Source organism: Pinus tabuliformis, chromosome 2_1 (genome assembly GCF_031772625.1).
Source record: "Pinus tabuliformis cultivar Carrire ecotype Pingquan chromosome 2_1, CPIR1, whole genome shotgun sequence".
Taxonomy (NCBI): domain Eukaryota; kingdom Viridiplantae; phylum Streptophyta; class Pinopsida; order Pinales; family Pinaceae; genus Pinus; species Pinus tabuliformis.
Window position 1 is genome coordinate 801,190,268 of NC_142299.1, and position 72,089 is coordinate 801,262,356.

At 39.9% G+C, this 72,089-nt stretch overlaps 1 protein-coding gene across 1 annotated transcript; it reads right to left on the minus strand.

The window, feature by feature from the left end:
* Window positions 1–2,528: 2,528 nt before the first annotated feature.
* GILP (GSH-induced LITAF domain protein) lies at window positions 2,529–53,189 on the minus strand. The gene is made up of 3 exons (XM_089403297.1): window positions 52,652–53,189; window positions 3,007–3,133; window positions 2,529–2,902 (listed from the first exon to the last, which is right to left on the minus strand). The coding sequence occupies exons 1-3, from the start codon at window positions 52,924–52,926 to the stop codon at window positions 2,819–2,821; spliced, it is 486 nt and encodes a 161-aa protein (XP_089259423.1). The 5' UTR covers window positions 52,927–53,189; the 3' UTR covers window positions 2,529–2,818.
* Window positions 53,190–72,089: the final 18,900 nt, after the last annotated feature.

The window sequence follows — 72,089 nt, forward strand, 5'->3', positions numbered from 1 at the left end:
GCTGTCTCTAGGAAGCTTTCTATGTCACCTGAAGCACTTGTGCTGCAGGTGCCAGAAAAAGCGACAACAATATCGATGCCAACTAAACCCCACTCCTCCCCGCCGCCCTACCCGCCACATCATAACAACGATAAAAGGCATCACCACCATATAAGAGAGATAATAAACATTCTACATTGGGACTTTACTCCATAAATCTATAATGTGAATGAATACATCATACATTAACAAATTAGAGCCACAACCATACAAAATGCATTCCTAGAGACAGAACCAGCGAAACCCCATAAACCCCTTACAATATTGCAACTCCACATTGATAGTAATATTTGATAAAGAACAACAAAGACATGATACCAACCCCAACAAAACCACCTACCACCACCCCCCCTCTCTCCCCAACCAAGCCTTTATATTATACAATATTGTGTTTGAAGGTGAGAAGGTGCATTCAAAATATGCAAGGCCATTAGCATTCTTCCAATCCCTACTTGATAAACTTGTTATTGTCTTCTTCTACTCCAACCAAGCATTTTCATCCTCTCACCTCTCCATTCTTCAATCCCCTAAAATCCCACTTCTTGTTTTAGCTCTAATATCCCTTTAGCACCAACCCCTTAATACTACTAACAATCTATGCTCCAAGTGGTTTAACTCCCATCTATTCAGTTTTTTCTATGTTGCCCTATCTCTTTTTGTTGCCGCAACATGTTTGTCTCCAAAATTCAAAATGAGGAGCCCAATAGAGAACCTAAGTAAGAAATTTGAGTAATAAAAAAATTTATTTGTTCTAAAAAGAATATGAACTATATACATTCTAACAATTATCATAAAACATACATATACCCATAATAAATAGCTATTTTGAGCACCTCTCCTTCACATTGGGTTGTACAAAGCACCTTCTCATGTGTAATCTTAGAACATAATTTTAAATGAAATTTTATGCAAGTAGACATATTTTAATATTTTTTATAAAGCCTTGAACGTAATTCAAAGTTATTTGATTATAATCAAAGATTTTGATTATGCTCAAAAGTTATGATCCTTGAACAGGTTCATGTTTGATCAATATTTGATTTTTCGGTGAATTCAAAGTTATTTGATTATAACCGAAGGTTTTAATTATGCTCAAAAATTATGATCAGTTCGTAGGCCTATTTGTTATAACCAACTCTTAGCCTTGCACATACTCCTATGTCTAGTGGGATATGTAAGCAGGTGGTAGGTCGTGATATCCTCTCAACTGGCAATAACCATCTCGGAATCCATCACATCAATATGGAGGGTTGGACCTCCTCGTCAAGTGCCTCGATTTTGAGGTTAGTGGAGGAAGAAAGAAATCGATGGTTATGAACCTCCATCCTTCCTAGCGATCTAATCACTGGTCAATGATAATGCCCTGCCCTTCAAACTGTAAGGTTCTATCATCTGAATTTCATGTTCAACCGTGTCAAATACAAACATCATGCAATAAAAACCCCTTCATGCTATACGCTATGGCTTGCTAAACAACATATCAAAATATCACAATAATTTATATACATGATAATGCATAGTTATATGGGATAACTTTCTCACTATTACCACCTCAAGCAGACCCAACCAAATCTATAACCTACAATTAGTGAATTACTAGGCACAACCCAAATACAACCCCACACTCCCAATAGAGCGACATGCATCATAGAAAAATAAAACATAATAGATTTATTAACATGAGCAACAACATAATAAAACAATGTCCCCCACATAAATCATATTGCAATATTAATCACATTAAATTCTATAATTATCTAGCAACCTAAGAAACATATCTATACATAGCTATAAAGTTGTTCACATAACAATGTATCATGAATAGTCATAAATGTCAAATGAATACAATCCGGTTCAGCGAACTCCAGCACAGCGGTTGTTGACCAAAACCATATAAAACATTATATAATTTGAAGTATGTAAGTCCAAAATGGCGAGGCACTACACATACAATCAATGAATATATTGAAAGATGGGTTTCAGTCCAGTAATGCATGCCATGTTAGAAGGAAACTCAATAAGGAAGGCCATAGATTATCCAGGCAGGCATGTAGCAGACACGCTGGATCTTTTAAGGGTTGTCAGAAGGAGAGATGGTGAAGAAACATCCGAGATCAGACAGATATATGTACAGTGATTCATTGAGGCTTTGCTGTCTACATTTTCCAGCTCATAACATGTGCTGTTACAGAAGATCCCTAGTATTTTTTAACATGCTATGTTTAAAGAGAATCATCGGATTGTAGAAGAGACCTTGAAGACAGTAGGTTTTAACTTTTCCTGTGTTATCTTGATGCTTTTTGGGACTGAACCTTTTCAACTGTATTTTTGCTATTTTTATTACTGAATTTTGAGATACAAATTGTTTTTCCTGTAGTCCTGTAGGAAAAAAATCAGTCTTATGTCCACAATTGTTTGCTCGTAATAAATATGTGCTTCACAGAGAAAATTCAACCTAAAGAAGAGTAATCAAGTTTTGCAACAAACCCTACTATATAAAGTATATCTTATAATCATGGTAATAGAATCCAGTTGCATCTTTCATCTTGCAAACATGTAGGTACGCATTCATAACTCCAATTGGCATCACAGCATACCAAATGCCTAAATGGACATTCGACATGCAATACTTATTTAATTATTGTCGATAAGAAAATTACTTAAAATTACATAAGTTGCAGAATTCAAATGAGTATGAAAGGGACATTTACAAGATCTCCTGAAAGAAAAACAAATACAAACATATCTAACAAGTGACACATGAGACTATATAGCACAATCAGGCCGGTAGAGCAAAACTTTCTTGCATCCAATGCGGGACATCTACCACTGCACAAGGATCTGATTTCATAAAATCTGCAACCTGCAATCACAAACACGAGGGTAAAAATTCAGGACATCTTTGCCACTGGGAAATGCCCGCAAATGGCACCAGTAATAAGACTCGAGGTTGAAAATGTAAATTACCTTTTGCTCACAATTAGGACAATAATGTTCCTTGTGCCAAAGGCAGTCCATTGCTGGGCAAAGAAAACATATCCCAAGCATGAAAGGCATCATGCATGCTACACAAGCTGCCAAACTAGGCTTTGACCTGTCAAGAGATCCAACAATTTTTTGAGTTTTCCAATTTAGCAGCCTCTCTCTCATTCTTTTAGTATAGAAAAACCAATTTTGTAAAGTCTGAACAGTTTGATGTGACTGAGGACACATTAAATGTCAAATTCAACGGAATTTTGTATCGAAGAAGGCATTATATGCAAAAGCAAATTTTGCCTGCGTATGTATATCCATGCACGTATACAGATGTCTGATTGTGCCCTATTGTGGACTTGGGTGGAGATCCTATATTCTGTTTTCGAAATGGAATATAACTGCTAAAAATGAAAGAGATATAATCAAGCCATTACCGTGCCAAGCAAAAATACTTTTAAATAAAGAAACCTGCTTCTTTGAGCTCATCATGGAACTCTCCTATATAATCACAAGTACAATAATGTATATGATAAAAATCAAACACATAATACAGTCCTAGATCTGTCGTTACTTCTTAAATCATCACAATACTCCTGGAGACTACATAGGCTTTGCTTTGTGCTCTTTGGGTTGCTGTTCTTGCATAAGAAAAATCTTATGTCTATAGCAGGATGTTTTGATAATCCCCACATGATTCTTTTGAAATGCCATTCAACTGTTTAACAGAAGAAATGCAAGGAGCAACGTGGCCAAGGAACAGCCCTTCCCAAAAGAATCCCGGAAGTGAACCAGCCCTGGGAGCATTATGTGTGTGTGTGTGTTCGCAGTCGTGGGAGCATTATGTACATGTGTTTGTGCGTGTGTTTGCAGTCCTGGGAGCACTTGGGAGTGATTCCAGAGCAAGATCAGGAGAACTTGGAGTGCTCCAATGCAACACTGAAAAGAAGGTTTAATCCCATACACGATAATTCCATCACTTGCCAAATTGATTATTAAACCTTCATCATTTTTACTAGTAACAAAATACTTCAGAGAGGCAATCCCAGACGAAATCCTCTCTCATCCTTGCCCATTAGAAGCAGGTGCGGCTCTTATGAAATGACTTGTAAAGGCAGCGCCAATGGTTGCTCCTATTTTCATTGTCAAACAAGGAGAGGAAGAAAGCGGAATAAACTCCTGGACAGTCAAACGGAAAGAACCTAACCTCTCCCCTCTAGAAAGGGTGGAGGGCATAGATCAATTTAAAGAGGCACACGAGGAGAGGAAGCAAGGGGAATAAACCCCGGGGCAGTCAGCTGGAAGGGACCTAACCTCCCCACTCTAGAAAGAGTGGAGGACATAGATCACATTAAAGAGGCACTAGAGGGTGAAGGGCTAGCAGAAATTATGGATTTATTATCATGTAGTTAGCCACATGTTGGGTTTATGGACATTCATGCTGATTTAAAAGCCGTAAACAGTGATTTCAACAAAGAAACTCACCTAGTGTCGACCATTGAGAGTACTCACAGCTAGGTCCCTCAAACTCCTGATGATTGTGGGTACTACATTCATTTACTTCGCATCACTCTGAAGTGTGAGGACAAACGACTAGAAAATCTATAACCCACAACCAATCTAAACTGAGCAGAAAAGCCTTAATCAACATGGGTGATGATAGTTAACCCAACAGATGGGAGAAGTTGAATCCCTATAGGGAATTCAATGGAAAAGAGGACTTCCACTACAAAGGATAAAACAATTAAGCATTTTTAATGATAACAAAAATATTATAGTACACAGAATTTTCAATAAAGTTACATATCCTTGTTACAAAATTAAAGAAACAAGTGCTTTGGCAATTAATTGTCAAATATCCAAAACCTTGCTAAATAATTGTGACCCCAACATTCAACGTCCAGTGCTAAATCAAGTTACCGAAGAAAAAAAAATGGAACTCACACAAAGAAATCCAAAAAAAGGCTTAACCATGTGTAAGAAAAATCACAAGACTTTCTAAAAAGCTACCATCTCCAAAACAGAAAAGGAATCATGTTCCATCCTAACACAAAAATGCAGCTCCTCGCTGAAAAATAAATTTTCCAATTACAGGTTATAATAAAAGGTTCTTACTTCTTAGTGCGTCATACATTATGTATGGAACAAATAAGCTTGCAAAGATAAATTTTAAGGGGAGAGAAAGGTTTCCAGTTAAAATCATAATTTTGAAGAAGGAAAAAGTCAAGGATAACATAAAAGCTATGTTACAACTTACAAGAAATACAGGAGTGGGTATAGCCTATGGGTATTAGAAACAATACTTGGCTGACTTTTTATAGCCAAAATGTCCAAAATTCCTTTTACTTTTCACGTTGTTCTTTGAATATTTTTTATTGTCTATTTTCATTGCGGGGACAAATTTTATAATTTGATTATTTAAGGTGAGAAACGCCTCTTTCATACAATAAATGCTTTACACTTATTTTATAACAATTTCACTAAATATTTTCTTCACAAGAGAACAGGCTGGACTCTTGTTTCAGGGAGCTATAGTAGTTGAAAATTCAGTATATTCTCCCATTTCTATCAGGATTTTTGGGTTATAAACATGCGGACCATTTTTGAGGGCCTAAACAACATTTTTTGACACTGAAATCCAGGTAGCCTATGTGTTTGCAGCACATACGGCCCCAGCTAGCTCAAATGAGAGAGCCCAGAAGGAACTTCCCAATTAGATACTGCAAATGCAAAACATATCAATATGAGAAAGTCACACCTGAAACATTGAAGGGGATAAATCAAGCATCCATTTACTTTCAAGAGGCATAACTTGCATCTTGTAGCTTAGAATAGGGCATGGAAGTAGTCAACGGAAAGCTCTTGGATGGTGGACCACAACCATTGGCGCAGATTTAAAATCTGGGCATATAAATTCTAGGAAATTGGAAGAAAAGATGTTGTAGTATACAGGAGAAAATTGGACAAAATAGGCCAAATTTAGCAAGTCATAATTTTCATCCTAGAGCTCGGATTTGGACAAGTGAGTAATCAATGAAAGCTATGGAATAGGAGAAGCCATTTATAAACACAAATTTTTGAATTAAGCCATACATTTTTTGAGGAAATCAAAAGAAGGCCTCTGGTGGCCTACAAGAGCAGGAAAGTCCATGGTAACATAAAAGGCAGAGTTTTGTATAAACTTGATTTTGTATTTCTATCTAACAGGTTTGTCCATACACACTGCTAAATATAAGTATTGACGTAGCAAATCAAAGGTAGGATGAGGACCAGGAGAATGGAGGATCCTCAGGGGCCCTATAGTTATGATAAGGAAGTCACGGGAACCAATGTCAGCATGGGCAATGCTAAAACAAAATCAGATAGACATGGAAAAGGCAAAGCAGAAAACAGAGAGTTGGTGGAGACGATGAGGAGTCTCAAAATGGAGACAGTCAGGGCCCAAGAGGAGAAAACCCATATTAATACCCACATAATGCGAAGCCTAAACCATTTTGCAGAAGCAGATAGATCAGGGATCAAATTCAAGGAATGCAGAGTAATATAAATCTCAACTTAAGAGGGAGGATGCTAAAAGTTTAAGGCATTCTAGGAGTGCTAGTAGGCATCAACACCACTCACCAAGGCAATCAGCTAAGGAGGGATTACGTACTTTCAAAATCTGAAAGTAGCCCAAGCATTTCAGCAGTCAAACACCAAAGAAGGAGGTCTGAATTGGATAACTTACAAGGAGAACTTACGAAAATTAAGCCTCTCACATTTGATGATGACCATAAGAAGGGTGAGCAAGCTGAACACGGCTTGTTGGGGATAAAGCAATATCTCTAATCACATAATTACTCATCCAATTTGGAAGCCAGAATTGCAATTTATCATTTGCAAGGCAAAGCATTAATATGGTGGGACCAGATCAAAAAAGTCAAACAATTGGATGACAAGAGAATCTCATGGAAGTAGTTCAAAGAGGTACTTCCAAAAGAAATATTTGTCTGAACACTACTATGACAAGGAAATGCAAGAGTTCTTTGAACTCAAGCTTGGGCGCATGACAATGGAGAAGTATGAAAGGAAATTGCTTGAACTATTGAGGTAGTTGGATTTATTAAAGATGAAGAGGTCAAAAATACAAACATTTCTAAGTGGTTTACCATCATTTTACAACGATAGAATCAAATTTGGTGAACCCGAAACCCTGGAGGAAGTCATAAGGAAGGCAAAGTAACCCTATGAGCAAAATAAAAATAATGTCAACCTTCTAGAAAGCTTGGGATAACAAGAAGAGGGCCGAGATGGAGCAAAGGAAGAAGACAAACCTTCATTTTTCAAGAGTAGCTCTCAAGCAAATCAACAAACTCAACCAGCCAACTAGCCCAAAGTCACCCAAGGAAATCGAAATCATTGGGAAAAAGGACAAGATATCAACCCATCACATGTTGGGGCTGTGAAGGGGATCATATGTACGGCAACTGCCCTCACAAAGGAGACAAAGTGAGGACTATTTTCAACATTCAATGAGCTAATACAGTGGGGAACATGGGTAGAAGCATTTCCAGAATTTATGCAGCGTTGGACAACAAGAAGGATGATCATCAAGCTCATATGACTGAAGTTGAACGTAAGATAAATAATCATCTCATTGCCATTTTAATTTATTTTGGAGCTAGTCATAGTCATACTGACCTTAATCTTGTTGAAAGATGGCCTTTGAAGAGAACCAAGCATAGCAAGACTTGGTTGGTTCATCTAACTACAGGGGCTAAAAGAAGGATAAATGAAATAATGACAAAATGTCAGATTGACATGAATGCCTTGTGCACAAAAGCAAAATCTAAACATTATACCTTTAGGCTCCATTGACTGTCTAATTGATATGGATTGGTTGGACAAGCAATATGTTGTCCTAGACTGCTAAAACAAGGCAGTCACTTTCCTTAATGAAGAGGGGCAACAAAAAACAAGTGTGGGTAATTCCAAAGCCAATTTCTATCAATGATATAGCAGCTATGAAGCTTAAGAAGGGTGTTAGAAAAGGGTGCCAAATTTATGCAGCTCACATGGAGGAGGTAGCTAATGACAAGGTGCCAAGCATTGAAGTTCATCCAATGGTTAAAGAATTTGAGGATGTGTTTGTTGAAATCCTCAGATTACCACCTAAAAAGGATATTGATTTTTCCATAGATTTGGTACCTAGATCTGTCCCAGTGTCCAAGACACCATACACGATGAGCACACCAGAGCTTAAAGAATTGCAATTGTAGCTTGAGGAGCTTTTGAAGAAGGGGTACATACACCCAAGTGTGTCACCTTGGGGTACCCCAGTGCTCTTTGTCAAAAAGAAGGATGGTATACTAAGGTTGTGCATAGGCTTCAAGCAATTAAATAAGGTGACAATGAAGAACAAATATCCTTTCCAAAGATAAATGACTTATTTAATTCGCTGAGAAGAGCTAAAGTCTTCTCCAAGATTGATTTGAGGTATGGATATCATGAAGTAAGAATTAAGGATGAGGACATCAACGAGACAACTCTTGAAATTAGATATGGCCATTATAAGTTTGTGATGGTGCCATTTGGGCTATCCAATGCACCAGTGGTCTTTATGTGTCTTATGAGTGGCATTTTCCGAAATTAATTGGATAAGTTCGTCATAGTATTTTTGGATGACATACTTATATATTCAAAGCCTGAAAAAAAACATGAGCATTACTTGAGAATGGCATTACAAGTGTTGAGGGAACTTCAGCTTTGTGCCAAGCTGAACAAGTGCTCATTTTATCATAAGCAGATTCATTATCTAGGTCATATTATGCCAAAGAAATGCATAGCTATGGACCTACAGAAAATTAAAGTAATCGGTGAGTGGCTAGCACAAAAAGAATATTACAGAGGCCAGATCCTTTATGGGACTAGGCAGGTTACTATAGAAGATTTATTGAGGGGTTCTCAAGAATAGCGCATCAAGTCACTTCTTTGCAAAAGAAGGGTGTGAAATTTGAGTGTTCTCATGAATATGAAGAGGCTTTTCAACATTTCAAAATGTTGTTAACAAATGCATCAATGTTAGATCTAAGACTTTTGTGATCCATAATGTAGATATATGTCTTTCAAATTAATCACATTATTAGGATTTGGTCATCAATAAGAATAGATGATCCAAACAAAAATTTTAATAAGTGCACTGATGCATATAAGTAAGGACCTGGGGGAGTCCTCATAAAGAATGGGCATGTGATATGTTATGAGTAAAGAAAGCTGAAAAACTATGAGAGGAATTATGCCAATCATGACTTGGAATTGGCAATCACCATAGTGGTTTGAAGCATTTGTTTAGAGTTTGGATAAACAACTTTAAATGCTTGACAAATTAGATGGTTGGAATTTCTAGCTGAATATGACTTCAAAATCAAGTGCATAAAAGCCAACGAGAACAGTGTGGCTGATGCACTTAATAGAAGAGTGCATGAGGTGCATGCTATAGCCATAAGTGTATGTAAATCTAATTTAAAAATCAGAATTTTAGAAATTGCAATTTCATATCAACGTTATATGCAAATTAAAAAAGCTACAGCAAGGTAATTTACAGCCACAAAAATAAAGATTATGAGTTGAAAGATAATGGAATCCTCATGTACAAAGGCAGAATTTATGTGTCAAATTCTCAATGGCTAAAAAATATAGTTCTAAATGAGACGCACAATTTATCTTATGCTGGACATCCAGGGTACCATATGACAGGTTTTGGTGTCAAGAATCAATACTTTTGGCCAAGTATGAAAAGAGAGGTCGCTGATTATATTGTCAAGTGTTTAGAATGCCAAAAAGTGAAGGTTGAGCGTAGGCATCCAACTGGATTGCTACAACCAATAACCATTCCTAAGTAGAAGTAGGAAATTGTTTCTATTGATTTTATTCCCAAATTTCCCAGGAATATGAAGCAGCATAATTCCATCATGGTGGTTGTGGATAAGCTTACTAAGGCTTCCCACTTTATTCAAATGAGATCAACATACAAGGTAGCAAATATTGTTGAAATATATATGAAGAAAATTGTCTAGTTACATGGAGTGCCTAAGGCAATTATTTCAAACTAAGATCCCAAATTCACATTAAATTTTTGGACAGGCTTATTTAAAGGATTTGGGACCAATTTGAACTTCAATACAACATATCACCCAAAGTCAGACGGGCATACAGAGAGGGTCAATCAAGTGATTGAAGAAATGTTGAGAATGTGATGGACAAACCATCAAAATGGGAAGAATATTTGCACATGGTAGAAATTAGATATAATAATGGGTATCAAGCATCTCTAAAGATGAGCCAATTTGAGGCTTTGTATGGAAGAAAGTGCAATAGGCCTGTGAGTCGAGATAATCTAGTGGATAGGGTTGTTATTGGGCTAGATTTTCTCTGGAAAATGGAAGAGCAAGTGATGAAAATTTAAAAAGCCTTGAACGTTGCACAGGATAGGCAGAAAAGCTACGCAGATAAGGGCAAGATAAAAAGGGAATTCGGAGTTGGTGATCACGCATTCATGAAAGTAAAGGCCACAAAGAATTCATTTAAATTGGGAAGCCACTCAAAGTTGGCAACAAGATTTTGTGGGCCATTTGATATCCTAGAAAGGATTGGCTTTGTTGCATAGAGGCTTGTATTGCTTGCATCCATGTATATGTGTTTCATGTTTCTTTACTTAAAATATATGTGTCTGATATTAACCATGTAATTGATTGGAATATGATTCGGGTGGAGCCCAAGGGAGACTTCCAGGTTCAACCAATAGGCATATTGGACAGGAAGATCAAAGTGCTCCAAAATTGAGCCATCACCTTGGTAAAGGTGTCATGGACCTACTATAGTCCTAAGGATGCTATATAGGAGCATGAAAATATTATGAGGAGGAATACCTTCATCTTTCCAATCAATTTTAAGCATACATGTGTATATAATGCACCCATTATAGTGCATAAATAAGGGGGAAGGGAATGTAACACTCCCAGGATGACCCCTATGTATATTGTAATATTATGATTAGGTTGGTGACTCGGTGAGCCATAGACTTGCTTGCCTATGTATATGATGTTTTCAAGATAAAATGCATGTGTGGTTTTAGGTCTGAGGAGCCTATGTGCAAAAGGACAATGAGCCTAGCTATGTAAATATGTAATCACATTGATATTAATAAAAATATATTTTTGCTACAAATATAATCAAACGACAGACTATGGGGGACTAAGACTCCATGAATGGGAAAGGGGGATAAGCACTAAGTGATGGACTTAAACTAAGGGAATAAGCCAAATATTATCTTAAAAGCCTAAAGTCATGATTTTATCCTAAGTATCCAAAAATTGGGAAAAGGGGCTTCTTAAGGTGCCACTTGTCAAAAAGGGCACATAAATATAAAAAATGAAAATTTAGTGTAACCACCATCATTCTTCTCATACCGGTTGTCATTCTTACCACTCTAACTAATGTACATGTTGGGAGAGGGATGGTGACCCTGTGATACTATTGACCTGTGCATACTAGGTGGATCTAGGAATGGGAATAAGTTTCCTTGGTGTGAGGCTTGACAGGTACCTAGAGACTCTTGAGGGCAGTATTAACTCCTGGAAGTCATAGGCCTCTAAGATTCCCCGGTTAGTCTATGTTGGAAGCCCTAGAAGGGTAGTGGGATAGCCTAAAGGATTGTGTGTGCATAGAAAAAGGTGCACTACTTGGGTTTGTGCAGGATGATGGAGAAGGAGAGACAATAGGTTGGAAGTTGTTGGAGTCTAGTACCTTGGCTTGTGACCTTGTTGGTGCTATCTGTGGACCTTAGTTGGCTTTAGGAAGCATTTTTCCCTAGTTGAGTCATAGCCCCAACTCAAGAGTGACCCTATTAATAAGAGTATTAGAGAAGTGTAGTCTAGGCTGAGTGGAATGTTTGAGGTCTACAACTAATTGGTGTTATTTCTAAAAAATATGTGTTCTTAAAGTAATTTAATGGTTTTGCTATGCCCGCCCTTATGAATACATGTTGTCATGATTCATATGTGTTATTTGCAAGGTTCTCATTCTATTAATGTCATGCATTAGGTATACACAAACAAAGTACACACTCGCAATCTAGTTGCTCTCAAAGCCTAACTGGGCATACTTATCCATGGTATCAGAGTATTTAAGATCTGGAATTAAAGGAAAATTTTGGAAGTTGAGGTTGTGAAGGTATTAATGTGCTCAGTCGGAGGTTGGGGGCATTACAATGCCTAATCGGTGATTTTGGTTTGAGTGAAGTGTGCATTTTTCCTAAGGCCATGATAGAGGAGTTCAACAATCAATACCACCAACATCAAGGTACATCAAGGGCTTGGGGCTCTTGATTAATTGCCAATCCCATAACTCATTCATGATAGAATCAACTGAAGATGTTGCAATCCTACCAATCCTAAAATCTTGAAAAGTATTAAGTCTACGGAATTTCAAATGGGATATGAAATTGTACATTCTCCATATGAAGTTCAATGGGGTTAGAACCATTCTCAAACATCTTGAAACACTTAATGAAAACATTAAAAATTTAAGTAAAGATTAAACCGAAAGATAATTTTTACACCATTAATTGCTAGCATCTTTGGTCAAACTGTGTGAGGAAAAATGAGTGTCCTCCAAGGCAAGACATCGATATGGTATAGGAGTTATGTTTTTTTTTAATTAACAAAAAAATTGAATTTTGCTTGTTGATTCAATCACAGAGGGGTCCAGTTATAACACACCCATATCCCAATTTGAGCCACATTATTGTCAATTCAACTCACCTATAACACTAATACCGTTTAAAACATGGAAATATGTGTAGCATAAATACATACATGTGTGCGATTAACTTAATTCTTAAAAACATGAATGCAAAGAAATTAAACATGCACAACAGTGTTTAATCACACATAATGTAAATCAAACATAGCATTAACATAGTAAATAACATAGTGCCCAGACCACTTATCTTTATAATGGTTTACATAATCAGCCACTGATGTCAAGCGTTTCACCCAACCATAGACTCTTTTGCTCTGATTCTCTTGGCAGCAAATCACCCCTGAGCTAAGGTTATGGGTCCAAACTCCAAAGGGATGGAAAAACTCATATGGGTGTCTTCAGTCCACTCATATAGCCCAACACCCAATAAAAATAAAGTGATGCAACTCCTACAACAATTCAAACTACCCAACTCTATTCCCTATCAATCTGCACAACCCAAGGGATGAGATTTTCTTCTCTACACCGCAATCCCTCAAACAATCTCTAGTACCTCCAAGGCTCTAGCATAAAACCAGTCAATAATTTCTTAGTTCGGTGCTCTAGGAAATCCAATTGTTGCAAGAGCACTCACAACAGCCTTTACACATGCTCTTAGATTATTTTCAATGAGAACTACTCACACACATACCAGCCAAGCTTTTAGCATAATTACCAGCCTCAACAAGTTGTCTTCAGCATACAGTCATGGCTTCCTGCCTTTCCCAACACTAAACTCTGCTTCTTTTCACTCCTTGTTGTCTATAAAAAACCCTCCCAACCTCCTCTAATAGAATTTTTCTTTTCCTTCTTCCCCCATGCTTGCTTGATTCTCACTCATCCCAAAGATGATTGTACTCAACCAATGCCATCATAACTAAGTGAACTGACTCTCTCACTCACATCCTACATGAGTGTACTTACTCCAATGCTTCAATAACTAGCTAAGTTGACTCTTCTACCAATTTCACACATGCATTCAAAGATTGATTTTAATAAGTCAAATGAGGATTATAAGGTAATGACAATTAATTTAGGAAAATGACATGGATTATATGTTAGTTTTAGGTATGTTCTATGCTTAGAGCAATTTATTTCAATTTTCATAGTTAGCTCAATATCTTTTCCAGATTAGCAATCACATCAGCATTAAAGTAAACTACAGATAGAACATAAACATAAATCGCAGAAGACAAGCCAAGACAAGAGGACACAAGATGTGTCGCTAGCCAGGGACCAATGTGGGGAAACCCTTGATCCATTCTTCTTATATGTTCTTCAATAGTTCAGCAGAGAGAGAGAGAGATAGTACATTTACAACAGAAGTCAACACTTTGACTTATCTAGATAAGAACATAGATCATCTCTACGAAGATGAGATCAGTTGAAGACATGCTACTTCAACTGATTCTCCAAGGTGACTCCTTCACCTATCATTGTGTTGCATCTCGTCATCATGTTGCACCACGCTGCACCCATCATCACAATGCTGGACCTTATGACCATGCTGTACACATCATATTGTTGCACCTTATGCTGCACTGTTGTCCCAGTGTTTAGCATTGTTGTACCTTGTGCCACTGCTGCACCATGCTGTCACCCATGTGCTTGCTACACCATTGCAGCTTTGTGTACTTGTTGCACCAAGTACCATACTGTTGTCCCATGTACCATACTATTGCAGCACCATGAACTTGTTGTTGCTGTTGCAATACATCATACCACTGTACCTCATGTTGCACCTCATTGCAGCATTCATCATCACTGTGCTGCACCCTTATTACAACGTTGTCACACCTTGTTATATCTTGCTGATGCACTTACATCAGTTCATTGTTAGGTTGCCACATTGCTAGACTGGTAAGGGTATTCTAACAGTTGTTTGGACAACCTTCACAACATCTGTCCCAAGGCTATGATCACCCTTCTCCAGCATTCCTAAACCACACGTTGGCTTGTTATACCCCAGCAGTCACAACTAGCCCTTACGCCCTCCTTGTTAGCCTTAACGTAGACCTGTAGGTGTATAAGGGACTGCGGCTTGCTACAGCAAGCCTATCCCTTGCTGCGGTAGCCCTTTCCAAGGGTTCTAACCCCACGAAACAGTTCCTTATGCCTTTGGCCCTCAAGAGTAGTCTGCGGCATCCAAGACAGCCTCTAGGCCTCCACCAAAGTGACCCAAAAACAAGCTACTACTCCAACAATCAACTCGGCCTCCATTGAGGAACTCAGGCCTCCTCCACGCTGTCTTAGAGCCTCCCTCTCTTGCTGCAGTTAGGGCAATTTCAGAACTTCCATTCTTCCATGGACTGCGTTAAGGTTCTAGGGCATCCACCTAGGGTAGAGACCCTTTTCTAGGTTGCATTGAAGGCTTACATTGCTGCCCTTCTTCACTACATATACCTTCTCCATAGGGCAACGTTAGGGCTCCTTTGTGGCTAAGATAAGGGTTGTCCTCCATGACAGCGTAGAGCCTTCTAGGGCATCTCCTATGATAGCGTAGAGCCTTCTCCATTAGGGCAGCGTTGTCTCTTAGGATCTCTCCGCCCACCAAAACCCAAAGACAAGTGGAGAGGACGAGATCCCAAGAAGTGTGTGTGCAAATGACTTGCAAGCCACCTCTTTTTATACTAAAACATTGAGCACAAGTGGGGGCAATTTGGTTGCTGGCTGACCTTGACAAATTGTCCCATAACACAAATAAATTCATAACTCCATGAATACTCTATCAGAATTGGATGATCTTTAGATCAATCCTACACCTCTCGATGAGAGGGATCCAAGAAAAATATCAGCTGCCATAAATAAGATGACCAACATGGAGTTTGGCTCTAGTTGCCAATTTTAACATTATAGGTGTTGGAATGTGGAACTAGAATGAAAGAATAAGCATGAATTGCATTTCTTTAAATATGATACACATATAAATACAATATTTTGACCATTGGATTTAACTTCCGAGGTTTCTTGGACTTCCAGTAATTGTCCACATTCCACGCCATAACTCTAAAAGATTAGGTGTCCAACATTCCTCCCCTTAATCCAAAGGGGTGTGTATATGAGTCTAAGAAGAGAGCTAAAGTGCAAAAAATGCATGGCAGCCAATGGTTGAATGTTCTCTATGAAATGGTTGTTTAAGGAAGACCACAAACCAAATGAGGTGGGAGAAGTCAAGGTCTCTACTGATGCCAGATGGTGGTTTAAGGCTAACCACCAACTTTGGAACTAAAGTTCGAAGCAATTCCTGGAACAATTCCAAATTTGGCTAGAAGTTGAAGTCTTTTGTTGGTGGAAGTGCTCCCTGATAATGATTTGAAGATGACCACAAACTGACGTTGGTTTCAAGATGACCGCAAACTCATGTAGCATAAACTGAAGTCTTCTGCGGGCGGTGGTTTAAGGCAGGCCACCAACCAAAAAAAAATGTAAAAATGGTTGAATGTGCTCTCTAGAACAATGGTTTAACGACGACCACAAAACAAATGAGGTGGGACTCGAGAGAACTCGAGGTCTCTACCGGTGGTGGTTTAAGGTTGACCAACAACTCTAGAACTAAAACTCGAATTAGTTCCTAGAAGAATTCCAAATCTTGCTAGAAGCTAAAGTCTTCTATTGGTGGAAGTACTCCCTGATAATGGTTTGAAGATGAACACAAACTAATGTCAGTTTGAAGATGACTGCAACTAATATGGTAGAAACTGAAGTCTTCTGCAGGTGGTGGTTTAAGGCTAGCCACCAACCAAAAACATGCTCATGGAGCATAAATCTGTCTCTGGCTACAACTCTAAATTTGGCTATGGTTGACTCTGGCTCTAAGCTCTGGCAGCTGCCTTTGGTTCAGGTTGTGGCTCAGGCTCACTTGATAAATCTTCGAAACACGTAGTTGACCATCAATACCCCCTCTGTTAGATACAAGGTGAGAAGATGAAGAAATCTCCACTACAAGACGAGTCAATACTCGAGAACAAATTCTATGGTATAACAAATATATCTTCTTCGCTATTGAAGACCATTGCCAAGAAGCGATCCATCCAAGGTGAATCTTCGTTCTTGCAGGAGTCTTGTTTCTGGAACATTTGTCTGAATGATGAGTGTGCTTACCACAATGCTCACAAGGGTGAAGATCAAAACATTGATCTTTCACATGGCCAACTCGATCACAATATTGGCATCCAAATATATGATGTGGTTGTGGAACATAAGCAAGTGAAGATGAATCATCCTGAAGAAACCCAACAATATGAAACTAGATGGCTTTGGAATAGTCCAGGATATGAAAGGACACCTCCTTGTCATATCCAAGACCAATTTTGTTCCTATTGTTAACAACTTCTTCCCAAGGTCTAATGATGGGCTTAGGAAGTGCAAGTTGAACCTCTACATCTTTATGCAAATATGCTCCTGAAATGGCCTTGTTATTCTCATAAATTTTTGATCGCTGATGAGAGTCAACTTCAGACACACAAAGGGAGTTGTTATGAACAAGAACAAGTTTAGAATTATGACTCTTATGCTACAACTCATCTTGTTGTAGCCATGACTCAAGTTGGAGAAACTCAATCATCTCTTGTGCATGATGTAGATAGATTTTAATATTAGCAAGAGTGGCTTTGTTGATTTTCACTACGTCATCAGTAGCAAATAGTATCAAAGTATTCAATAACTCTAATAGTCTCTCAATTTTGGCCATTTTCTTAAAACACAAAAAACACTTCCAGACAACTTTGAAAGAAAAAGGTGTTAGCTTCAACCAAAAATGCACCCTAAGTCACAAGGTTCGGCGACCCTGAAGCTTCAGGTTCAAAATTCGCCGAACCTATAAAAAAATTTGAAGTTCGTTCAGGTTCGGTGAACCTGAAAGCTAAACCTCAAGCCGAATTCGAACCTGAACGAACTCCTCGAACCTCAACGAACTTAATCGAACTTGAACGAACCGAATCGCGAACTTAAACGAATTTTTGAGGTTCGATGGTTTTCTGGACGGTTTTAGAGGAAAAACCACGGGCCGCATACCGCTTTTTAGCGCTTCTTCCCGCCAAATAATTCTTTATAAACAATCGCTGGCTACCGTTTTGGCATACACTGTCGGGTTGATTGAGGCTGAGTGTTTGTTTGTAGTGAGTTTGCAGACGTTTGGGCACGCAGTGTGAGCTCGGCCGAGGCTTGCAGTTGCCGCTTGAGGCTTTGAGCAGTGGCACGACGCTGCACGCAGACCACCGACGCACCGCGGCACCAGTTGCAGTGTGCACGCAGCACCCGAAGTATTCATCAGATTTTGTATGCTCTCGCTCAATGCATTTTCTGGTCACCACTAGTAGATAAGTTTTACAGTAATGCCAAATTCTCAGTAGTAGATAAGTTTTATAGTAATGTCAAATTCTCAATAGTAGTCGATAAATTTCTCAAAGCTTTTCGTTTAAATGAGTGTTTCGATCTTATTTGCTCTAATGATTTACTGTAATCTAAGTTCAGTAGTGGTAGATAAATTTCTCAATTCCCTTCGTTTAATTTTGTCTTTTAATCTTTATTTGCTTGAACAGGGTATGTTAAGTATTACTATGCGCTTGTCATAATCAATTTCATAACACAAGGGTGTGATATACAGTTTATATTTTGCATTTTCCAGTAGAGACTGTTAGATAATATGTTCAGTTATTGTCAAGTTACAAATTGATGCCACTTCTTTGTTTGCACTTCAATGTCATACCAAGAATTTTTTATTCTGCCTGAAGCAGCTATCTAACCTTAATTTTATTTTATTTTAACTGTGACTCTCATTTTGTTTCTCTGAATGTGGTCACACATCAAGCTCTTGAAGCATGTTGTTTAGAGATTCTCAAGGAGAAAAACACAAATAATGCGACTGTCGAACTAAATTCAACTAACCTCTGCTTTCGTTATTGTTATGAAGTCTAGAATGGCCAAATATATTTTTCAACAGAAACAAGGATTTCGATTAATAGAAGACTTCAACCGGATTTTTGTCGTTAAACTGCTTCCTTATCACTGCCAGAGTAACTTCAAACAGACCTCTGTCCTTAGAGTCGACACCATAAGATAGGTGTATGATTGTATCACACTGTTATTATTAATATTATTAATTTACATTCACATGCACACAGCTTATAGAGGGAGGGGAAAGCTGAGACAGCATACATATTTTGTTAGTAGAGAGGCCACTATCTCCATGGACTCCCCAGTGGTCTTTCAAATTCTTCCAGGAATACTTTTTTGCAGCGTTTTAGCATTGCAAAAAAGTTGAGATTGTTAGCTTCAAGAATTTGATGTTCATCTTTGTGTCTGCATTGTCAAATTCAAGGCTAAGATAGATAGATGTATCCCATAGTTATTATACATGTTATTATTTACACATACATGCACATAGAGCCCTGGAGGGGAAGGCTGAGCCTTGAATACTTCCTGAGGCAGTGAGGCCTATCAAATTCCTTGAAGCAGCAATTTTTATGCTCCTTATCAACTTCTTCCAAAGACATATTTTTGCCGTTTTACCTTCAAGAATTTGATACCCATATGATATATCTGTGTCTTCGTTAACAGATTCAAGGTTAAGAATTAAGATAGATAAGCCTATTCATGTTATTATTTGCACTCACATGTATATAGAGGCCTGGAACTTAGGGAGGGCTGGAACATGGTTTCTTGCTTATCAAAGATGCCAAGCTGTTAGAGCCTAATGCATACTCTGTCTTCATTTTTGTTTTAGTAGCCTCGAGGAAGAGGATATAACTTATTATGTTCTTTAATTCTATTATCAGATTCATTCACCATGGTCTCCTTGAAGTTTTTATACTATACAGTGTACACATGCATCCAGCTTTTCTTTTAAATTTGTTTTTAATCATCTCAGAAAACAACCTAAAGTTATTTTCATGACGATACAATTATACAAAGGTCTAAGACTCTTTTAGCTTCAGCCTTCTCCTATCATATTTTCATCGAAGTGCAATCCGAAGGATATGCCTTTTACCATCCGAGAGCTTCATTATAAATTTCCACGCTTTCTGCCTGAGCCTGTTTTCATTTCTCAATCCGGTTTGAACAATTTTCATTCATTTAGTTTTTCAGTTTTTATTGAAGTGTTTAAAAGCGTGTTCTTCTTTATTGTTGGATTTTTTTTATAATGCATGAATAGGAGCAGCTCTATGCTTCATTGGCTATGTTTCTGATTTGTTTGTTGACAATAGAGATCAATCATCAGACTAGTGGTTTTATAGTGCTGCAGCCTGCATTATTCAATCAGATGGTTTGACTTACAACTGTTGGGTGTGCACACAACGTAGCTTACCATAGTAGAAGTAAATAAAAGTAATAAAAGTGATTCAAAACCCAAAATGATATATCAGCTGCAAGGCTACAATATAGCAGAAACTAGAAGCACAACTAAATGTCATATATATTAAGTAACAAACACTGAATCGAATTTAACCTAACTTAGTTAGTAACTTAGTATAAAGAACGCTCATCTGAGATTCTGAGAAGAGGTGTTAATTTGAAAGCCAGATTTCCATGCTTATAGTTATCATTTCTTTTTTCTGTTTATTGACTGTTTGTAGTCATTGCTGAAAGTTTGAAACTAGGCACACATAAATGCCATATAAATAAGTAAAAAGCATTGGATCAATTTTAACTTATTTTAATTTAGTATAAAGGATAAGCATCTGAGAAGAGGCGTTAATTTGAAATCCAGAGGATTTCCATGTTTCTCATTTCCTTATTATGCTTATTGGCTGTTGGTAATCATTGCTGAAACTTGAAAGCAATGCCTTTAAATTTCCTATTTCCACATAACAGTAAAAAACAATAATACATTTTAAAGTTTATATAAAACTGTTGATAATCAAGTGCATGCATGATGCATTTGCAACCTGCTTAAATGTCTTCAATCCATCCACCATTGTACTCAAAAGTCAAAACTAGTGTTTTGTTCTCTTTAGACAGTGACATCCCAGATCAGTTTCAGTTTTGATAACTTCCATATGCATGTAATAAGATTTAGAAGTGATCCATATTAAAAGATAAGTCAAACACCCTATCAGGGTTCTAGGACCTAGTATGATTCAATAGATTTTTTTACTTTTTACTTTTTAATCAAAATATCTAAGTTTTATTTGTATTTGAAAATTGAATTTCACTATTTTATCATTTATTTAAATTCGAATTTTAATATGCCATTGCCAACAAAAATGCAGACATATTTGTCATGGCACCTCCAAAGTCAACGGCAAAAGGATGGAAATATGTGGAGAAATTGGACGGGCCTCATGGGAGGCATTTGAAATGCAAGTTATGTAATAATGAATTTTTTGGATCTTTAACTAGAGTCATGGACCACTTACTTTCTGTCACTAATGGCAAAGGAGGTGGCGTTGAAGGTTGCAAGAATGTGTCTGCAGAGCTCAAGGAGACACTTCAGAAAGATTATGACAATATACAAAAGGCTAAGAAAGTGAATGAAAACAAAAGACAACGTGTTCAAACAGAAATTGCAATGAATTACAATTCATTATCTGCACTTTCTTCAAGCACAGTTGGTGTTGGGAGTTCATCTCAGTCAAAGATCAGTAAATCAAGTGGGACAGCTACATTAAATACTCTTTGGAAGCCCATGCAGAAACAAGAAGTTGATGATGCTGTAGGTGATATGTTTTTTGAATGTGCAATTCCATTTAATGTGGCAAGAAGCCCTTACTTCATCAACGCATGTAAGATGATGGCAGGTTTTGGTAAAGGATATCTCCCTCCTAGTTCTGAGACCTTAAGGACCACTATTTTGAAGAGGTCAAAAGAAAGAGTTACAAACAATTTGCAGAAGATCAAAGACTCTTGGAAGGAAACAGGGTGCACAATTTTATCAGATGGCTGGTCAGATATGAATCATAGACCTCTTATTAATGTGTTGGTTTCTTGCCCTAAAGGGGTACTTTTTTTGAAAGTAGTTGATGCATCAGGGAATAAGAAGACCTCTGAATTTATTTTCAAGATTTTAGAGGAAGCTATTCTTGAGGTTGGAGAAGAAAATGTGGTCCAGGTTATAACTGATAGTGCTTCAAATTGCGTTGGAGCAGGAAAAATGGTCATGGATAGATACAGAAAAATATATTGGACACCTTGTGCTGCCCATTGTCTTGACTTATTGTTACATGACTTGGCAAAGTTTCCATGGATTAACGAGACAGTTCAAAGGGGGAAACAAATTTCTCACTTCATATTTAACCATCAACTCACATTGAGCTTGTACAGGAATAATGCATCTAGAGAGTTGCTCAGGCCTTGTGACACCAGGTTTGCCACATATTATATTACTATCAAAAGGCTAGTTGAAGAAAAAGGGAGTATAAGAGGTGTTTTTTGCAACAATGAGTGAGAAAAGTCTCACCTTTCAAAGGAAGCTAAAGGAAAGGAGTTGGAACAGGTGATTTTAGGGAATGATTTTTGGAACAATGCTCAGAAGGTCTTAAAAGTATGTGAACCAATTGTTGATATGCTTCGCATGGTCGATAGTGATACCCCTTCCATGGGATTTGTTTATGAGGGCATGGATCGTGCTAAAGAAGCCATTGCAAAATCTTTTAATAATGAGGAAAATGAGTACATTGCAATATGGGAGATGATTGATGAAAGATGGAAGATGTTGCATAGTCCTTTACATGCAGCAGCTTGTTATTTGGATCCTAGACTCTTTGGGATAGAAAGAACAAATGATGCAAAAGTCATGAATGGCCTTTATGATGCAGTTGAACGGTTGGTCCCTGATCTAGAAGAATGCAGGAGAATTAGAGAGCAGCTCCGAGCATACAGGTTGGAAGAGGGAATATTTGCAAGGTCTAGTGCAGTACAAGATAGGCCCAATATTCCTCCAGGGAGATGGTGGCAGTTTTATGGATCAGAGACTCCTGAATTGCAACGTTTTGCAGTTCGTATTTTGAGCCAGGGATCAAGTGCCTCTGCTTGTGAAAGGAACTGGAGTAGCTTTAACCATATCCAGTCCAAGAAAAGAAACAAATTATTGTCTACAAGGTTGGAAGACCTTGTTTATGTTCGCAGTAATTTGAAGTTGGCCTTGAGTAGTGTGGCCAAAGATGCATCTAGTTCCTCCGACCCATGGTTTGATGCTGATTTAGAGCCAGAAGAAGATGATATTAGCACTGATGGTGACTCACTAGATGATCCAAATGTTGGAATTCCATCTATTGATGACTTTGATGATCAGCATTCTAGTGCCTTTACTATGCCATATGCACATGATGATTGAGAGCTTTTTGATCATACTAGAGTCTAGTAGGCCATAAGTATAGATTATCTATGTTTTTTGAATTTCCTAGAACAATTTTATGGATTATAACTATTTGGCAATGGTCTTTATGACTTCCTTATTATATTAGCATTGATGATGACTCACTAGATGAGCCAAATGATGGAATTCCATGTGTTGATGACTTTGATGATATTTAAAATTTTGAAATTTGAAGATGTCCTACAATGATGTGTATGTTTAAATTTTGATCATGTTTTGATTATGTGATTTTTTAAAAGATTACTAGTATTTGACATTCATTTAAATTTTGAAGACTGAAAATTATGTCATTTCTTTTTGCAAACTACTATTGTGTATGTTTACATTTAACTAGATGTTAGAATGATTACATTATTCATGTATGTTTACTAATAAGAATTTGTGTTCATGTGTTTATGGATCGATTTTGAATTTTCTATTATTTTGTCATATATATATATATATATATATATTGAAAAATATGTATAGTTGAACCTAATGCCGAACCTCATTCGAACCTGATCGGAAAATTCGAATTCGAATCGAACTTAATCGTTGTCGAACTCGAATTCGAACTCGAACCATGTGACATAGAATGCACCCACTTAAAATAAAAATTCAACAAGTAAAAGATGGATAGCTCCCAATGCTAAATAGTTGCAACTGCACATAAGTACTGTATTATGAACAAAACAATGAAAAAATCCTCTCAAGTATGAATCAACGCCTTCGCCATAAATGGATAGCCAAGGACCTTTATCCTTGCTCCATACAATGAGCACCAGAGAACTTTGAAAAATCAAGTTTGTTGTGAGTTATGACCAACATGCACACAAATATTTCAAGCTCCTAACACCTCACTAATAAGCTAACTAGAGTTTCTTTGTTATTTTACAATTACATATGGAGTACTTGTTCTTTCTTTGGTTTCTCAACCACATGTAGAAACGGTCGATCTGAATTGAAGAAGAGCATTGACATTCATGCATCACTGGGAAATCAACTTCAATCTCAAGTACAACATCAACACATGCTTTAAGTTGGCTCCCTGCTAGGGTTTTCAAGTGCATAAAGTTGTATAAATAATTTAAGGGAAGTTGTAAATCAGACTATACTGTCAACATGGGTTCCAGCTCGTGTTGTACATTGGGATAAACTTTTCAATTCAAAACCTTCAACTCAATCTTAGGCTGTAGATCATTCAAAACCTATCTAGCTAGCATCCATCCACCTAAGATAGTAGGCTGAATTAAATGTGTCAAAATGACATTAAGTTTGAATAATCATTGCAAACTCAGTAAAAATCGAAATGAGTTCAAAATTTGGCAGTCTATTGCTACAAAGAACACAAAAGAGTCCTAGATAACCAAGTCCAATCAGTGGTTGCACACCAAATTCTCTTCAAATTGCATCACTTTGGCACACAATCCTGAATTATTGTTTAAGCAATTCATGGATTCTGCCAATCCTCAATGATATTTTTGAGCTCTTCTATTTTGTTTCTAAGCTCCTTCCTTGTAGATTCCCTTCCAAACATGAACCCACACCAAAAGGAAACAACAAAGAAAATGCCCGCAAAATTGTAGGTGGCGACTGGAAGATACAGCAACAATTAAATTGATGCATGCATGTTGTGACCAATCTGAACAATCTTAGCTAAGGGTCATGAGATTGGACTCAGACAAGAACCTAAGAGTGTGTGGCATTACATATGGTAAAAAGATAATACTGGTTGAGGCCAAGAAACAAAACGCTGAGAAGGAACACCAACAGCGGGATCGGTTTTCAATATAACATTATGGAGCCCTTAAGAAACACTCTTATAGAGTAGTATTTAAACATAGAATAATCACACTTACAAATAGACAACCAAACTATATCCAACAAAGATCCTCTCCTTAGTACTCTTCCATGGCACAACATCTGCCCCGCAAACGAGGAATCTGATACACAACTAAATGAATTCAAACCATGGGGCTTCCTAAAGCTAGGATGCACAAACAGTTCACTTGAGGAGACTCAAATCGTCGGTCTCGATCGAAGACCATCAAAACAAGAACAATATCCAACACAACTCGAACAACTCAGGCTTCAACAACCATAGCCCGATGATAGCACAACAAAGTAGAAGAAAATCAGCCCATGTCTGCAGGTTGGACCATCCTTGAATGTAGTACAGAATTGACTCCCAACCTTTTGTTATCCAGACTTTCAAATACAATCTACAATGAAAAATAAGACAACCAAATAAAAAACACCAATCATCTCTTGGAAGTGCTAAACCTGATTATTGTTAGAGATCGCTGAGCTCATCTTCACGCCATCTCGAATCAGCATATAAGATACAGAAAATACCCACATGGATGGTGGTCATTGCTTCTTAAATAAGTTTCCCCTCCTGTGATTCTGGCTTCTCCAGACAGATGGGTAGTCTACTATTATCGAATAAGGTGGGTCATATCTCCTCTCTCGCAATGGATGTTGCTTTCCTAATGCTCTAATTCTTCCCTATCTGCATCTATAAGCTGGCCGACAACAAAGTCTAAGAAAGGAGCACCCAGGAAGGCCACAAAACTAATGACTCAAGCTATTCATGCTAGATTTCCTTAAAACCCAATAACTGATTCGCAATTTCTAAGTGTAAAACCAGAAATACAAACAATTGTTGCACTAGAAACTTAAATTGCAAATACACTGGGTTTTCTAACTTAGCATGCACAGTGGAAAATAAATAATAAATCTGAAGACAAACGCATTCAACGCAGAGAACACAAGATATACCAAGAAATCGCAACTTTGAGGAAAACCTGCAACTTTGTGTGTCTTTATATTATTTTTAGCAGAAGGGTTTTCTTCAGAAAATTACAGCAAGGGAGAACTTCCCTTTCACCACAAGAAAACTATTGATCAACCTCCAAGATAACTCGATCTTCTTCTGTGCACTTGATCTGCTGAAAGAATCACACAAATTTGCCTATCTGTGCACACGCGCAATCATAGATCTCTCCTTATGCTCACATGCGAACTGGAGACTGTGCAAATGTTGTCTAAGCTGAGGCAATTCTGCCTTCACTCGATCTCTTCCTTTTGGATGTTGAACCCTAGACTTTTCTTCTCGTTGATCTGACACGTTGCTTGTGCTCAATTGACTTGTCATTTACTCGCTCTATCTCAACTTATAATTTTGACCTCAACACTAACATTTATCTCGACGGTTGAGATTAAATCGTGACGAAAGGTTATGATTAAATCACAAGTTAACTTAGGAATTTTTTATTTTTCTTAAGTCCAACTTTAGGAAATAGTTAAATAAATTAATATTCTTCTAAAGTGGTTGTCTTGTGGGTCCCTTTGCTAGCCTTAGCACTTAGGAAAGAAGAACCCTTACTTGTCTACTCCAATCAACACTCCCTCTTAGAGAGGAAAGTGTTTTGCACCACACCCAACTTCTCTTTGAGGTAAACAAACCTGGTCGCAGACAAAGCCTTAGTCAGAATGTATGTTGTCTGCACCTTTGTTGGTATGTACTAGAGTGTAACTATACCTTTCTAGACAATATACCTGATGTGATGATAACGTATGTCGATGTGCTTTAAGCAATCATGAAACACTGGATTCTCAGAGAGCTTGATGCAACTCTGATTATCATAGTGGATCACGTTGGGCTCCATCTCTATCCCAAACAAACCCATGAGAAGCTTCCTCAACCAAATAGCTTCACACCCTGCCAAGTTAGAAGCCATGTAATCTACCTAGGCTAAGCTCAATGCAAATGATCTCTGCTTCCGACTGAACCAAGAAACAGTTGTTGACCCAACACTAAATGTGCATCCCAATGTGCTCTTCCTATTTGTGGAGCTCCCTGCCCAATCTGCATCAGTGAATGATTTGAATCCTGATAGTTAAATTGATACTTGGTTTATCAAACTTTTAAAGGTGTTTTGGCATTTTTTTAAAATCACCATTAAAAAGCTCAAATTAAATGAAATGTGAAACTTGTAGACAATTTGCAGCAAAATGAAAGGCAACAGCAAAACACACAATGAAAAACGACACAAGAAAATGATAACGTAGTTCGCCTATCTCAAAGCCTACATCTTTGGGCCCAGTCTTCAATAGGGAGGCCTTTTTATTAATTCTTAATAGCCATCAAAATACATCAAAACTACTCCAGACTGGTCCTGCTATATTCTGCTCAACCTCAAGAATTCGTAGAAACTAGCGGCACTCAAAAAATCCTTCTAAAACTCCCACAACAAGCCTTCAAAGTTTTTTCTATGTCATTGGTCTGCCTATCTTTGCATAAAACCAATTCACTACGTACAAATTCCCACTATCAAATTTGCAACAACATTCCAAGAAATCCTTTAAAAATTTGCTCCAAAGTTTGTTTCCAAGAGGTCTTCAACCCTCCTTCTTACAACAATTATAACTTTGTTAGAGCATAAGCTCTTGGACTAAACTCTCCTTACAAATCTCTGACAATTCTTCAAAATGCCAAGCCTCATACTACTGATCTCTCACTTGTGTGTTTGACCTTGACATAGCATTACACATATATAATGTTTGGGCTAAGCCAAAAATAACCACTTAACAAACTTTGGTTACAATAATAAATTGTGACCTAATCAAAATATAATGTGGCATATTTAAAATCATACTACATATAAAGGCCCATTAAAAAAATCGGATTTCTAATTAACAACCATATCAAAAACCCCACCATATGATATGGTTCAAAACAAACCATATCTAAAATATGTTATACGTGACCCCGTTTTTTTTTAAATCCACCATATCAAGGTTTTTTTACACCATCATTCATGCCACCAATCCATTATATGCCATATCCACTCCATATATGTTACGTTGCCACATTTTATTGAACCCACCACATAAGATATGCCACAGGATTTGTTGATACGTTCGTTGAAGGTTCAATAGGTATGGCGGAGGTGATAAGCATGGCAAAGCCACAAGCCATGGAGGGATCCACCTTTCTTATGTCATATAACAAGCCATATCACCATAAATAAATTTGGCGCCGAGAGCAATAATGAGAAACAAACGGTGGTGTAACAGTAAGTTGATGTGCTTGCAAGGTTGAGGATTCAAGATCGAATCTCATCCGGTCCGTCGATTTGCTAACAAAAAATTTGATCATTAAATGCAGGCCACGTGGCACATAATTATTGACCCACACTGCGCCTCATCATTGGACCACTTGGCTCCCAAATGCGCTGCCACTTGACGAGCTCCTATTGGGCTACATGGCCACCTACCACGTCCCCTTGACATGTCACTCAATGTGGAAAAAGTCGAAGTCAGGATTAAATCGGAAAGGGTCCAAAAGTTGAAAAACTCGTTAAAGTCGGGAGTTTTTTGAAAAAGTCGGCAAAAAGTTCGCAAAATTTAAAAAAACACAAATATATTCATTTTTTTTTATTTTTTTTTATTTGTTTTAGCATCTAGAATATCCACAACATCAAATAAATACATTTCCACATAAACATGTAAAGAAAGCTAATACATAATATGTATATGAAGTCTAGTGCTACATCACATATCAAAATAGTGAATCAACTCCTGAATCTTGAGTCTTGTCTGAGTCTCAACTCTCAAGAGTCAAAATATCAACAAAAAATATAATAAATGTATATCATGAGTCATCTACATGTCATAAAGTAATCAGTCACTAAGATCATCTGCCCCTTTTACGGGAATAGGGAATGGCTTTGCCTTTTCCTCTAGAGGAAGAAGGCCCAGCCCCTAGAAATACAAATGGAGACAGTGCTCCTCTAGAAGCCGATGAAAGAGGTTGCCTTTGTCTTATGCTGCTGCCCATCCTAGATGGTGTCACCTCCTCCTCATCATCCTCATCCAGCTCTGCCTCTTGACCCTAATGTTGCTCCTCCTCCTCTACCTCTGGCTCTCCCTCCCCTGCAACTGCTACCTCCTCTGGATCCACATCTAACCAATCCGGGATTGAGTCCATGGTTGGCCTCTCAGTCTCGACCCTCCATGCAGCAGTGGTATCAATATTGTCCAATGAGATGGCTTCCACATCAGGAGGTTTCTGAAGTTGTCTCACCCACAATCGAAGATTGTAGTAGACGTAGACCATGTCATTGAGGCGTTGGGACTCCAATCTGTATTAGGGTCATAGATTGTAAATTAGTACTTAGAAAATTTAAATATTAAAAATAATCAAATGAATTCAAAAAATTTAATTTGAAATTTTTTTACCTGTTGCGCTTTTTGCTATGTATTTTGTCAAATACACTCCAGTTGCGCTCACACCCAGAGGAACTGCATGTTTAGTTGAGCACTCAAATGGCAAGCTTTTGGAGATGGGGTACTTTGCTACCATAGCTTGTCCACCAAGCATCTACAAGTTAAAGAAAAATGAGAAACATAAAAAAAAAAACATTGAAATTCTAAACTTGAAAGTTTGAAACAAACTGAAGCTTACCTAGCATTTTGGTCATCCTATTCTTAATAGCCATGGTAAAACCAAATGTGCCACCTCCCATCCTATATGCCTCCATTTCTTTAGGAATGTCTTCACGTTCTTGCTCAAATGCCACCATCCTCTCAACACAAGTGAAGAATCAATCACTCTCCATATGACCTGTTGTTTCTCTAACCCCTCATCTCCCTTATCTTCGTAATAAGCATGAATGGCTTCTTTGGCCCTATCCATGGACTCATACAAGTAGCGCATTGTGGGCTTGTCTCCATCAACCAACCGAAGAACCCTTACCAAAAAATCTGAAATGGCACACACCTCCTCTACTCCTGCCCAAAAGCTCTGATCATATGAAACTAGTCTACATATGCCCTCTCCCTCTGGTTTGCAGCGAATAGATAAAGCACGCCAATCTAGTGAAAGAAATGTGCTCTTCACATCCCACATAGAATTCAACAGAGACTGAAGAGCTATGAAAGTAGTGGCAAATCGTGTAATGGCAGAATGCACCAACTCTTTGTTGTTGGTGAATCTTCTCATCAAGCTAAGCACAGATGCATGATTATATATAAATTTTGTTATGCTCCTGGATGATTCAACAATATCCCTCACAATAGGAATCTTACCTATATCCTCCAACATCAAGTCAATGCAATGAGCAGCACAAGGTGTCCAAAACAAGTTAGGATACCTCTCCATAAGCAACTTGTCAGCTGCAACATAATTTGCAGCGTTGTCTGTTATGACTTGGACAACATTGCTTGGGCCTACTTCTTGAATGAAGATGTCCAACAACTCACATAATAAACGTGCATCTTTAATGTGTGTAGATGCATCAACAGATTTCATAAACATTGTCCCCTTGGGACAACTAACCAAGAAGTTAAGAAGGGTCCTACCCTTCTAGTCAGTCCAACCATCTGACATGACTGTGCATCCAGTGTGTTCCCATGATACCCTAAACTCCTCCAATCTAGAAGTGCAATCAGTCTTTTCATCTTGAAGAAGAGGCCCTCTCAATTCTGCAAAGTTGGGGGCTTTGTAGCCCGGGCCAACGATAGCAACAACATCAAACATAGGTTGGTAGAATGGGTTTGGCTTGGCAATGTTGAAAGGAACATCACTCCATAGAAGACACTCACTGACCAACCTGTCAGCTTCTACCTTTTCTTTTTTTTAAGTGTCGATTTGATGCCAAGTTGTGCACCAGGTGTGGTTCTATGAACAAAAAAAGATGAGAAAGCTGAGGGGTTGGGACATATGGGTATGGAAGGCGATGCTGAAGAAGCACTCTCACTTCCCCCCACACTCTTGAGGCCCCTACAAGTTGGATTTTTAGTGCTGCCCTAATGTCTTTGCCCTCCTCTTTATCCATCAACGATTGAATGGCTTGTCGGATGACTTCTAGAGATGGATTTGGGCAAAGGTCAACATTTTGCCCCAGAATTTGCCCCAAATGGAATTTTAATTTGTTGATACCTCCCGACATATGCTTACCACACAACTTGCAAGTCAAATACATTCTATTGATCCCCCCAAATTTGGGTATACTATCAAGTTCACCATATTCCCACATAGCGTCCAAAAGCCTTGGCATTTTGTTTTAAACTTTGAACTTGAATTTGAACCTGGGCACCAAAAAAAGTTGAAAAAAAAATAAAAATTTCCCATCACATAAGAAGCAAACACAAATGCAATTGTTGATTTTAGATTTGAAATGGCTCTTCTCACTCACTTCAACACACTCAGATTCAGTAAACAAGGGTTTGAATTTTTGTCATTTGATTCTTGAAAGTTGAAGTTTTGCTTCAATCTAGATTCTAAACAATGTTTTGATTCAAAATTCTAGGCAAAAATAAGATATAAACAAACTAATAGAATTATAGAAAGATTTAAGAAGCCATTTGTGTAACAAAGACTAAGAGAGAAATTAAAATACATACCTGGCAGCAGCAATTCGGCACTTTGAATCTCTCACGTTGAGCAGTGGACAAATCTCCAAATCCCCACCACAAAACTAGCAAATCTCCTCCTCTTGGGCAATGGAAAACAGCTACTCTCTCCACAGGGACAAATGGGAGCAAAAACAGCAAGCAAATATGTTTTTTTCGCCTTTTTCGGCCTCTTATCCGCGACCTGGGAGAGATGGCCGACTTTTTCGGTCAACTCTTGATAAAATCGGGATTAATTCGATTAAATCGCGATTTTTTCGACAGTGAAAAAGTCTACAAAAAGTCTATTGATTTAATCGTTTTGATGAAAAAATCGAGTTTTTGGGATTTAATCCCGACTTTTTCCCTAGGTTACCGGAAATGGCTGCCTGAACACCAGAAATGCCGTTTTACGTTTTTGATACGTATGCAGTACGGAAACGGCAAAAAAACGGCAGAAAAACGTTTTGGGTGCCGTTTTATGATTTGGAAACGGGCCGTTTTTTCCCTAGCCGTTTTCCAGGCGTTTTCGAAAAAAAACCTCCCGTTTAAAAAAAAAATACGTTTCAGGCAAATCATGATACGTTTTTTAAACATTTCAAAACGTTTTGGTTGCTGATCCCTTGCCCGCGGGAACAGATTTTAAGAATTTAGGTTTTTCGATTTTTTGGTTTTAACTTTTAAGTTTTTAACTTCACAGTTTTCAACTTTCACTTTCATTCTACCCTAAACGACAACTTTGCTAAGTGAGTGCTGAGTAACGAGTTCACTGCCGCCGCTGGGTTGAGGTTCACTGCCGCCGCTGAGAGTTACTGAGCCTGTTTTGACTGTATGTAACCGTTAACGCCCAATGCACATTTGTCATTTGCTGATTGATGTAAACTTGGGTTCATAAAGTCATTGGTTTGTTAACTTTGTTATTGCCATGCTTTAAGAGAGGTATATAATATATATCGATCATATGTGCTTATTATAGCGCTGTATATGCTGATGCTCTAGTCATTGTAGACTTGCAGGCAGCCCTCGAATGTTAAGTTGTTGCCAATTTCTCAGTTTCTGTACAAGCGTATTTCTGTTTCATAGTCAACTACCTCACCGGTTTATAACTTTATTCATATGACATAGCATTTCAAAGGAATGTTTAAGATCCATAGCTCCTAATCAAACCAGGTCCTAAAGCGGCATTCCTTTTGACTGCCATTTCTTTGTTGCACAATTCAGCCCAAGGTCTTTTCTGGAGTCCAGACTCTAAAGTTAAAACAAAAATTAAAGGAAGCTGGTCTCCCACAAAAAGCCTTATCTCCTAGTCAAAGCTAAAGGTTTTGAACCTTAAATCCTCCTCTATAAAAGGACTTCAAATACATCTGAATAATTTATTCTTGACCTAATTGTGATGGACATGGAAGGGTTTTGTTTTCAAAGACAAATTAAATTCAAACTTAAAAATCCTTTAAAGATCTTTTTCTCCAAGTCAACCTTAAATTTATTTTTAAATCCTAACGTCTCCTCCAAAATAGGAATCCAACGGTCCTCCTATGAAGCCCCTTCTATCCAACAAAAAACTATATAATAACGATTCTTTAGTCCTCTAGAGATTAACGAAAAATATAAATGAGAAAGCTCTGAAATGGAAATTCGGTTCTGTGAAGAATAAAAGACAGATTCAAAAGAATAGCTAAGGGATTTGGGCAGTCTTTATTTTCGATTTGAATTTGGGTTTCATTGAGGTCAAAAGAAAAATTCTGAGGCCAACGTAGCTGTGTTGTAGCATTTCTCACATTATAAAGCTCTGCGGCAGCCTATTTGTTTTATTTTATTTTGGTTCTTGGGAATTTTTTTATTCTTTTATATCTCAGGGATTTGTTTGGACTTGTTAAGGCTTTTATTTGATCTGAAGTGCAGTTTTGTAGTCCTAACTTTGCTCATCAAACTAAAGATTAGATCCTCATTAGAAATTTTGTTTTAGCACCTTATCATACATAATTTTCAAAGTTCAGTCAGCGAGGGTCCTGAGGTCTACACATCAGTTCTCTTAGGGTTTCGTTTGGATCTGATTATTGTTAGTTTGGTGGCCTGGTCCTCATTAGGGCATCTATCTCTGAGGAAGCAAGCATTTAAATTGTTGATAAACTCCCTTGCAAAACTGTTTGGAATTGATTACAGTTATTTAGATTTAAAAAGCCAACTTATTATTATTCAAATAGCAGTCCTAGGAAATAATCTGTGTATAGTAATATGTGAATGGTTTGGACCATGGCATAAGTGTGATATTGGTTATTGGAACAGTGTTTTAAATTGTCGTACTGTGTAACTTGTCATGTTGATAACTTGATGATATGTTGAAACTTGAAACTTGAATCATGAATGTTATAATAATCGTTAATGATGATGGCAATGTTGAATGTTTATGCCATATGGCATATGTTGAAACTTGAATTGATGATGATGAATCATGAATCATGATAGATCATAGATGATAATCTAGATTCTGAAATATGAATGGTAAAATGAATTTTTTATTTTTAATATATATATATATATATATATATATTTATATATATTTATTATGTGTCGTTTCCTGCCGTATCGTATCCAGATTTTTCGAAAATTTGTTGTATTCGTTTCAAACCCTGTACCCGTATCCGTTCCCGTATCCGTTTTCTGGTAACTTAGCTTTTTCCACATTGATGTCACTATATGGATTGCCATGTGGCAGTCAAATTTAACCTTTGACTTTTTTACCAGTTTTGACCAGAACTTCAAACTGCAATTTCTCCCTCATACAGACTCAGTTTTCACTTGTTCAATTTGAAATGGATTCATTTTTTCAAGCTCTACGCAATGGCGCTAGTTTCGCTCAAATCTGATGACTTTGAATTTTTGGCCTTTTTAGATCCCTTTTGGATCATTCATCCCCACTAAGACCTTTTGGACCACCAAAAGGCTTAATTTTCGAAAAACAAGTGATGTAACTACCTCCCCTCTTGGTCGTAATCCGTTCACCATGTTCTGCGTACCTAGCTCATCATAACAAGTTGTACAAAACCATAACAACTGAAAGTACATTGTTAGCCAACTATAGTTTTCCACACCCTCCTGCATTCATTACTTCAGCTACTACCCATGCACTAAACATCAGCAGCATAAATAAATACAAGGATGTTAACAACAATGAACCAACAACATTTTTAATTCTCTTAACAAATTCCCATGACAAAATCTCATGTTGCAACGTTGATGCTCCCTGAAACACAACATCATTAGGTTCATATGCAACCAATTTATGTTTCAAAACATCTTCTTTGTTGACCTTTGCAGACATAAGTGAAAATGTCTTGCTTGCATTCACGAGCCTTTTCAATTGCCTTGTGGTAATCAGCGAAGAATCATCTTTCATTCGATGAGCTCGAACGATGTATTCCACACCATCCTTGAAAAGGTGATACTTGTTTTCCTCCCTGAAGTAGATAACCTTCCTGTCAAACAAATAAGGACTTCCAAGCACAATTCCACATATATCCAAAGGAACCACATCCAATTCAACTTCATCCACAAATTTCGATGTAATAGCAAATCTAAGCTTACATTTTCCAGTCACCTGCAGCTTAGCATTATCACATACCCATCCAAGCAAATAAGGTTTAGAAAGTGGTGTTGTCTTCAGATTTAACTTCTTCACAACTTCTTTAGATATAAGATTAGCTTGAGATCCCGTGTCGAACAAAGTATCTACTTTAACATGCTTAGTAATCATCGAATGTGAAACAATCCATTACGTTTTCTTGCAGAAGTGGATGATAAACTAGAAGAATTAACATATGATGAAGATATACCTTTCACACTTGTAGCTGTGATTTGGTCTTCATCCCTTGATAACATGTGAGTCTCGTGTTTATACTCAAATCCCCGATTTTGTTGAATTGCTCGATTCACTTCCTACTTGCCCTTTCGCTTCCATTTCCGTTCTTGGAATTGCTTAGGCTTTTGTTCAGGGTGTAGCTTTCAACAGTATTCTCTGTTGTGGCCATCTTTCTTGTAATACGAGCAAGATTGTTTCAAATCTTTCTTCTCGTCAGGAGAAATTTGAAGGTTTCCTCCCTGTTTTCCCTCCTTCCTGTCAACCATCATTTTCTTGTACAAAGTTTTCCTTTTCTGGCATTTGGCAATGCAATGGTTAATCAACCCACAAAAAGTGAATGGTTTCCTATGCCATAAACTTTTCACATCGCCAATCTTCCTAAAATCAAAAGGAATGTTGGAATAACTAACTTTATTATACCTTGGATGATCGTCCCTGGCGCATGCATGTCGTGAAGATTTTATGTTCATTCTTTAACCTGACATCTCACATGCCTTACTAATAGATGAAGATTCTTGTTGGTCTCCTTGAATCGTTGGCGCATAGGAGGTATCCCCAATTTCATCCTAAGTGGTTGGGACATATGACGTATCATTTGAATGTACACACATCTCATCATTTCTGATTATAGGAGAATTGGGTATAACAGAACTTTCTCCAACTTGCTCTTTCTTGGCCTTTTGCAACTCGAAACGCAATGTTCGCTTCTCGTCATTTGCGACTTTGAGCAATTTCCTGAGCTCTGCATTTTCCAGTCGAAGATTGTGGTTATCGTTCTCCAAATCTTGCAACCTTCCTTGTTTCAAGCCTTTAGCCATATCTACTTTCACAAATGCTTCTTCACCTAGTGAACATGCACACTTATAAACCAAAGTTATCAAAAACTGCTCTGATACCACTTGATCTGAATCCCGATCGTTAAATTGATACTTGGTTTATCAAAATTTTAAAAGTGTTTTTGCATGTTTTTAAAATCGCCATTAAAAAGTTGAAATTAAATGAAATGTGAAACTTTTAGACAATTTGCAGCAAAATGAAAGGCAACCGTAAAACACACAATGAAAAACGACACAAGAAAATGATAACCAAGTTCGGCTATCCCAAAGCCTACATCTTCGGGCTCGGTTTTCAATGGGGGGGGGCCTCTTTAATAATTCTTAATGGCCATCAAAATACATCAAATGTACATTAAAACTACTCCTGACTGGTCCTGCTATATTCTGTTCAACCTTAGCAATCTGTAGAAACTGACGGCACTCAAAAAGGCCTTCTAAAACTCCCACAACAAGCCTTCAAAGATTCTTCTATGTCCTTGGTCTGCCTGTCTCTACATAAAACCAATTCGCTACATACAAATTCCCACTATTAGATTTGCAACAACATTCCAAGAACTCCTTTAAAAATTTGTTCCGAAGTCTGTTTCCAAGAGGTCTTCAACCCACCTCCTTACAACAATTATAACTTTGCTAGAGCATAAGCTCTTGGACTAAACTCTCCTTACAAATCTTTGAAAATTCTTCAAAATGCCAAGCCTCACACAACTGATCTCTCACTTGTGTGTTCGACCTTGGCATAACATTACACATATAATGTTTGGGCTAAGCCAAAAATAGCCACTTAACAAACTTTGGTTACAATAATAAATTGTGGCCTAATCAAAATATAATGTGGCATATTTAAAAGCATACTACATATAAAGGCCCATAAAAAAAATCAGATTTATGGTGAACAACCATACCAAAAATCCCACCATATGATTTGGTTTCAAAACAAACCATATCTAAAATATGTTATACGTCACCCCTTTTTTTGAAAATCCACCATTTAAAGATTTTTCTTACACCATCATTCATGCCACGAATCCATTATATGCCATATCCACTACATATATGTTACATTGTCACATTTTATTCGAAGGGTATGGTGGAGGTGATAAGTATGGCAGAGCCACCAACTATGGCGGGCTTCGCCTTGTTTTTGTCACATAACAAGCCATATCACCATAAATAAATTTGGCACTGAGAGCTATAATGAGAAACAAACGGTGGTGTAACGGTAAGTTGTTGTGCTTGCAAGGCTAAGGCTTCGAGATCGAATCCCATCCGGTCCGTAGATTTTCTAACAAAAATTTTGACCATTAAAAAAAGGCCACATGTCGCTATTTCACAGGGCCACGTGGCACACAACTATTGGCCCACGTTGCACCTCGTCATTGGACCACTTTGCTCCCAAATGCATTGCCACTTTATGAGCTCCTATTGGGCCACATGGTCACCTGCCACGTCACTATATGGACTACCACGTGGCAATCAAACTTAACCTTTGACTTTTTGACCAATTTTGACCAGAACTTCAAAATGCAATTTCTCCCTCATACGGACTCGGTTTTCGTCTGTTCAAGTTGCATTGGATTCGTTTTTTCGAGCTCTACGCAATGGCGCTAATTTCACTAGAATCTGATGACTTTGAATTTTTAGCCTTTTTAGATCCCTTTTGGATCAATGAAGCCCTCAAGACTCATCTCATCAACCTGTCCATAGCACAATCCATACTCTATTGTCCCCTAAGATATCTAAATATGTGCTTGGCAGCAACCCAATGTGCTCTAGTAGGCTCGACCATAAATTGATTCAAAGAGTTAACTACAAAACATATGTCTAGTCGCGTGTTTACCAAATACATAAACGACCCAATTAACTATCGATAAAGTGAAGGATCTACTTGCTCCGATCTGGATGTATCCACCTTCCTCCAGTTTGTGACTATAGGTGTGGTCATGGGTCTGCAATCTTGCATGTGAAACCTCCTCAAAATATTCAGGGCGTACTTGCCCTGCCTCAAGAAGATCTCGCCATCACTCTACCAAGCCTCAAGCCCAAGGAAAGAGTGCATCAGTCCCATATCCTTCATCTCAAACTCGCCTACAAGATCTCTCTTGCACTCCTGGATGAGCTTATTTACACCTGTCAAAATCAGGTTGTCCACATATAACACCAGAATAAGTGGCTCACCTCCAACAACAATGTAGTAGAGGTTGGGATCCACTTCACTCTTGGTGAAGCCCAATCCTTAAAGGTAACTATCAATCCGAGCATACCATGCCTTTAGAGCCTATTTGAGTCCATACAAGGCTCTCTTAGGTCTGCATACGTGTGTCTCTCTACCGCATATCTCAAATCCATCTGACTGCTCAATATAAATCTCCTCCTCAACAATCCCATTGAGGAACGTTGTTTTAATGTCTATTTGGTGGATCCTCCACCCCATCAAAGTTGCAATAGCCCTAACAAACGAATATTTGGCCACTAGGGCAAAATTTTCATCATAATCGATCCCCTCTACTTACGAGAACCCCTTTGCCACAAATCTTGCCTTGTATTTTTTGATGCTCCCATCAGCCCCATTCTTGATTTATAGACCCAGTGAGAGCCCATCACAGATTTGCCTTTTGGCCTCAGCACCACCTCCCAAACATCATTCTTCATGATGGAGGCATACTCCTCCACCATGGCATCTCTCCACACCTGTTGAGTGGTTGCCTCTTGATAGCTAGAAGGCTCGACATCCAACAACTTCGTCATAAGTGCCATGTATCATGTGTACCTTTGTGGTTGTCTACTCTGTCTAAATGATAGACTAGGAACACCAACTTGCTCCTACACCTCTTGGATCAGTTGATTTGCCCATCTTGCTCTCCTTCTCCCAGTGCTAGGAGTCACGGCTTGAGTGGGCTCTACTCGCTACTCCAATTGTGTGTCCCCCTCGTCCTTATATTGCTCAACCTGCCCATCAAGATGCACAACTATAGTCTGAGGTGATGGTTGAGCCTCATGCTTAGGAGCCTATTGTTGCGCCTTAGCCTGCTAAAGCTCTAAGGACTTACTCAAAACCCGTCCCTCCTCAAACTTCACATCTCTCCTGATGACTGTCTTCCTGAGTGCTGGCATATATATCATGTATGCCTTGGATGTCTCATTGTAGCCCACGAAGATGCCCTTCTCTGTTATGGGTTCCAGCTTCTTCCTTTTCTCATCTAGTACATGGCAGTACACAAGGCTAACGAATATTTGGAAATGTGATACATCCGATTTCTTCCCTATCAAAGCTTCCTTTGATGTAAGCCCCCCCAACACTCTGTGTAGGCTCCAATTTTACAAGAAAAATGTTGTATTGCATGCCTCAACCCAAAGAAACTTGGGTGGCCCCTAATCATGCAACACGACTTTGGTCGCTCCAACTATGGCCCTGTTCTTGAACTCTACCACCCCATTATGTTAAGTATTATATGGTGTAGTCAACTCCCTCCTAATGCCCTTTTTGGCACACAACTACTTGAATGCGTATGAGGTGTACTCCCCACCATTGTCAGACCCCAGCACCTTGATTTTCTAACCAGTTTGGTTTTCAACCAAGGCCTTGAACTCCAGAAACTTCAAGAAGACCTCATCCTTCTTCTTCATGAAAAATATCTAGGTCTTCCTGGAGTGATCATTTATGAAGCTGACATAATATGTGTACCCACTAAGTGGTACTGTAGACTCTAGAGAAAGGACCACAAACATTTGAAAGAAAAAGGTCCAAGATACCCTTGGCCCTGTTATCTCAACTAGGAAAGGAGGTTTTGGCACACTTTCCAAGTATGCAGCCATTGCACACCTCATGTTGATCCACATTGCACTGTGGCAACCCCATCGCTATCTCCTTGAGAATCTTCAGTGCACTATGGTGCAAATACCCCATGGGCCAATGCCGCAACTCCCCAAGCTCCCTGCTTGAGTCACGACTCCCTCTGCTGGTTAATGTTGCAGCTGTCTCAAACTGCAATATGTACAAACTCTTGTGCCTAACCCCAACCTACTCAGCCACATTGGAGCCTAAGAGTTTCATAAAAACCCTACCCTATTTGAAGGTCACCTCGTACCCCTTATCCTCCAATGCTAAAATTGAAATGAGGTTCTTCTTGAACACAGGTACGTAAAGGGCATCTCTCAAATACATAAGGTTTCCAAACTCCCTCTCAAATCGAACTGTACAAGTACCCTTGACTTGGTACTTCCTATCATCTCTCATCTCAATGTCAAACTACATGTCCCTTTCTGACATTATGCTGAAATACTTCTTATTTCTCATCATATGATAGGACGCACTGAGCTTGCCATGCAAGCAATAAGTGAAAACTTGTTAAAATTGGCAACTAAGGCCAATCTCCATGTGGGTCATCTTATTTATGGCAGCGAATATTTTTCTTGGATTCCTCTCATCGAGAGGTGTAGGATTGATCTAACGATCCTCCGATTCCGACATGTATTCATGGAAATATGAATTTATTTGTATTTCTTGTCAATTTGTCAAGGTCAGCGAGCAAGCATAATAGTGTTTTACACCCCCAGCTTATCCTCAACGTGGCATATAAGAAGAGGAGACCTTGAGGAATTAGCACACTCATCTCACCATCTCATTCCTCTCTCTCCTAGTCTCTTGGGTATGCGTAGGAGGAGGAAGGGCACTCACACGTGGGAGAAGGAAGGACGCAGGTTTGTTTTAGGGCAGCGTTGACCTAGGGCTGACCATGGAGCAGCAGCACTGTTTTATGCATGCGTTGACCAGCATGGAGACTTTCTTGACTGCGGTTTGGGTTGGGCAGCCTCTCCTAGGCTAGCCGCATCGCTGGACAGCCTAGCGTTGCCTTGTTGGAGCATATGTTTGACCAGCGTTAACTGGTTAGGGCTGACTGCAGTATTGTTGTAGCGTTGACTGTTGTTTGACCTACTTGCGTTGACTATTTTGGGCTACTTTCTATTGTTGTTGGAGGCCGAGTTCTCCTAGGGTGTCTTGAGGTCACTTGGGAGCTGTTTGACCAGCTTTGACCTTGTTGATTTGGATTATACTACTGTTGTTGTAAAATCACAGATTTGTGATATTGTATTACCTCTCTCTCTCTGCTGAATTATTGACGAATATAGAAGAATTGATCAAAGGGTTTCTCGCATTGGGTTTGTCCCTGGCTGGTGCCACATCTTGTGTCTCTTGTCTTGGCTTGTCTTCTGTTGTTTACATTTATGTTCTATCTGCATTTTACTATCATGTTAATGTGATTGCTATACTAGAAATTGACATTGGGCTAATAAGAAGATTTGAAGTAAATTACTCTTAAGCATAGAACATACCATAAATTAACATGGTATCAGAGCTGAGGTGAACGCAAAGCCCAAGCAAGAGCAAGAGCAATCACCGAAGACAGTTTGAAAAATTAAAAAGGCTTCATGGGTTCCTCATTGCACTTCCCAGCCGAAGACAAGCTTCGTGAGAAGTCTGACTATCACGGATGGAAGATGTCTCTTGATCTGACATTGGAAGAGCAGGAAGTGTTGGACTATGTGAGGGGTAGAATTACGGAGCCTCCATCAAATGCACCAGCTACTACAAGGAACAAGTACACTAAGGGTGAAGTCAAAGCGAAGAAGATCATCCGAGACTCAATTGACAAGCGTCTGGTGGCCTACATTTCCGAGTTGAACACCTCCAAGGAGATCTACGATAGACTAGTAAGCTTGTTTAAAGTTAGTGATGCAAATCAAGTTTTGTTCCTCAAAAATAAGTTGAAGGATATTAAGAAGGGCAAGGATGAAGATATTCAATCCTACTTCTTAAGGATCACTGAGATCAAGAATGATCTCCTATCAATTGGAGAAGTCATTTTTGATAGGGAACTAACCATCACTACCCTTGGAGGGCTCCCATCCGAATGGTATGTATTTAGAACCACTCTTTTCAGCAATGACCAAATTCCGGGATTTGAAGAATTGATGTTGAGATGCATTCAAGAAGAGACAAGGATGGTGGAGCAAGAAATGCCTTCAAGCAAAGGAAACCCCGTTGTTTTCTCCTCTCATGCCAAAAGGAGAAATAATTCTAGGTCTAAAGGTCACTTCAAAGGAAAGACCGGATCGAAGGGTGGAAGGAAGGGAAGATGCTTCGTTTGCAATAAATTTGGCCACTATGCGAGGGAGTGTCCAAATAGAAAGGACACGTCACATGATGATGATCAAAATCACTCCCAAGGCAACTCCAACCACAATCAAAGGAATGGCAAAGAGGAATGCGGGAAATCAAGGAAGTGGTCAACCCTCCAAGAAAGCCAGGAACTCCAGGTATGAATCAAATGTTGTTAACAATAAGCAAGGTGAATATTATCCGATATCAGCCCTCTCCACTACTTCTCCTTCGGACTCGTTGGGCAATTGGCTTATTGATAGTGGTGCCTCAAGGCACTTCACTGGTTACAAGGAAGCTCTCTCTAATCTGATAGAGAAGGAGACAAACTTGGAGATTATTCTTGGAGACAATTCCACCTATCCCGTAAAGGGTGTAGGGAATGTTACTCTTCAATTAAATCAAGGTAACACAATTCATTTGCAAGAAGTCTTATATGTACCTGATCTCAAGAAGAACCTGGTGTCCATTTCGGCAATGGAAGACAAAGGCTACAAGGTGGCCTTCATCGATGGCAAGGTACATGTGTGGAAAAAGAATTTTAAAGATGCTTTCACTCTTGGGTTTCGGGTTGACTCTTTATATCAAGTTGGAGGAAGTCCGTTGGGAGTCATGTCTTGTGACACAACTCTACAATCTGAACTATGGCACCGGAGGTTTGCCCACCTTCATTATAAGGCTCTACCCGATGTGAGACAGATGGTGACAGGGATGCCCGAGTTTAAAGTAGAGCATGAAGGTGTATGTCCGAGATGTGCCGAAGGAAAGCTCAAAAGGGGACCATTCCCCTCAAGCCATAGCAAGACCTCCGACATTTTGCAGTTGGTTCACTCCGACATATTTGGTATGATGCCCGTGAACTCTTTGGGAGGATATCTATATTATCTCACTTTTACAGATGATTATTCTCGCAAGACTTGGATATAATTCTTGAAAAAGAAGGATGAAGTGTTCTCCTGGTTCCGTCACTTCAAAGCCTTGATCGAGAATCAAATCGAGAAGAGGATCAAGATTTTAAGAACTAATAATGGGACCGAGTATGAATCCAATGAGTTCCACGAATTTTGCAAAGAAGTTGGCATTAAGAGGGAGACCACAACACCATACACTCCTGAGCAAAATGGTGTGGCTGAAAGGAAGAACCGTACGATTTTGGAAGCTGTTCGTTCTATGCTCCATGATCAAAGGCTTCCAAAGTTTCTATGGGCCGAAGCTGCGAACACCGCCGTATATGTTCAAAACCGATGCCCTCATCAAGCATTGGATTCCAAGACTCCCAAAGAAATGTTCACTGGTAAGAAACCTGATGTGTCTCATTTTAGAATTTTTGGAAGTCTCGTATATTTTCATGTGCCAAAAGAGAAAAGAAGCAAATTGGGTGCATCTGGTAAGAAGGGTATCTTTGTGGGCTACAGCGAAACTTCTAAGGGCTATAGAATCTATGTGGTTGGTCAAAGGGAAGTCGAAATAAGTCATGATGTCACCTTTGACGAAGATATGGCTCTTAGCAAGGTTGACAATCTTCCTATCCTTAGGAAAGATAAAGAAGCTGACACCAGGAAGTCGGATGAGAAGGAAGATGAGACGATGCCCGATGTGGAAGAACCTATGGATCCCATTGATCCCCCTCCACAAGAGCCTTCCTCTTCTAGGAAGAGGCCCTCATGGCTTAGGGGGACTCTTGATGATGCCGAAGGACATATTGCACCCAGAGGGACTTTCCATGAAAGTAAGAAGCCGACCAGGTATCAGGGATACTTGACTATTATGAGCACCATCATTCAAAATGAGCCTTCATCGTTCGAAGAAGTCGTGAAGCATCAAGTATGGAAGGATGCTATGAATGAGGAATACGAGTCCATCATGAAGAATGATGTTTGGGATGTGGTCCCCAGACCCCGGGACAAAACAGTTGTCACCTCAAAGTGGCTTTACAAAATCAAGCATGGAGCTAATGGGAGGGATGAAAAGTATAAGGCTCGCTTTGTTGCTCGAGGCTTCTCTCAAAAGGAAGGTGCAGATTATGATGAGATACTTGCACCTGTTGCTCGATACACCACCATCTGCTCGATCATAGCCCTTGTCGCCTCGCAAGGATGGAACCTACATCAGATGGATGTCAAGACCACGTTCTTGCATGGTTCGATTAAAGAGGAAGTCTATGTGGAACAACCCAAGGGGTTTGATATTCATAATCGGGAATCTCACATATGCGGGTTGAAGAAAGCTCTCTATGCGCTGAAGCAAGCACCTCGAGCTTGGTATGAGAGGATCAATAGCTACTTGATGAAGTTGGGATTCACTAGGAGTGAAGCCGATCTGAACCTTTATTTTAAGGTTGAAGATGATAAGCCTCTCATACTAGTGTTGTATGTTGACAACCTCTTTCTGACAGGTGCAGACCCTCTCATTCACAAATGTAAGAGGGAGTTGGCTTCCGAATTTGAGATGAAGGACCTAGGACTGATGCACTATTTCCTAGGGCTGGAGGTCTGGCAAAAGCCAGGAGAAATTTTCCTATCTCAAGGAAAATACGTGGTGAAGATATTGGAGAGATTTGGTATGGTGGACTGCAAGCCCGTGACTACCCCGATGGAGCTTAACTTCAAGAAGTTATGCGGTAGTGTTGCCGGACTTGTTTTGGGAAATGCTTTTGAGTATCGTCAACTCATTGGAGCATTGATGTTCTTGGTGAACTCTCATCCAGATATATGTTTTGCAGTCAACAAGTTGAGCTAATATATGGTTGACCCTCATCACTCACATTGGATTGGTGCCAGGAATCTTCTGAAATATCTTCGGGGCACAATCACTCATGGGTTGAGATACACTGCCAGAGATGTGAGGTTACATGGATATTCCGATGCTGATTGGGCAGGCAGTGTGGTGGACCGAAAGAGCACTTCTGGGTGCTGTTTCTCTTTGGGTTCTACCTCGATATCCTGGATGAGCAAGAAGCAGAAGTCGGTGGCTTTGAGCACCACTGAGGCACAGTACATTGCTACGAGTATGGCCTCCTGTGAGGCTATCTGGTTGAGGAAGCTCTTCAATGAGTTGTTTGGACATATGCTGGATACTACCATAATCCTCTGCAACAACCAGAGTGGGATTCGTTTATCAGAGAATCCTGTATTTCACGATCGCTCCAAGCACATCGACATCAGGTACCACTTTATCCCGGATATGGTACAATGAAGAGCAATAAGGCTCCATCATATTGGGACTGATGAGCAAGTAGATGACAAACTGACGAAGCTCCTGGGAAAGGTCAAATTCTTGACTCTCTAAGAACGACTAAGAGTCGTGGAGAGACCCTCTTATGAGGGTCCTGTATGATACATACATTAAGCTCTGGGAGCACCAGGGGGCTTCGGGTACTTCTTGGAGCGACGAGCAATAGGGTGACTCACCCTCCCCTAGTGGTGCGCTATGTACAGGGTGAATGATTCAGCCTTCCCCTGTGTTACCCCGTGGTGACATGTAGGCAGGATGAGTGGTTTATCCTTCTCCTGCCGAGACATCCTACCCATGCAGTATGGGACTCATGGGAAGTACCTCTCATATGGCCAATGAGTAGGGAAACAAGGATAGGGACCATAGTAGTACCGATGGACGCATCGTGTATCTACCATACTCCCTATGCTAAGATGACATTGATCTGGGATCAATTGGAACTGACTTTGGGTCAGTGAGAGTGATATAACTCACTCTCTTTTGGAACTGACTTCGGGTCAGTAAGAGTGGTATGAGACACTAGCTTTATTTGGAACTAATTTCGGGTCAGTAAGAGTGCTATTGGACATTCTCTTTTATCTGGGACTGACTTTGGGTCAGTAGAGGATGGTATGATACATTCTCGATCATTTCTTCTTCTTCATAGTTCAGCAGAGCAGAGCCGAGTGGAGCAGTGCACGGCAGTGCAATTGATGGCAGAGATAGTACCGACAGACAGATGGATCAGCAGATGGAGTTCTCCCTAGTTGAGAGGGAGTGTTAAAATTAGCAACTAGGGCCAAACTCCATGTGCATCATCTTATTTATGGCAGTTGATATCTTTCTTGGATTCCTCTCATCGAGAGGTGTAGGATTGATCTAACGATCATCTGATTCCGACATGTATTCATGGAGATATAAATTTATTTGTATTTCTTAACAATTTGTCAAAGTCAGCTAGCAAGCATAATAGTGTTTTACACCCCCAGCTTATCCTCAACGTGGCATATAAGAAGAGGAGACCTTGAGGCATTATCACACTCATCTCACCATCTCATTCCTCTCTCTCCTAGTCTCTTGGGTATGTGTAGGAGGAAGGGCACTCACACGTGGGAGAAGGAAGGACGCAGGTCTGTTTTAGGGCAGCGTTGACCTAGGGCTGACCGTGGAGCAGCAGCACTGTTTTATGCATGCGTTGACCAGCGTGGAGGCTTTCTTGACTGCGGTTTGGGTTGGGCAGCCTCTCCTAGGCTAGCCGCATTGCTAGACAGCCTAGCATTGACCTATTGGAGCATATGTTTGACCAGCATTGACTGGTTAGGGCTCACTGCAGGTATGGTTGTATCGTTGACTGTTGTTTGACCTACTTGCGTTGACTGTTTTGGGATGCTTTCTATTGTTGTTGGAGGTCGAGTTCTCCTAGGTTATCTTGAGGTCACTTGGGAGTTATTTGACCAGTTTTGACCTTGCTAATTTGGATTATACTACTGCTATTGTAAAATCACAGATTTGTGATATTGTATTATCTCTCTCTCTCTGCTGAATTATTGAAGAATATAGAAGAATTGATCAAAGGGTTTCCCCAAATTGAGGTTTGTTCCTGGATGGTGCCACATCTAATGTCTCTTGTCTTGGCTTGTCTTCTGTTGTTTACATTTATGTTCTATCTGCATTTTACTATCATGTTAATGTGAATGCTATACTGGAAATTGACATTGGGCTAATAAGAAGATTTGAAGGAAATTGCTCTTAAGCATAGAACATAAGAAGAGAACTCATCTATCTCTGCAGAGGCTGCTACTTGGTCCTTCTTTGACCTTTTCTTCCCGTTAGGGCATTTAGTAGCATAATGCCCAATCTGGTGGCACAAAAAGCACTTGATCTTGCTAAGATCTTTTTTCCTTCTCACCCTTGGAGCTCAACTTTCCACCACCACTTCTCTTTTTGCCCTTGGATCTGCCCTATTCGCCGACTAGCGAAAAATTCTCTTCATCTTCCTCGGTCTTAACATGAGACCCAGCTTGTCTATGAATCTCCTCTTGGACACAGTCACCCCATAATCGCTCCTAATCTGGAAGCTTTTCTCTGGCACAAATCCTATTTGTGAAGGCTTGCCACCACTTGGTGAAAGCCAACGTAGCAAAATTCACCAGATCCCTATCTAGAACTATCTCGCCCACACCAGCCAACTCTTCCCTCACTTGGGTAAACTTGGTGAGGTAAGACACCACAGAATTTGACTTGGACATTTTAATGTTCCCAAAGCTTATCCTTCAATACCAACTTCATGGTTGTGCTCGAACCCTAATAGAGACCAATGATGGTTGTCCACATGGCTTTGGTTGTCTTCTTCCCAGTCAAGTGAGGAATAATGTGGTCTTTGACTCCCTCTAAGATGATTCTTCTTGCCTTGGCATCCTTCTTGTTATGTTGAGCCAACTGCTTAGGATCAATGGGTGCAGCTGAGACATTATCAACAAACTCCCATACCCCTTGCTCCTGCAGCACCATTGTTATCCTCTCATGCCAGAAACAAAAGTTGGACATGTCGTCTAATCCGTCTTCAAATCTGAGACCTCAATAAGTCATATTGCCAATTTGCATTGCTAAAAAAAAACCACACTGCCAGAAACAATGTGCACTGCCCAAAAACCCGAGTGCCCAAATCAATCTGATAAAATCGCTCCCTCTGAATCGCAGCACCTGCACCTACAGATAAAAATTGTGTTTGGTCTTCAACCAAAGTCTACACTCTAATACCATGTTAGATTTCCTTCAAACCCAATAATTGATTCACAAATTCTAAGTGTAAAACTAGAAATGCAAACAATTGTCACACTAGAAACTTAAATTGCAAATGCACTAAGTTTTCTAACTTAGCATGCATAATGGAAAATAAATAATAAATCTGAAGACAAACACATTCAACACATAGAACACAAGATATACCCAAGAAACCCCAACTCGAGGAAAACCTGCAACTTTGTGTCTTTTTATTATCTTCAGCAAAAGGGTTTTCTTCAGAAAATTACAGCAAGGGAGAACTTCCCTTTCACCACAGGAAAACAACTAATCAACCTCCAAGATAACTCGATCTTCCTTCTATGCACTTGATCTACTGAAAGAGTCAAGACAATGCAAATATGCCTAATTGCGTACATGTGCGAGCATAGATCTCTCCTTCTTACACACACGTGTGAACTGGAGACTGCGCAAATGTTGTCTAAGCTAAGGCAATTTGACCATCACTCGATCTCTTCCTCTTGGATGTTGAACCACCGCGATCTGTTGAACCCATTAGTTTCCTCTCACTCATTTGACACATTGTTTGTGCTCAACTAACTTGCCACTTGCTCTATCTCCTCTTATAATTTCAACCTCAACCCTAACATCTCTCTCAACAGTTGAGATTAAATCGTGATGAAGGGCTAAGATTAAATCATAAGTTAACTTAGGAATTTTTAATTTTTCCTAAGTCCAACTTTAGGAAATAGTTAAATAAATTAATATTCTGCTAAAGTGGTTGTCTTGTGGGTCCCTCTGCTAGCCTTAGCACTTAGGCAAGCAGAACCCTTACTTCTCTACTCCAATCAACAATTCAACAGGCCACAAAACTAGTGGTTCAAGTTATTCAACAAGGCAGACATACCACTGCTCTGATACCATTGTTGGAATGTATAACCAGAATGAAAGAATAAGCGTGAATTGCATTTCATTAAAGATGATACACATATTAAATATTTTGACTGTTGGATTTAACTTCTAAGGTTTCTTGCACTTCCAATAATTATCCACATTCCACACCATAACCCTAATGGATTAGGTGTACAACAATAAGCATGTGAATTTCCCCTTGGACCCACTTTTTATCTCCCCCTTTTATGTAATTATACCTCCTTATAACTCTGTCTGTGTATATCTTGCAATCGATGATGCATTTCATTTTACTATTTTTCCATGTACAATGTTCACATATTACATTGCTAGGCCCTTTTCCATTCATGATATATACAATCATACATTACTAATCTGGGGATCAAAAACTGGGATGTTACACCAATAGCTACTCAATTCTCAGCCAATTAGATATAAATTCAGTTGAATATGGCCAAGTTTGTAATCACTCTCACTTGTAATCATAGAGTCAAATATTGGACTAGAAAAACTATAAATGGCTTTGTTAAATTTGGCAACTAGGGCCAAACTCCACCTTGGACGCTCATATGATGCAGCTGATATTTTTATTGGATTCCTCTCTCCGAGAGGTGTAGGATTGATCTAAAATCATCTCCATGTACAAATGGAATTATAAATTTATTTTGTTTATGGACAAATTGTCAAGGTCGACCAGCAAACTAGTGTAGGCTCAGAAGTCCAACAGTCATGTCTATTCATCCTCAACGTTGCATATAAATAGAAGAAGCATCTTCCTCATTTGTTCACTCATCTTCACACATCTCTCTCTCCTCATCTGATTGGGTACAGATTTCTGGGCAGCTCCTCTCTCCACACGTGCGAAGGAAAGGACGGCAATTTTCTGTTTTGGACGTTGACCAGCGTTGACCAAATTTCAGGAATGGTTTGACCAGCGTTGACTTGTTTGACTGTGTTTTTGTTGGGGAAAAAAAATTTGGGCAGGCCACATTTCTGGGCACAAAAATCGAGGCAATCCGTACTGTTTGACCAGCGTTGACTGCAGAAGGGTTTGACTGCAGCATTGACCAAGTTTGACTTAGTTTTTTGGGACTGTTTTGGGCTGATTCGGATGACTGTTGGAAGCCGAGTTGACTGGGTTTGACCGAGCTGTTTTGGAGGTCAAATTCTGCTCTGTTGACCAGCGTTGACTTTCTGGTTAGGGCTTTCTGTGGCAGATTTCACTTTGATTGGGCAAGTAAATATTAAATATTTTACTCTTTCTCTCTGCCAAACTTTTGAAGAATAATAAGAAGAATTGATCAAAGGGTTTCCCCACATTGGGGTTTGTCCCTGGCTGGCGCCATATCTTGTGTCCTCCTGTCTTGGCTTGTCTTCTACTGTTTTATTTATGTTCTATCTGCATTTACTGTCAAGTTGATGTGATTGCTAATCTGGAAATTGATATTGGTCTAATAAAGAAAATTAAAGTAAATTGCTCTTAAGCATAGAACATGCCATTGTTATCTAATATTAACAGGTTTGTTAGAAGTACATTTTAGGGTGAAACAAGAATGCCTTCTACCTCCCCTCTACTTCCCAACTTCTTTGGATTTTTTATCATCCAGCCGTGCCAAGAAGAAAAACGATTGCTCAAAAACACCCTTGGCATAGCTTACAATCATAGTCCAGTCATAGTCCTCCTCCACCAATATGGCACTTCTTGCAATAAATTTGCAGACTTGCATAAACAACTAGAAGTCCTTTAAAATTCTGCTAAGGATGAAAATTATCAATAAATTAAACAAGATAGAAGTTCTTCAAAACTCTGCCAAGGATGAAAATTATCAATATACTAGAAAATATAAAAATCATGGGAATCAAGTCCCGAGGGTTAGCTTAAGTTCGATAGAGAAGCAATTAAGAAAATAATATCTCAGAAGCGAGCACGTCAATCTGTATAGAGAAAAAAAAAACGCAAGAAGCAAGCAAACCAAATAGTAAACTTGATTTTCTTAACAAGTTGAACCTCAAATGACCAGCCTCTTACCCTATTCTCTTCGATTACAAGAAAACGTGATCATCAAATTCATTCAATATAAAAATCATATTCTAAAATTGAGGTAAACAACTTTTCAGCATAATAGCAAACACTTACCAATACCAAAGTTAATAGTTTCCCAGAAGAAACTGGAAAATTGGAGCATGAAGAGAATGGAAAAATGGCGATAATATGGGGAACCCACAGACCATCAAAGATAACAAGAAAATAGCATACTACTATTAGAAAGTCATCAATTGCCTATATCATTATTTTATATGTCCAGCCTTTGTCCCCAAACGGGGTAAAACTGGAACATTGCCCATAATATTCCCCTCACCTAAGAATTTACACAGAACGATGAACCATTCAGAAAAACACCACGGAAAAACGTAATATGCCAATCAAGGACAAGTAGAGTTGAGCAACGTATCATGTTTTATGTGTACAGAACCTAAACCAATCGGAGAAATATACAATGGCCTCCACAAAGGCAGTTAGTATGCATTATTAAACTCAGGGTATCAACGCTCACTACATAAGTCCATTCCAAAGACTCTTGAACATGAAGAAACTCTAAAGAATACATAGTATCACTTTTGTTGGGATCATTTGGAGAAATGATGACTCAGGGTTAAGGTCAGTGGAGAGTTTGCAAGTCACAGTAAAAGCATGGGTTTCTAACAAGCATGGGCTTATGCAAAAACCTAGAGTTTTGCCAGTTTAACACAAGGATAAAAGTCCAAACCCGACAAGCACGATCCCTCAAAAATATGGTTGACCAAGTCTTTTGATATATGAGTTGTGTCAATACAGCAAACTGGCTCTTGTTATAATTGGGTTGTGCTATTTAGGAGGTCCCCATGTTAACAGGGTCATCTTTGCAGTTGAGGCAAGTATTGAATCTCGGATGACTTGGACTTGGATACCCTCTCCAGCTTAAAAGAGTTTGATACCAGGGGTTGAGTGAATTATTTAAAGGTGGGTATAATAATTTATTTTTTCTCTGTCTCGGGTTTATCTGAGGTGGTTGGGATGAATGATTGGATCTTTCTCACCGGGTTCAATTCTCTATTATCACTTCAATTCCCTATCATCACTTTGATATAATCACTTTATATCACTTTGATATTCCTCCTATGAAATATAAAGAATAAACAAGACTGATCTGGAAGTAGTGCCTGTTGTTCTTGGGGATAGTTAAAAAATTTCATAAACCAGAAAACAGATGTGTGCTTTAAAAATATTAAAGATCGCGGTGGTGTAAATGGCTCAAGTAAAGTGAAAACGCAGATCTGAATACGATTGGAGAAGAAATTTAAATTTCTCCCTCAAATTTGCTTTGATAGATGCAAAGCCAATACAGATTATAAATTTCACAAAATTGAAAAAAAACAAAACAAGGGAGGACTGGTGATTTAGGAACCTGACTGTGGTTAATCCGGATTTGCCGCAATGTGGGCACTCAAAAGGAGCAGGAGTGTCTCTGTACAAGGTCTCCCGCAACGGAATCCCCTCTGGAAAGCCATAAATGGCATTGGAAGGAACAATTCCCCCCTGATGAGCGTTGCCCATGGAAAAATAATACTTTTGGGGTGGAGGGGGCACCATCACTGTCTGCATCGGCTTTGCAGGATACGCATACGGAATTCCAATTGCTGGCTCCTCCCTCATCCTTTCCTGCTGCTTCTCGTCAGCCATCTATGCCAAAGCTATCAAAAACCCACCCTTTGCAAAAATTAAAATTATGGAGATTAGTTACTCAATCCTTGCAGTCACAGATCACGATGATATTAATCCGAGTGAGCAGTTTCTGTAAAGTAATTTATTTATAGGATTCGAAATGCGAGACAGCTGATGAATGCCGAGGCACTTGCGATGAGGAATGCTTTTAGACCGAAGAAATGTCAATGCTTTCTAGAAACGCTCCATAGATGACAACGCGGACTACAGAGATCACAACGCGGACTACAGAGAGGAAAAGAGAACATAAGTATCAATTACTCAATTTTCCATATCATTATGGAATTGGAAAATGATTAAAGTGTTTTTTGGACTCCTAGTTTGTTTAGTGATGCTATATGGGTACGAATTGTGCGCTAGTAACACTCCCGTCTCAAAATAGAAACAAATTGAGAAAATCCAAAAACGCTTGATCATGAACAAGTTCAAAATAAAAAAGTTTGGTACCTTATGAGATAATGTTGAGTGAAACAAGAGCAATTTCCATTAAAGGAATCGCTATGGTGCGGCCCATAAGATACCTAAAAAGAATTGAACAAATGAGAGTAGGTAGATGGCCTAATGTTATCTTCAATGAAGGCATCAGTGAAAGAAAGAAAACATGGATAAAACAAAACTACACATGGATGCAAAAATGGGATATCTACATCAATGTTTGTCCCACAAATAGCAAGGAGCTAAAGGATTTTGTTATGGAGAAGTTTTGTAAAAAGTATCGGGAAAAGAGTTGGGTAGAAAGAATAAATATTACATTGAGGAATTCAACCCTACATGTGATTTACAACAAAAAGAGTTCATTGGAGCTAGCATTTCATGGAGGGCAAAGGTTTTTATTGCTCAATTAAGGACCAACTCACATCAACTTCTGTGTGAAACAAAACGGTGGAAAAGGCCTAAAGAAGCTTGGGAATAAAGGGTGTGCACATTTTTCACATCCGGCGCTGTGGAATTGGAAAAACATTTCATTTTGGAATGTGATGCATTCAAATACATCAGAAAAAGTTATGAGAACATGTTAGCATCAGTTTCTTGGCATTGTCTTTTTAGCGAGGAGATTGTTGGAAGGTTGGGTCAGCTCATCAACAATTTGAATTGGAAAAGGACTGAATTGTAAAGAGCGAAAAACAGGGAACTAATGGTCTCATAGACTATTTTTAGTCTCGCGGACCTTAAAATATCATTCATTTCATTTATACCAACATATATAATCTTTACCAATAATGAGAGAGAGAGAAACTGTGGTGCATTTTGTCTACTATTCCAATGAGCCTAATCGTGTATTAACTTGCATGGATACCTGAGATGAATACGTGAAAAGTCATCCATCCCTTTGAACAATTGTTATCTACTATGAAATCAGGCAATTAAATGATGATAAGGTTTAATATTCTAGATTTTTATATTTAGTGAAAATTTAGATTTAAGTTTATATGTAATTTGTTATAAATTTAAGTTCATTTTAAAATTAATGATGTAATTTATTTTTTAGTAGTAAGAAAATTTATTATAATTTAGTAGTTAAATTAACACTGAGGAAAACCATGCTACCCAAAAAGTCAAGCAAAGTAGTTTTAGGAAAACCATGCTACCCAAAATGTCAAGCAAAGTAGTTTTAGGGTTTAATGATATAAACCGAGAAAGTCAACCAAAGTAGTTTTAGGGATTAATGATATAATTTATTACAAGGTTAAAGTCATTAGTATTAAAATTAAAATTAGATTTATGTAATTTATTATAGAGTTAAAGTCATTTACCATTAGTTGCTAATCATGTATTATGAATGAATTTGCATTTTTTTTAATTGAAGATTATTTGAATTTTTATATAATATTGATTGTAATGTAATTTTTAATTTGGGTAAAATGAATTTGTTCACTTGCTTGGTATGAATTGTTGAATTCATGCCTTGGCTTCATGAATACTTGTAATGATGGGTCAATTCCTTAGTGATTTGCATATCAATGTTTACATCTCCTCTCTTAGTGTTAGGGCAAAACCAATCACTAAAGTTCCAAGTATAGTTTCTTTTGGGTATGTTGGTGCAATGACCTAATGGTAACTAGAACTTTTTTTATTTTTTGATAAAGTTGATTGCAATGTGTTTTCTAGGTTGGTTAAAGAGATTGGTTCCATTTTTTTGTTTGAATTCATGTTGTAATATCCCTTGTTTTGGCCCCTCACCTTTTTGTAACTTTGAATGTAACTGCAACACCAACGTGGGGAAACCACAGCTAGCTAGAACTCTATTTACCATTGGTTATCATTAACTAATTAAAATTGATTAAACTAGTCGCAGGCGGGGACAACCTATGGCTATAAGTCTAGTTTTGCTTACGTGCTTTAAAGACCCATACCAAGTTGAATTGAATACTTAAGCCACCTTAATACATGAGAATAGCCATTACCTAAGGTTTTTAATGTGATATGATTGGGGCTTAACATAATTGAAGAACAACCATTATGAGATTAGATTGGAAGTGGTGAAAGGGGAGGGCAATGCCCATTCACCCTTCTCCCTTTGCAAATCGAGGAGGCAACTGCAAACAACCTTCCGGGAGTAGAACAAAAATGCTTTGAAGTAACAGTAAAACGCCCTCTCAAAAAAATGCACTGAAGAGCCAAGGCGATGCCTTCTCAGACGTACTAGAGGATGCAGAAGGAATTCGACATTTAGGCACAACAAAAGAGAATTGGGGGTTTAGTTGTTTTGATTAGAATTTAGTTGATTAGTGTTTAACTATTTAAAACTCCCAATGGATGGTTATGAGAAAGAGGTGGTTCTCTTAGTTGTTCATATTCATAGTTGGTTGGCTCTTGCCTTTATTCTTGGGGCTGACCACTGGCCACGTGTGGAATTGAGCATTCCCTTTTTTTCTTAATTCTAGTGTGTGAACATTCCTATCTCCTGGAGGAATGAAGACTTAAAGGCTAGTTTGGGATAGTCTAGAGTTATGAAGTGGGACTTGGATTTGAGCCTACACCCTATGACCTAGGTTTTTGTCCCTGTGATTGTGTTTGAGACCACTAAAATCTTGGTGTAAGTCTGTATTTCCCGTCTGATTACTCTATGATTGAATTTAATTTCTAAGTTGATCTGTAAATTGTCATGGATATTCCATTAGGCAATTTGTCACAACATATCTAATAAAATTATACTTAATAATCTGAAATCTATACTATGAGGGTTTATTTCTCCTTAGATTTATGGATTTGTAGATCACTATTCTGTTGTGTATGAATGAAAATTAAAATTATGCAGAAAATAGAGAACAACGAAATAAAAACTCACAAACCATGATTAACACAATATATAACCTGGGAAACCCTTTCGGGAGAACGCCCAATCGGAAGTTGAGGTCGCTCTGCTCTCTTTCTCTAAATAGAAAATGGTTGTGAGTACAAAGAAGTAAGGCATATGGCCCGATCCTCTTTGTGTGCTCTCTCCCTATCCCTCTTGACTACTCTTCTTTTCTATAGAACAAATGCACTTAAAAAGGAATGGAACAATTTCCTCCTAGTGTCAGGTTTGACTCCCTTAACTCTTAACCAAAGTTACAATATGGGCTCTTCTAGAATCTTTTTCGTCGTGATCACATAGCTATGTAACACCCCCTCCCAAGTCTACCCAAAGTAACCATACCAACCTGGGTAAACATGAGGAGAGATGCTACTACAATCATATTCAACCTCCTATGTCACCTTAAGGAAGTAGAATCGGCAGAACTGTTGGCATTATGATACAGGTGTTGTCCTTGATGGCAACTCACTCAGAGGTATGATATAGGTGTTGTCCTTGGTGGCAACTCAATCAGATGAAAGATCATAGTACAACAAGTCAAGAGAGAGGTATACACATGTTAACCTTGATGAAAGTGCGTATACACGCGGATGAGCAGAACAGAAGACGCGTATACGTACATACACAGGTTCACAGAAGGAAAGGCACGTACATGTCGGAAAACTAAGTTTTGGTCCGTGGTATTTAGTCCATGGTATTTTGGTATTGGTCCATGGTATTTGGTCTGAAGTGTTGACCTCAGGTATTGGGTCCAAGGTATTGGTTCTACATGGTTTTGGACCATGGTATTGAAAGAGGCCTAAACCTATATAAGGAGAAGATCATTAGGCCAAGGGGTGGTAGTGCAAGTGATGAATATCTGATGAAGTGTGAGATCTAGTATGTTGGTTATGGGTTTGTGATGCTTTGCTTGATCTGAACTAAGGATGCACTCATGTGGATGATGATGAACGATGGATCGAGATCTTAAGGCTTGGAATATTTTATCACTATATGGTTTGATTATGGATAGACTAGATCTGAATTATTGATGCATGTTTTATTGTATGAATGTTATTATCTGGGTATGACTGATGTTTAGAACAGCTGCAAAGTTATGAGTAAATATTTGCAGATCTGTACGTGGGTTGGCTTTGGTGAAAGTGCGTATGTACGCTGGTTTGATTCATCATAGTAGTGTATACATTATGAGACATGATATTTGAAGTTGCAGTTGGATCTGGTTATTGTTGCAGAGTTCTGTTGTCTGTTCTGTGTTATGGTGATTGTGTTGTTGACAGGGTTTCAGTGTTTCAGTATTGGGTGATTCAGAGATTGATGATGCAGGTGTAGTTGATGGGTGTTTTCCAGTGGTGATTGATTTTGTGCTTCAATGTTGTTGATGGGTCCAGTATGAAAATTGGATGAAACGTGGCCTTCAGATTATGGTGTTGTGCTTCAGGAGTATCCAGTATGAAAATTTATGAAACGTGGTCCCTGGAGGAAGAAAGAAGATCGTAGGCTTGCGCCTACGTACTGGTAAACATATCGGCCAGTACAAGAGCCAGGGGGTTGTAGCTCCCTTCTAGGAGAAGCTGGAGAACGAGTGAAGGTTGGAGCCTTCAGTAGGCCAGCACCTACGTACTAGTAAATGGATCGGCTAGTACAAGAGCTAAGGGGGTTGTAGCTCCCTTCCAGTAGAAACTGGAAAACAAGAGAAGGTTGTAGCCTTTTGCAGGTAGAAGCCTGCGTACTGGTATAAGACTACACCAGTACATAAATATTGTAAAAAGAAGTTTCTTATTAAAGGAAGATAGAGACGAATTGCAGCAGGTGGTTTTCACCCACATTGGGTTTCCACCTTATATCATGGTGTTCATGTGTGCTCCTTATGTGTGATGATCTGTTCTGTTTTACTGCACCTGTTTACTGTTAATATGGTTAATAATGTTCTGATGCACTCATTGAAGATCAACTAATTGAATCATAAGTTTACTGGATATATGCTAGTTGCAATTAACACAGTTGCGTATATACGCGGGTATCATTAATTGAAGTAGCATATATGAATTTGAGTATGGAAATGAAAAAGTGTTTGATTTGATAATACTGATTCACCCCCCCCCCCTCTTAGTATTATTTCCAACAAGAACATCACATACAGTCATCCAACATCATCAACAAAACCCTCAGGAGACAATTCAACCACTCAGACAGCCTGTCCCTGGGTCCCACTACTATCAGCTCTTAGACCATAGTCGCTCTCATGCTATGGACAAGGGAGTAGCTAGCAACCTAAAGTCACTCTCACAGGCTTGCCTGCCAATGACTGTGGACCAGAATTGTCAGTTCTGTGCCAATAACCTCAGGATTTAAGCCACTTTTCTAGCCTAGAATCCTAGCCTCTGCCCAGAACTTCTTGTAACTTCTAGAATTCATTAAAAACATAATAACAATGTTGATCAATTAAAAATCACCCTCAGGACTAAGCTTGAGCATCCCCAACCGGGACTGAAATTCTATCAAACACTTGGCATCAATGCAACTTATAGGTCTAGGATACAAGACAGAGCATAAATTACTGAAACAACTTATGAAACATAACCAGAAGGATCACCTCCTTCTCCATTGAACTACTACATCATCAATTAGGTCTTGCATCCATCCATTTAACAGTTATAGGTAAATATATGAAATAACCATGACATGAACCAGTCATTCAACCATGCTTATAACCAACATAAAACCATATAAATATCAGAGATATGATAGCCATTAAATCCACATATAAATCAGTGAAAAAGTAAGAGAACTTATCTTTTATTAATCATAGGCAAATCCGACTAGGTTTGGGACTTCCACATACCACTTGACCATAGACATGGTTGAACCAAATCTCTCTTTCAGCCAGTCACCCCCGTGCCATATTCCAAGCATGAATGTGGGATCTCATAGAACAACCAATCCAAGAACAACCAAGGGAATCCAGAGGTTAAACCACCTCCACCCTCATCCAACCGTGATCACACCAAAACTAGTGCTCCAATCACAACCAAACAGAACTTGGAATGCCATCTGAAATCCATCACTATCCTTGAGGAATTTTTCGTCTCCTTATCTCTCAATATTTACGCAATCCAAACCTGGATCACTAGGCCCTAAACCAAGACTGCTCCCTTGGGTTTTACCGTGTATCCCACCAAAACCCGTCAAGGGATTCCTAGACCTTTGGGAATGAATCTTGAGACCACCTCCGCCCCAGATTCCGAAATCCATCCGGCAAATCCAAAGTTCAAAAACTAAAATAAACATCCCAACATACCATGGCATCTGGAAAAAGGCTAGGCTAGGTGTTATCGGGAAATCTAGTGTCCACTCGGCGTTGCTAGTCCCACTAAGACTGGTAGCTATCTTAGAAACAAACAAACTAAAACTACTTTCGTTTTCCTTTATGAGAGGTAGATAAGAGTGGAATGAAGGACACCAACCTCAGTCTTGCGCTTGGTTCCTTGCTCTATTCCTCTCCCTTCTGACAAATCCTTGTCGCTTCTCCTTCGTCTGCCCAGCTTCAAAGAGCACCTGTGGAATCAAAGCAGCATAATACTATCGAAGAACAGAGATCTAACATCATAAACAATATAGGACCAGATGTATATTAACCACACAAATGCATATATCATCAAACATACAAGAATGTGGAGGAAAACTTGAATAGCTTTATTAATATCAAGAATAAGCAAAGAGGATTACAACCAATTGTTCTGATCCAGCGTCACCCTCCAGCATGAAAGCCCTTCTTTCACCTCATGAAAAGCTTAGATCACCCAACACTATGATATTCCAACAAGAAACCAACAACACTTCCTTACAAGATACAAAATTCTAGCCTCTGGATCTCTAGGATGAGGGATCCATATATAGATGATTGCAGGGGGGTGAGTCAGCGTCTGGGATTTTGATTAGTGTCCTCTCTCTGATAGTTCTTGATTCCACTTGGAGATTAATGATCTCTTACTCATCCCTGGGCGAATTCAGAGAGGCAAGTGTCACAGGAGAAGTTTCTGGAAGATTCCATGATCATCCACCTCGCAAACTGTCTCTGCCATTTGTCCACTCTCGCCCATCACACCCCATAGAATGGCTTTTCAGTATGCATCGCACCTCTCGTGTGCATTAGGTGGGATGCATCGCACTTTGACCGTGGAGCAGGTGAGATGGTCCAATTTTAACCAGTTATGAGCAGTTTTTCATGGAGAACTTATGGGAGATGATGTAATCAGCTGACCTTGTTTGTTACACAGTAATTTGTCACTGTCTTCCTACCAGTCTTCCTACTATGTCATGAGTTCAAATTAATCATGCTCATGCTCTCTAATGTTGCCAAATGACCCACTTTGCCAAAGTTTTTCTATCATCGCGACTACTGTCAAAATAAGTGCGCTGATGAGCGCTGCAAAACAGACCTAATGCGCTGTTAGCGCGGAAGTACACGTGATTCCTGCGCTGGTCGAATTTCATGAGACAGCGCATCTGTTATTTATATCTGATCGCGCTGATGTGACTTTCTTTGTTATTCAGTAGCGATGTCAGCGCTCCAGTGCAGTTATGAACCCGCGCTGATCCAGTTTGGGCGAGTTTGTTCTAACAGCTGGCCTTCCAGATGACTCCAGACCTGGTTGTTGGCCTTGTAAATGTCGCCCTCCCTTCTCTGGCATGTCTGTTTCGTCATTTGAGCCACCTTCCTTGGAGATAAGCTCATCCTCCCACCATTCATGGAGACTCCTTCTCCTATTTAAACCTCCACCATTGCCATGAGCTGCTAGTTTTGGAATTCATAGTGCTTGGAGTGTTGCTGCTAGTGTGTGAGCTTGATAGGTAGCTGGTGTGACAAGTGTGGGATTGCTAGAGAGCTTAAGGAAGGTTGTGAAGTGTTTCTTTCTTGTGTAAACTTGTGAGAGAGAGAGCTTTTGTCTTGGGAGATCTACCTCCAAGGGTGAATGCTTAAGAGACTTGCTGGCTGGACCCTCTTGAGAAGGATTTGACGTCAGAACTATGGTTGTATTCTTCTTTGTTTATTAATAATAGACGACTATCATTATGGTTCCACTCTTAATGTCTTTATGATGATGTTTGAGTTATATCCTTTCTGACTGATATATAGTTACATCTACTGGATTTTATGCTTGTGTTTGTATCGTTCTTTGCATGTGCAGGTGTCCGTGCACGAGGATCGTGAGGATTGTGACCAGCCGGAGCAAAGGAACGGGAGCTTCAACTCTTCTACAAGTATTAGCGTTGGGATCCAGGTAGGCCTTCATCATTGGTCTTTTATTTGTAATTAGGAACCTGCGTGTTAGTGTTGTTTGATTGTTGCTAGACCTTGTTTGGACTAGTAGGGATCGCCTCTGTCCGCAGAGGGGATTTACCTCCACAACAATTTGGCGACTCCACTGGGGAGTTTTTTACCTTGTTGTTTGATTTGTAAACTTTAGACGGAGCCTGAAGCACGGCCAGATAGCCTTCGAAACGCTATTGCTCTGCATTAGCGAAGTAGATCAAAGCCACTTCAGTCCATCTCCGGTTTGGTTTACGAACTGAACAGCTTGGAGCTGGCTTTTGTCCTTTTGTGTTCATTTTTTCCTTGAGTTTGATTTTTGCTCTCTTTTCAAAGTTTGGGGATTAGTTCTCTGTTTTTGGATTTCCTGGTTCGATCTGGAAGGTGCCTTGATTGTTTAAAGACTGATTGTCTTGGTTTGGGAGTTTTTGGCTCGATTGTGCCCGTTTTTTAGCTTCAGCGCGGTTTATAATAAAACAGTCGCGCTGCCATCGCATAGCTGTTTCTTTGACTTCTTGATCATCGCGCTTATACACTGAACAGTCGCGACGGTTCTGGAAATCGGACCAGCGCGGTTAGGCCGTGTACTTGCGCGCTGACAGCGCTTTGTTGCTACGCGTGGTTTCTGATCAGCGCTTTGTTGTTGTGTATCACCCGCGCTGATACCTGTAGAATTGGATTTCTTCAATTCTGCCTCCTGAGCCTGTTGGTCTTGCTATCCCCTGTTGTTTTCACTTGGTTTATGACTTGATTTTCATTGTCTGAGGATTGAAACACTTTCTTGTGAGTCTTGTTGAGCGAATCTTGCTTTTTGTGTCTTGTGACCTAGTTTTATCATTCCGATTTCGTTGGATCGGCTTTGCTTGGTTACTCGCTTACAAAGGTTCGTTTACTGCTTGTTTTTGGTTTTGTGAAACCTTCCTCTTTGCTTGCTTCTGCTTGGTTGTTTAGGTGATTGTTATTGAACCAGTCTTCGCATTGTTTCGATTACTTCTCACTACCCAGACACGGATCACAGTTGTTTGGGGTCAGCCGGTTCTTTTCACATTTGTTTGTTATTATTTCTCAAAAGTTTGTTTAATGCACTTTGCCATCAACAAAAAATATCTCTTTTGCTTTGTATTGGTTAATGAAAACTAGAAGCTTTTCGTTTTGATTAATGATTAGTGATCTTAAAGAAAAGATTGTGAATTTCCATTAGCTGCATTAGAGAAGCTGTTTGTTGTTTTGTGATCATTTCGTTTGTATGAAAGCCTTCTAACTCTCTCGTAATTAGCATTCATCGAATGGAATGACATATTTTGGCATATAGTTTGCATCTAGGCAATTTTGAGAGATTTCATACGGTAGGGCCTGAAAACCGAAACCTAATTCAAGATCAACCGTAAAATGAACTGAATGAACTTAAAAACGCATTGGAACATAACGCTCACTGTTTAGAGGTCTAGGCTAGAGACGTGCTCCGGCGTCGTTAAACCTAGTCACTGTTGTTTCACATTACGGTTGGGTGATTCCTCCTTTTGTGACTCGATAGTGGTCTAGCACGGACTTGAGCTCCCACGTACCGTCGCGTATATAGGGGAGACCCCACTAGGTTATCATCCTTTATCCACAGGAAGCCGTGTCTGCTGCCTTACAAGCCGTAACGCACCGAACACAGCATTCGGGAAGATTGACTGCCGTACGGGAAGTCCTTGGTTTTCATATGATTGCCAAGGTGTATATGCAGTTTTACGGATTTGTTTGGTAAACCCTTTGCCTAGTCTCTCCAGAGTAGTCACTTTTGATCCTTTTCGGACTCCTTAAAAGAAAAGGCTCACCTGAGCAGTTTGTCACTTCGGGCTCATAAAAAATTCGAAGGCGACTAGAGTCACCTTTTTGTCCTTTTCTCGACTCTTAAAACATGAAAAGGTCAAGTTGTGTCCTTGCGTCTTAAAATTTATTTGGCCGCGATTAACATTACCTGGTTAGATCTTGTTTGCGTTAGCTTGAGTAGGCTTCTTTTCGTTCTCGATGGCAACTTTTCCGGGGTTCACCAACCCAGGGATCCCCTCTGACGGGAACCCTGGTCATTTCGCTCCTTTTGGAAATGTTGGTGCTCCTTATATGGCGACGTTGTCCCTCCCAGGGCTAACTGTTGGGTTGCCGGTTTGGTTGTTCTCAACCTCTTTGGTCCCTGCCGTCTCACCGTCTAGTCAATCCGTTCCTCCACCTGAACAACATCATGTTGATTCTAAGGTGGATCTCTCCCCTTCTACGCCCACTTCTACGTCCTCATCTTCTACTTCACCTGGTGAAAGTCTCGATTTGAGCAACCAGGCAGCTAAGAAGAAGAAGAAGAAGACGAAGAAGAAGAAGGCTCCTAAGGGAGAGGTTACAAGTGCAGCTACCCCCTCGAGTACACCTGAAGTCGGGCCCCCTTCCACTCCTCTGCGGAAGGTCAAGTTTCCTTGTCGATTATGCAAGGAGGACCATCTTCTTCGCGATTGTCCTGGCATTCCCAGGGTACTAGAAGTATGGTCTCGCGATTCGGCCCGCCCCTCATCGTCCTCTGAAGCTCACGGTGACACTACCTTATCAGTCGGGAATGGTAAGGGAAAAGGGAAGATTCGAATCCCCTGTAGACTTTGTGAAGGTAATCATCCCCTTCACCTTTGTCCACTCATGGATAAAGCCTCCGTTGTCTTGGAAAGTCTTACCGCTCCTTCACCCCAACTTCCCGCTGGTTATCAACGTCTCTCTGTAGCCGCAGATTGTTCCCCTGCTGACAAAGAGACTGATTCATATTCTTCTCTTGTCCAGCCTCCTCTTCCCGAACCTGGCTGTGCCCAGCCTGTTCCAGACCAACCATTGATCGGAAAGAGTGTCGACTCGAGTTCACCACCCGTCAATCACTCTGTTTCGGAAGAGCATCACTCCCATGTTCTTCTTGTCTCCTCAGATTCTCCTGAGTCTGGAAATGACTCTCCTATCTCAGCTGCTCCCAAGAGTCCTGCTTCAGTTCCTTTAGAGCAGGGGGGCAATCATATGATTCCCCCACCAAGTAGTTCAGTCGTTTCCTTCGACTGGAGTCGTTTGACTACCTCCCCCCTTCCATCCCATGTGCCTTTCTGGGTCACGGTACATGCCTATAATAAGGCGCTACCTGGCACTGTGTTGGATGAGGGAGCATCGGTTAGTCTTATGCCTGCCACTACTTGGCAAGCCTTGGGTTCCCCACCGCTTGTGCTAGTCGCACCGAATCTGACGGCTTTTGACGGAGGAACTAGTCAACCATTAGGGATCCTTCCACAATTCCCTGTTACTTTGGGAGGCAAGACCATCTATATCGACGTATCGGTTACCCAAGGTGCTTTAGACTTCAGTCTTCTCCTTGGCCGTGACTATGTTTATGCCATGGGGGCCCTGGTCTCTTCACTTTTTTGGGTGGTTTGCTTTCCACACGATGGAAGAATAGTGACGATAGATCAATTATCGTTCGTCCGTCCCCGGGTGCCTCCTGCGCAGTTGTCATCCCCTCCTGGTTTTCATCCACCAGTTGCATCTGCCCCATCACAGATCAACTACGTGGCCACCTATCCCGTGCCTGGATCCAGTGATGCTGCCGTCGTACATAGTGTCCTAGAGGCATTGGGCCCTGACTTCCAAGATGTTGGCCTTCCATCAGGAGTGACACTCGTGGGAGCCTCAACTTCCTCTTCATTATGGTGAAGTTCCAACGGAGCACAGTTCCTTGTCTAGTGTCAAGCTCGTTAAAAAATGAAACAAAGAGTCCCGAGCATAGTTCTTAATCTTGTGTCAAGCTCGTTAAAAAATGAAACAATTCCTCCTTTCCAATCGAGTCTTTTGATTAATATCTCGTACATACAAGTCGAGTCTTTCATAGATCTTGAGAGTGAACCTTCATTTCATCCACTTTGTCGGATGCAATGAAGCTTGGGGGGCATGTACCTCGTGTTGCGTCATTACGCTGGGGGCATGCGAATTTCTAACAAGCAGAGTCTTTCATGGTTCAAACTTGTGTCACGAGGATAGTTCTTTTACCTGTGTCAACCTCATTAAAATAATGAAACACGAGCTCGTGCAATTCGAGCGCAATAACAGTAATGTCAACCTTCACTCCATTTTCAATGGATTGAAGCTTGAGGGGCATGTACCTCGAATTGAGACACCATGCTGGGGGGCATGCCCGTTTCCTTATTTTCAAGCATAGTTTGCATGAGTGTGAGTGCTTTTAAGCTTGCATAAAAAATAAAATTCATCTCCAAGCATAGTTTGCATATGTGATTATCATGTGTGTTTTTAAGCTTGTGAAAAATAAAATATGTGTGCGATTAAATACATTTCACAATGGGTCGTTTGTTATGCAACTGATACATTAGATCACATTTTGTGTCAGACATTTGCATAGCATATAAAAACATCATCACATGTAAAAGATCCATCCAAAATCGGTATATATATATATATATATCGTGTGGCGCACCAAGGCGCTCAAAAAATAAGTGTATATGTCTAGATAAGGCCTGTGTTCTCGGTACATCTGAGACACATGTCTCTCAAAAACCATCAGTAGGAAATAAAGACCTAGATATCTACTGTGGTGGGTTATGCTCTCTATAATCTGCAGCCACTCGTGCCACCCACCTCAAAAGGCGGTGCATCCTAGGTTCTACCCCCACTGTATGGATCTGAGATGCTATGGGGACCTCCTCTATCCCCTGGTAATCTGGAATCCCTGACAGTAAGCCCTCGAGGTTCCGTATCACGGTCTCCATCGTATCGACTCCCGGAGGAGCCAGGGCCAGAGCTCCAATGCCCTGTGCATCCCTCCGCGCCTCTGGGGCCAAACCAAGGGGTCTCGTCGGTCCTACATCTGCATACCATAGCATTCATCGTTAAGACATGTACATAAAAAATCAAAAACATTACAAAAATAAAAAATCAAAAAGAGATCAAGTGGCTTACCACCATCGTCCCACTGCTCTCCAGCAGGCAGCGGCATGTCTGGGTCTCCACGGAAGTCTACGCCAGCATATGGCCAGTCCTCCACAAAAATAGTCTGCCTATCCAGCCACTCTCGGAAGTACACTCCCCATGCCACTGGTCGACCGCCACCTCCTCGTGGCATGACATGGCCCCATCGTGTGGCCCTCATCTCTCGAGGGCCTCTAGGTGGATCCACGACCATGTCCTGCAGCTGTAATGCCGGTACCCGCTCCAGCATGAGCGGGACTAAAATCGACCCATAGCCAAACTGCTTCGACTCACCACGTCGGCAGTTGGTCAACTGTCTCTTCATACTGGTTGTTACTGCCGCTGCCCAGTTGAATATGGTAGGATTCAAGCATTCGAGAGCCAATCGAAGATGGGCCTTCGAGGCCTCGTGATTGGCCAGGGAGCCCGCTGCCCGAGTCACCATGAAGAGTATAGTTCGAAGGACGATGTCCTTGTTATAGACAATTTTGTGCCTTGCAGCATTAGGCATGAATTGTCAATAATCCAAGGGATCCAAAGTCCCTAAACATGATGTTCCTACCCCTAGAGGAACAAGGTCAGCAAACCAACAGCTCTCAGATCAGTTCTCCACCTGAAAACACTCAAAAACAAGCAATCCTGAAATCAAAGCAGGTGCTCCACTAGGCTTCTGCGCTGAAACTCAACTCCTCCATGGTGTACCTGCGTTGCAAAGCAGGTAGAACAAAGGCCACCTGCGCTGAGCGAGATGGGACAAGTGGCACACTGAGTCATTGCTCTGGAATCTTCCAAAAATGACACTTGGATCAGGGATTTCGCCTTGTGATGAGTCAGAGGCTCTGTTTCTCCAATTGGAAGCAAGGTTCTCCAAGTGGACTCAAGAACTGAAGATCAACTGAAGAGAGAGAGGACACAAGGCAGCTACACATCAGTTGCAAGCTGACTCATCCTTTCTTAATTCATCTATATATTGAGCTCTCTCCTATGAGCTCAAGGGGCTGGAATTTTGTGCAAAGTAATGATATGCTGTTGGTTTCACTATAGAACTATTGGGTGATTGCTTGAAGGAGGTGAAGAGGAGAAATTCTTTATGCTGGGAGGTGTTGCTGGATTGGGGCCTTCAATGGTTGTAACCTTCTCAGAACTTTACTTCTTCCATTAATAAAAGCTATTGAGGTTCTTCTATATGCATTTGCTTCAATGATGTATTGCAATGATTGTATATTTGATTTATGCTAATCCTTGAGTCAGTTATGAATGCATGCTTCTTGTAGTTTCCTTCTTTGTTATTTTGCAGGATCTCATTGTAGCTGGGCCAGCAAAAGAGCAAAGAGCTAGGAGCAAGCAGCAAAGAGAAGAGATTGGAGCAAATATTAAGCGCAAGGCAACGGTTAGTGCATTTCTTCATTCTCTCTTGCTTTCATAAAGAAGTAAACCTTAAGTAGTTTTGTTTACAGTTGTTGCTGAGGTACTATCACCCTTAGAGTGGGATAGGGTCATCCGAGTCGGATACTTTTCCCTACAACAAACTGGCGACTCCGCTGGGGATCGTATCTGTTTGATTGTTTGTAGTATTTTGCTATTCATTTCCTGAACAAAAGAGTACCAAATCGAAAAGCTTTTGACTATATCAAAAGCGAAGTAGAGGGCAGCTACTCTAGCTCATTTCTGAGCATGTTCATGATTTGAAGAGCTGATCTACAAGGATCCTTGTAAGCTCTTAGTGATAGCTTTTCATCTTCCTTGTCATCCCTTAGTGTGTACTTGACTGATAGCTTCTGATTTGAGCAAAAACTGTGAATTTTTGAGAAAATTGTGACCCGGAAACTGAGAAAACGTAACTTTCGTTTTCCAAAGCAGGTAGTACACAGGCTACCTGCTTTGCAACGCAGGTCCCGAAGGGGCTACCTGCGCTGAGAGCCAGATTGGCTGTGCAGCACCTGCGTTGGCCCAATTCTGCCTTGTGCATTTGGGGTTTCCTCCCTTTTTCTTGCCTGTTTTCACTATAGATTTTGCAGCCAGTTACCAGTCTTGTACCTGTTCTGAAACCAACCTTACTTGCCATCATTCCGCCTCTGTTATATAACGAAATTGTACTTGTTCTTTTGTATTTCTTACATCATTTACAATTTCCCATAACGAAAGTGAACTAGTCTTGCTTTGGCCTCTTAGATCTGAACCTGTGTTAGGCATTTTGCTGGTCTAAAGAGTTAGCTTGTTTGCTGTCCATAGCTGATTAGTCTTTTTGCTTTCGTCATTATGGTTTGATTTCATGCATTTCCAGAGTTTAAACAAGTAAATCTTAAGGTGTCTTTTGATTTTGGACTAGCTTGTTTACTTTCGCTTGAAATCGAAATCAAAGTTATATAACAACTTTCTTTTTGTAATACATCAACATTAAGAAAGGGAAAAGAAAATACATGCATTGTGCATTTTGCATTTGACTGTTTGCACGCTGATTTAGGAAATTTTGCATTAGTGTGTGCTCTATGATCTGTGTGAAAAGATTTGCCTTTCTTCTCCTCAGTAGTTAAGATTTTCAAAGTTGAAAGATTGAAAAGTTTGCTTCTCATCTTAGACTGCATTCAGGAATTTGTTACATACATCTCGTGGTGATCCTTAAAGGCAAACTGCTAAGCAAGATCAACATTAAAATAAATCCAATTTACTTAACAACGCTTTGAAACATAACGCAAACACATAGAGGTCTAAGCTAGAGACGTGTTCCAGCGTCGTTAAACGTAGTGACTGTCGATCTCGAAGAAGGTGGGTGATTCCTCCTGAGAGTCGGTGGCACTAATACGGACTTGTGCTCCCACGTACCGTCGAGTATATATTGGGAGACCCCTATAGGCATATATCCTTTATCCTTAGGAAGCCGTGTCGGCCGCCCTACTGATCGCAATGCAGTGAACACAGCATTCACGAAGATTGACCACACGTACCGTAAAACGTATTCCGTGGTTTTGCGAAAGGTTTGGCACACCCTCTGCCTAGATCTCCATAGCAGTTTCTTTTGGCCTTTTTCAAACTCTATAACTGAAAAAGTCCAACCGAGCATTTGTCACTTCGGGCTCGTTAAAACATCGAAGGAGACTAGAGTCATCTTTAGCTTTTTCTCGACTCTTAAAACATGAAAAAGCAAAGTTGTGTCTAAAGCGTTGTTAATAAAATTTATTTTAAACGGAACATAATCACCTGTTATTCCCACGTTGATCTTTCAGTTGAAAAGTATGGAGCCCACCAACCAAGGAAGTCACCTTGGTGGAAGTCCCAGTCCCTTCTCCTCTTGGGGAGATGTTGGTGCGCCCCATATGGCCACATTGTCACTTCCAGGATTGACAATTGGCCTGCCTGTATGGCTCTTTTCAACTAATGTAGTTCAGACCACCACAAATCCTGAGCAGTCGAATCAACAGTCAGACCAGTCTAGAGTTGCCCACCAGCCTTCCACTTCTTACAATTCTTCCTCTGATCCTTCATCTTCACAAGGTAGAGCCGGCAGAAGTCAGCCTCCCATGGAGAAGAAGGAGAAGAAGAAGAAAGAAGAGAAGCAGAAGGAGCCTAATGCGAAGGCGACTGGGGGCAAGCAAAATACATCTGACAAAAATCCACACACTGCATCGACCGGGCCTAAATCGCCATGTGTCATTTGCAAAGGGACCCACTTCCACCGTGATTGTCCTTGTATTCCCCGGATACTAAGGGACTGGTCCCCCAGGATGCACAATCCGGTAGCATCAACCTCTGGTAGTCATGTTGATTGCAGTCCGTCAACTAGCGAGAGTGAAGGACGAAAAGGGAGACCAAGATCACCCTGCATGCTGTGTGAAGGCGATCATGCCATCCACCGTTGTCCATTCTTAGATGAGGCGAAGAGAGTTTTGGAAGATCGTCCGGTTTCACCGTTACGACTTCCTCCTGGATACCAAAAACTCGTGCCAAGTCCCTCGATAGTTGAAAATCCAGCTGGCCCGATCAAGTGGTCAGCTGAAGTGTCGGTCATTGAGAATGAACCTACTGAATCCAGACCAGACGAAAGTCTAAAGGTCGAAACGGCAGTTGACCCGGTTCTTCCTTCAGAGGTTTCATCCTCAAATGACACCGTCGTTGAAGATTCATCTTCGAATGACACCCTCACTGAAGAGAATAAGGATGACACCATCCAGATTCTTTTCATCAACACAGACTCTGATGAGCATCAGGGCAATGCGCCCATTCCTTTATCGCAGGAAGGAACATCGTCAGGGTCGTATCCGGCCGTGTATTCGGTCCCACCACCAAGCAACCTGGTTGTGTCCTTTGATTGGAACCAACTAGGCAGACCCCGGTTACCAGCCAATATACCATTCAGAATCATTGTCCAAATCTATAGAATGGTAATGGCTGGAACTATCATTGATGAAGGGGCATCCGTGAGTATCCTTTCCTCTATTGCTTGGAAAGCACTGGGTTCCCCGGCGCTTTTACCTGAGATGAGAAATCTATCAGGTTTTGATAAAGGAACCAGTCGCCCTTTAGGGATCCTCCCCAATGTTCCGATTACATTGAGGAAGAAGACAGTCCATATGAACGTCATGGTCGTCCAAGGACCCTTGGATTATAACCTACTCCTTGGACGGGACTATATATATTGCATGGGAGCTATAGTCTCCTCACTCTTTAGAGTAATGTGTTTTCCACACGAAGGAAAAATGGTCAAGCTCGTAGACCAACTTTCATTTCCGGGATCTCGCATCGCAAATAGTCAAATACCATCCCTGAATGGCTTATTCACTCAAGAAATGCCTCCACCCCCGGTTCTACTTCCCGATGAGTGCGAGTGATTCGAAAGATAAGACTGGAACCCTGGGGGCATGCACCCTGGTCTGCTTTGGGCAGAAGAAACCTTGGGTATAGGGTAGAATTTCCGCGAAAGAATATGACTAGTCCGTACCCCGTCCGTGAATGGAAGAGGGGTTGTTCTGGAACAAGATTCTTTTGTCAAGGTTACTTGTTTGACAAAGGTCATTCATCTTTATCTAAATAAGTGGGCTCTGCCAAGGAAGGGGATCCGTTTGTGGCAGTAAATAGTAACCATCTTTGGATAAAAGGCAAGCCTCACCCATTAAAACAAATGTTTTAAAGGATAAGTAGGGGCAGCCTCCAAAGAATGAGTTTCTATTGCTGCAACAAATTGTAACCATCCTTAGGCAACCTAATGATAGACATCGCCAAAGAAAGAGTTTCATTTGCGGCAGCGAATAAAACCATTCTTCGGGTAACCAGAAAGAGGCAAGCCTCCCTCAATAACATTGATGTTTTGTCTTTGAGTAGTGTTCTTCTCTTGTCACAAATAGCTGTTCGTTAAAAGTTGGGCCGACGGGAAGACAAGTACCGCGTAAGATCCCTTAGAATAACGAGAAGACAAGTATCGTTAACATTAGATTGGCAAGATGATAAGTAGCTGGGAACACCCAAAGAAAAGCAGAAGTGAGGGAGAGGAGGGGCAGCTTTGAAATTCTATTTTATACCTGGGGGCATGCAAACCTT

Coding starts and splice junctions, on each gene's coding strand:
- GILP (XM_089403297.1), bottom strand. CDS start 52,926: ATGGCTGACGAGAAGCAGCAGGAAAGGATGAGGGAGGAGCCAGCAATT. Junction 3,134..52,651: donor TCCGGATTAACCACAGTCAG/GTTCCTAAATCA, acceptor ATCTCTTGACAG/GTCAAAGCCTAGTTTGGCAG. Junction 2,903..3,006: donor GTCCTAATTGTGAGCAAAAG/GTAATTTACATT, acceptor TTGTGATTGCAG/GTTGCAGATTTTATGAAATC.